Source organism: Trichomycterus rosablanca, chromosome 15 (assembly GCF_030014385.1).
Source record: "Trichomycterus rosablanca isolate fTriRos1 chromosome 15, fTriRos1.hap1, whole genome shotgun sequence".
NCBI lineage: Eukaryota > Metazoa > Chordata > Actinopteri > Siluriformes > Trichomycteridae > Trichomycterus > Trichomycterus rosablanca.
The window spans coordinates 5,173,504-5,245,592 of NC_086002.1; the positions used below are offsets into that span (position 1 = coordinate 5,173,504).

Here is a 72,089-nt window from a genome sequence, read left to right on the forward strand (position 1 = left end):
AAAATGTGAAAATTCGTTTGGCAAAACTGTCCGTCCCGATTGTACTCACTCTGACTCCGCGGGCTAGATAGCGACATGGCGATACATCAGAAGTGTCAATCCACAGCTCACCAGTCGATATTCGTCTACATCAAATTTCTTTTTGAACACTTTTGGCCCACGGTCTGTGTTCTTTTCTTTTTGTTAGGAGAGTAAAGAAAGTTTTCTTTTAAAAAAGGCAGAATGTTTCTGGGGCGGCACGGTGGCTCGATGGGTAGCACTGCAAGAAGGTCCTGGGTTCCATCCCCAGACGGGTTGGTCCGGGTCCTTTCTGTGCAGAGTTTGCATGTTCTCCCTGAGTCTGCGTGGGTTTCCTTCGGGAGCTTCGGTTTCCTCTCACAGTCCAACACATGCAGTAAGGTTAATTGGAGACACTGAATTGCCCTATAGGAGAATGGGTGTGTGTGTGTATGTGTGTGTGTGTCTGCCCTGCAATGGACTGGCGCCCCATCCAGGTTGTTACTGTGTGCCTTGCACCCATTGAAAAGCTGGGATAGGCTCCAGCACCTAACTGGATAAGCGGTTAAGACAGCGAGTGAGTGAGAGAGTGAGAGAGAATTAATCTGTTGGCTTGATTATTTGAGGCTCAGGTTTGTGTTTTCTGTGTTCTAAATTATTCCAATAAAAATTAACACCATTTATCAGACGCTTTTATCCGGAGAGATTTAAAATTGTGCCGGAATACAATACAAGCAATGGGGGGTTAAAGGCCTTACTCAGGGGCTCAACAGTGGCAACCCGGTGGTGGAGAGGCTTGAACCAGCGACCTTCTAATCACTGGTCCATTACCTTAACCACTGTCAAAACACTCATGTCAATTCACGTAACTAGACACCCCTATTGTCAAAATAGTGGACAGCCTGCACAGACGTGACAGATGTTGGGGTCACTGGAGGAGGCCAGCTAATCTCACAGGCCTTTTTTCTATTGAGACTTAATCCCTCGTCTCTAACGTCTTCTGAGTCGTTTAGAAATCACTCTTTATTTTAGCATAGCCAAAACTATTATAGTATTCAGCATCCCTGAGCCTCATGCTCAGTGTTTCATAGTGGAACTGGACCTGCTGGGAACCTGACCAGGATAAAGCAGTTAATGTAAATGAAATGAACATCTTCTATTATTTTTCTTTCTATTCTTTGTTTCTTTTCCTTCTATCTTCTTCTCCTTCATCCCATCTCATATAAAATTGTTATAATCCTAAACTCTAAACTTCAAAAACGGTTAAGCAATTGTTACAGTATCCTGTATGTTATACTAGCACGTGTTATTGATTTAGAGCTACTGTGTGAAAAACTCTTTCTGTTTTTGATGCCTGATGTATTAATGGTGTGTGCTCTCTCTTTACCCCGATAGCAACGAGCCGAGGGTGAAGAGGGCACCATGTCTTTTGATCCCATGCTGGACCACACCGGCGTGTGCTGCTCTGAATGCCGCCGGAGCTACACACACTGCATGCGTGTCTGTGAGCCTCTGGGTGGTTATGAACCATACCCGTACCACTACAGAGGTTGTAGGCAGGTGTGCCGCCTCATCATGCCGTGCAGCTGGTGGGTGGCGCGCATCATGGGCCTCGTCTGAGAGCTGGAGAGTCTTTACAGAAAATAAAAATTGCCTCCATCACAATCACGATGTGTGTGAGAGACTTAGGACTTTAAATCACAGAAGCTTTTCTATTTTAAGGTTTTAATCATTGTTGGTGTTAATAATAATGAACGTAACTGTTAATATTACACAAAAATAATAATCTGATCAGCCTTAAAATGTAACAGCGTATATTAAAGATCTTTAATGTTTCCATAAACTGAACAGGAAGCAGGTTTTATAAAGAACAGCATGATTTTTTCTTTTTTTGATGTAAATACATGTAATAATTTGCTCGTCTTCAGCGTGCAAGCCTTTGAACGGCACAAATTATGAACGCCTGGATGATATATTAAAGACAGACATGCCGGCTTTAAACCATTTCCCTCGGCTATTGCTTTTGATGCAATATAAAAGCTATCTGCCCACGTTTGAAGTTGATTTTAAAAGCACCTTTTAAACATAAAACCAAAGTTTAATAAAGATCTTTTTCTACAGTCGAGGCTTCATCATTTTGTTACTTCTCCTGTGTTTTTATCAGTCGTTGCTTTTAATGCTGCAGACCAGAAATGTTCAAATGACACGAGGTTAAGAAACAAGGCAGAAGCTTTTTACAGCTTACTGCTTTCATGGTGTAAAATCTTACCCATAATGCAAATGGCTGCGTTCCCTTTGATGTCTGGTAGAGAAGCTTTAAGCAAAGAAATGAAGACATTTAGGAGGTTGGTTGGCTCCAGAAAGGAAATCTGCAGAAACTCTTATCATTTAACCTGGTAGCTGTTTAAAAGACATACAGTCAGACGTTAAAAAGCTTGGACACGACTTTCACCACTGAAATTCTGTGTTTTGTTGATTTTCAGAGGGAACCAGGGAAGAAACTTTGGCACATTTTAATGCAGTTATTGTATACTGGCTGAATCGAACACATTGGAGTAAAAATTCCCAGTTTTTAGAGCATGTACAACCTGTATAGAAAAAAACAAAGAACTGATTTCAAGACCAATAATATTTTTATTTATTTACAATACATTTGAGATCATATTCTGAAAAGCAGAGTCTCATCACTACTTGGTAAAAACGCCGAAATTGTATCTTGAGGCACAAATACTCGATGATTGATATTCTGGATCTAAATTAATGAACCAAAGGTGGAATAATGCAAGAGAGAGGTCATAATGAACACACCAATCCTCAAAATGTTCATTACTAAAATGGCAAGAAAAGAAATAGAAGCACCATCCCTGCACGAACACATTAAAGAATGAGATCTCAAATAGATAAGCTTAATTCTCAACTTTCAGAGCTAAAGGTGATCCTCAGTTAAAGGTTTTGTGGGTAAAAAGATTTCAGATAGCGGCAGAAAGGGTTCTTTAGTCCGTGTTCCTCTGTGAAGAGTGAATTTGGTGCTTATTCAGAAAAACTGTTCTACTGGTTAAAGAGCTGATCCAGTACTTAAATATGGGCGTTTTTTTAATAGCTTTAAAATTGTGAGCGTACAAGTTCAAACCCCGGGGTGGGGCGCCAGTTCATCGCAGGGCAGACACACATACACACACCCATTCACCTATAGGGCAATTCAGTGTCTCCCAATAACCTGACTGCATGTTTTTGGACTGTGGGAGGAAACCGGAGCTCCCGGAGGAAACCAACGCAGACACAAGGAGAACATGCAAACTCTGCACAGAAAGGACCCAGACCGCCCCGGCTGGGGATCGAACCCAGGACCTTCTTGCTGTGAGGCAACAGTGCTACCCACCGAGCCGCCCAGTTCAGCATTTATTCAGGGCAAAAAGAGGTAGTCATAAAAGACACTGCAGAACAAGAAAAAACTATTTGTATTGCTTTTAGAATTTGGTCTTAGAGTGTAATTCCAGTCGTCTAGCTCCTATTATGACACAGTAGACACATTTTTCTCCTCAGAAGCTAAATTTGCAATATCAATATGAATATATTGTGATATCACCCCCACCTCCCAACAAAGTTTATTTGTTTAATAATTAGGATTTTAACATGTTTTACACCCCCTAATAAAGGATAAACAAGGCTGTGTGGGACTTTATTTAAGCAAAAGTTAACGTGGTACCTTAACTGTGGGCTGCTTAAGCTAAATGAATGTTACCTGTGCTTGTTCTGGAAATACATACATTATTAATGATCCACACTGAAATGAAAGGTGTTTATTTTGTTGAGGTGTGTGTGCGCACACACAGGGCTGTCATATGGAAATTCGCCAGATGTAAAGCTCTGCCAATTACAGTCTGAACAAAACTCTCTAATAGGTTTGATGTACTACCAGTTTAGAAAGGAGGTTTTAAGGTCTAAAGAACCCTTTGCAAAAACCTGTGAATCTATATATGTACTACACACTATATGGCCAAAAGTATGTGGACACCAAACCATGAGCTTGTTGGACATCCAATTTCAAAAACAAATGGTATTAAAACAGAGTGACCTTTATGTGATCTTCAGATAGAACATCATCTACTCTTCTGAGAAGGCTTCTCTCAAGACTTTGAGGTATGTCTGTGAGAATTTGTGCCCATTCAGTTGAAAGGTGACAGCATTTGTATAGTTGGGCACTGATGTTGGTCAAGAAAGCCTTAATAAATGCTCCAGTACATCGCAAGCTGTTCAGAAGGGCTAAGGTCAGAGATCTGTGCAGGACACTGGAGTTTCTTTCAACAGTGATTTCCTTCATGTCTTTATAGAGCTTGCTTTGTGCACAGGGGCACAGTCATGCAGGTACAGGACAGGGCCTTCCCTAAGCTATTGCTGCAAAGTTAATATCATCAAATTTCCATAATATATAATTGTTATGGCTGAAATACACACATTCGAGGGGTTCCACAATACTTTTGTCCATGAAGTGTGTATAGAAATCTCATTTATATATTATAACTGATCATTTAAAGAACCACTAAGAAACACCTTTAACACAAAGTGTAATTACAGATAAAGAACTGGCCATATTTTAAAAACGGTTTTAATTTAGTTCCAGTTTACTCTCTCATACAGAGGACATGATGAAAGTACAGAGAAGAGCTTTCTGGTAATGACGTTACTGTGTCTGTCGATGTCATTGTCCAAATGCTGTTTAATATGGCTTCCATTCCATATCATCAGGGGGATTCACGTCGACTTTCCGTTTTTCCACGTCTGTCCAGTTAGTGCTGAGAACTGTACCGCCTGACTCCATCTGTGTAGAGATCGATGGGTGATGTGATTAAAAATCCATTAAACCACACGACAAAACAAGCCACTGGTTTGAACTTAGCTGAAGAATCAGGCGCTGTAGTCAGATTCCAGAGTGTGTGTTCTTTAGAACGAAAGCAAACGTGTGAATTAAAGCGAAGCAAAGTGCGACTGATAGAATCTGACCAGCGCATTAAAAGTGGTTCAAGCAAGGCGCCTACAGAGGTTACAGATAGGTTCATCAAATTAATCTTCATTAATGATTTGGTCTAGAGGATGATGCTCCAGCTAGTCGGTCGCTTATGCCAAGTTCACACTACACGACGTTCCAAGTGGTCAGGTCGCTGAACAGTTCACACTACACGACTGGATATCTTGTAATCGGGAGTCTTTCAAGTCGGTGTGGCTTTCACACTACACGACTGATCGGTGATCGGGGGTTTCACACTACACCATCTATCACCAACTGGAATCGCAGACGAGCTTCTCTGGTCTCCCAAACTACGTTTTGTCACGAAAACAAACGAGAAGTGACGAGAGGTTTAATGATACCACATCCAAAAATGCACGTCAACAAGTGTGTGTGCTGATGTGCAGTGTAAAATCAAGGGGAAAAATAAATAAATTAAGCTACGTGGCCAGCAGGGATTGTTTTGTTCTGTAGTGAGTTGGAGGTTAATAAATATTTTTCGCAATGCAACGTTGGTGTTATGTTTTGTAGAGAACAATAAGGTCAGAAATACTGTAAAACTTAAGTGTGTGTACCTGTCCCACCTGTTTACAACTCCCAGCGTTTCCCCTCACCCCGTATCTTGTGTTCTCATTGGCTGTTTGACACCGCACTCACTGCCAGTCAGCCGACTCATACCCAGATATCTAGCAAGCTAGATATTTATCTTCAGTCGCCGAGCACTCAGCGAGCCGCTCGGATCGAGTTGTTGAGCAGTTCACAAATAGCGATTGAGAGCCAAGTCTGCCGAGTTGCTCTCGAGCAAGCAAATCTTGCGCCGACCAGTCGGCGAGCAAAAATCATGGCAAAAATCGTGTAGTGTGAACTAGGCATAAGTAATCTAACAATCTTGTAACAGGCCAACATTTTACCAGATCACAAAAACGTACACACGAGCAAATTCACAGAAACTTGTCAGGGTGTCTACACCAAATTTTAGATTTCAGTACAAAACCAGAAAAAATACTAAAACAGCACAGCCGGAGGAAAACGGTTCATGGTTCATCATACTGGAAAAGTTCTTAATGCAGGGACGATGGTAGCCCAGTGCAGGCTTCTTCAAACTTTTTTTCAAGCAACCCACATTTTGTCCATGATTTTTTATAACGATCCAGGCAACACAAACATCACATCTTACTCTCTTTCTCTGCTCTGTGCAATCTGGCCCCACTGTGGTTTACAAGGAATCACATAAAGCCTCCACAAAGTGGTGTTCACATACAAGTTCATTTCACATTTATGTGCCTGAAAAAATTTGTTTTTTTAATTATTATTATTTTTCTCTGAAACCCAGAGTGGTGCTTTGCGTTATCAATAGGAAGCTTGTAGATCTGAATCCTGGCTCTGCCTTGCAGCCACTGTTGGGCCCTTGAGCAAGGCCCGAAATACTATGGCTGACCCTGGGCTCTAACCTCAGCTTCCAAACAAGCTAAGATACGCAAAGAAATAATTTTATTGTGGGTTTGAATCACCAGTGGCGATATCGGCTGATCGATTTACATCACACTGTAATATGATTGGATTTTGTCTCCCACATATACATGATATGGCCAAAAGTATGTGGACACCTTAAAAAGTAAGAATGACTACCATATGATTTCAAAGCCATAGGCATGGATTTGCCCTTCACCTCTATGGAAATCTTTCCACAAGGTTTTGGAGTGTGTCTGTAGGAATTAGTGGACATTAGTGGATATTGGATCGGAAAGCATGGCTCAAATTGGACATTTCAAAGAAGCCAAACTGGGCTGTTGAGGTGAGGGCTTTGTGGAGACCACTGAAGAACCTCCAGATCAAACTGGTCAAACCAGTTGTTTTACACCTATTAACAATGGATGTGGCTTAAACCCCGGACAAAAACAATTATAAGCGGTGTCCACTCATTTTTGTATTCAAGCCAATTATATATAAGTGCTTTAATGTTATTACAGAAAATGAAAGGTGATTAAGAAATGCTGATATACTAAACCATTACTTACGAAGGACTTGTTCATGGCTCGCTTGACCTCATCAGAGCCGTCACCGTAGATTTGCTGGAACAGCTTATTAAGCGCAGCATCTCCTTCCAGATTCTCGTTCTTCTCTTCCTCCTTGATGTCTCCCACTAACTTGTCCCAGTTGCGGGTGTAGTGGGAAGACGATGGGTATTGGTCTGTAAAGAAAGAGGACACAAAGAAGAAAACAAACATGTAAGAATGGTGAAGCCAGGCAGATTGTAAAGAGTGCATGTGCGCTTTTTGCTACTCACTCTGAGAGGAAGCGAAGTGCTTCAGGTTGGGAAGGTTGCCTTCACCTTCCAGCTTCTCCCACCGAATGGCTTCAGTCTTCTTCATCTTAATCTCCACCTAAGGGAAAAGAAGCAGCAATGAGCTTACTGTCTGACAGGTTAGAATGACCGGACATTTATTACAACCTAACAGACGTTTCAATACTCATGCGAGTTGAAACTGAAGCCCCGTACAGGGGGACACGACTTTAAGATCAAATACAGGTCCAGTCAACGTGACTTGGGTCTAGACGGGTAAAATGAACTGAACGAACGCCAGACGCAATGAGTAAGCCTGACAGGAGCACACTACTCAAAAACAGCAGGACAGATAGATACGAGCCGTGGATCACAATCGAAAATGAGCCTTCAAGGGCGGGAAGCGTACGGAGTAGAAAACCACAGGGAAAGGCTTCAGATGTCAGTCTGATTTAAAGCTATTTCTGCTCAGCCTCCTGATAGGGAACGCGTCTGTTATGAAGGTTAGCGGGAGCGGTGGCGCCGACATTTGAGATTCTGCATGGGGAGTGAGGTGGTACGCAGGTCAGGGCAGTCCCTTGGTCTTGCAGTCAAAAGGGCTTGGTCAAGAAATGGCATCATCACCACATGCAAAGTAAAACTGACCAGGTCACTGTATCCTTGGTCAAACTGGATTAATTAAAGATGAAATTATTCATCTGCACTTAACCTTTAAAGTTTAAAATTCAAACATCAGTTGCAAAACCTTGGGACGATATCTGTGAATTCTCTTTGACCTGCATTAATTAAAAACATCCCAAAACACAAAGCCGAAAAGTTACCTTTACTTTCTTTCTGAATCGTCCGTCTTACAACAACTGATAGATAGATCATTTAGATAGATAGAATTGTTCCGTTAAAGCAGCAGAAACACAAAACTCTACACATATTGCACAGCCATACAGAAAAGGATCTAGTTTTCAAAGCTAATTTTCATTCTTCTATAATGTAAATCGTTGTTGTATTCTACGCTTCACAATACATCACACTACTACAGTCCAGCTCACTGATTAAAATGTGAATCGCTGTGCACAATGCGGATTAGTGCTGGCATGTTAAAATGATCACAGATGTCCCATATGTTGCTTTCCGTGCTCATTATGGCATTGCAGCTCTGTAAGGACTCAAACACTGATATGCTGATATGGTCTATGTGGGCAGCTACCACTGCCCGAAAACCCAGAAGCAAGGATTGAACCCAGGAACTTAGAAACCATGTTGATATGTGGCACCCATTCCACAAGCTGTGTCTTTTGCCATTCAAAACATTAACACATTATTAATATGCAGATCGTGCCACCCTTACGACAGTGTATTGACAAACTATGTATGTGAATAAAGATCAAGCTAAATAGAATACAAGCATTATGTAGGTTTTTGGTCAACAGCATTTTATTGTTACATTAATATACACCGACCCCGCATAACATTATGACCACTGACAGGTGAAGTGAATAACACTGGTTATCTCTTCATCACGGCACCTGTTAGTAGGTGGGATATATTAGTCAGCACGTGAACATTTTATCCTCAAAGTTGAAAAGTTGAAAGTTGGGCGAGTGTGAGGATTTGAGCGAGTTTGACGAGGGCCAAATTGTGATGTCTAGACAACTGGGTCAGATCATCTCCAAAACTGCAGCTCTTGTGGGGTGTTCCCAGTCTGCAGTGGTCAGAATCTATCAAAAGTGGTCCAAGGAAGGAACGGTAGTAAACCGGCGACAGGGTCATGGGCGGCCAAGGCTCACTGATGCACATGGTGAGTAAAGGCTGGCCTGTGTGGTCCAATCCAACAGACGAGCTACTGTAGCTCAAAATGCTGAAGAAGTTAATGCTGGTTCTGATAGGAAGGTGTCAGAATACACAGAGCATCACAGGTTGTTGCATATGGGGCAGCAAAAGGGGGACCGACAATATTAGGCAGGTGGTCATAATGTTATGCCTCATCAGCTGTCAGTTACTGGAAACATTCCCTTTCCTAACAAATGTAATCCTTAATTTAATACTCCAACAATCTGTTTCAGTCCATTCATGACAAGCTGAGACAACAAAGCGAGCAAGTGATTCAGTGTTAGCTAGCTAAGAGAGAAATGTTTTACAATGTCTACAGTAGCCCTAACTGTGCTTTGTGGCTGATTCTAGGTATTCTAGTTAATTATAATTACCTAGCAAACTAAAACAGAGGTTGACTTCTCACAAGCAGTCCTTTCAACATGAACAACCAAAAAACATGCCTAATGGAAAGGGGAATTCTTATCATTTGTAATATTCTGTTGCACTAAGAAATGTGTTCTATTTCAAGCAAAAATGCATTTGTATTCATATTTTCTTCTAGAGCAAAAAAATCTAAATATAAATGCTAAATAAAGTCACTGCTGCTGACTGAGTTAAGATGTTAAAGTGCTTTAAATAATGATTTGGGGAAGGGAGTCTTGCTGTGAATTAAAAATTCCTGGGCTTTGTGAAACGTGAAAGTCTGTGAAAGGATGAAGTGTAAAAAAAAACAAAAAAAACAAAAACAAAAAAAAACCTTATTGCAACAGGGACAAAACAGAAAACAGAGGAGAAAAAAAAATGCCCTAGGAACAGCAGGCGAACATTTTTACACCTCTCCTGCTTTTCACAGTTTTGAGTGGTGAGCATCCTTTCAGCAGATGATAACTTGTGGGGTCTGGCTTGTGTTTTTTTTCATCAGTCACTCTCCGGGCTATGCAGCATTAATCTTCCTCCCCACATCTGTTGAAACTGAGTGTTAGGGGAGGTGACAGGCACTGCACAACTGCTGAGAATCCTGACGGGCATCAGCGAGGCTGCCCGACAGTGCCATTAGGACCCCGAGGGGTGTCAGGAAGAAAAAAAAAAACCAAAAAAAAAAAAAAACCCAGCGCTCCACCTAAAAACTCCCTGCCTGTCACAGTCACAGCTATTAGAGCAGCCGGTGGCCATCTCTGGCATGTCACACATCCTGAGCTTCTAAAATTTTAAATGCTTAAAATACCAGAGAGAGAGAGAGAGAGAGAGAGAGAGAGAGAGAGAGAGAGAGAGAGAGAGAGAGAGAGAGAGATAAGGAAGGAGAGAGACATAGAGACAGAAGGAGAGACAGAAAGAAGCAAAAAAAATTAAAAAGTGCAGCCACCATCTGATTATGAAACATCTCATTAAACCAAAATAAATAAACCAGCAGACAGAGCCAAGCGTGGAAATGAACAAGAGGTGCTTTTGTTTGCTGGGGAAATGACTCGCAACCATGGAACTGTTTCAGATGCTCCCTCCACCCCTTTCCATTCCATCCTCATCCATCCATCCTGGCTACTAAGGCAGCTGGTAATTGGTTTTCTGTCATCCTGGCATGGCAAGCAAGGTCAGACACCTTCCTCCCTCTAGACATTTGGAAGCACTGTTATTTTAGGGTTTTTTTGTGCAGAGAAACAGTTTTTTCTTGGAAAGACAGACAAAAGCTGGATGATTAGTTTATCCAGATGTCCCTGAAAAAGACTAACAACACACTCGCCTATAAATACACTCGTGGCAGAAATTGCACCTACAAAAATACCGCCATTAGGATTAAGTGCAAAAACATAATGCATGACATTGTAGCTCAGCTCCTACCTAGAGGGCCTCAGGCTTTCTTTAGAATGAAAAAAATCTAATTACTTGCCAACTCCAAATTGTGTGTTGACATTTTATTTGAGGCCATGTTAAAGTAACAGTCAAAACCCAACCAAGGTACTTTGTTTGCCTGTGAGAGAGCAAGCCAATGACTTTGATCAAGGACTGATTATAGACTCAATACACACAATCCACATAATTCACTCTTCACTGCTCTTTAAAATCTGGACCGGGACCAAGGTCTGGCACTCCGAAGCCCTCGGAGGACGCTAGCCTGTACACTTACATTACATCTTTGAGGAAATTAAAGTACCTGTGGGGCCTCAGTTAGAATCAATATAATCTCAGAAATGATGCATTTTTAAATACTTTGATTTAGAAATATTAGCAAAGGGACTTTAAATATATGCAGTATATGAAGTGTTGCTATTGACTAATCGAAAGCTTTGCTGAGGCAAGCCAATTTGTGTGTGTGTGTGTGTGTGTGTGTACACTGCACCAGCAAGCCACTGGACCTTTAAGAATACTAATGTGTAGGTCAGTCACCTGACGGTCTAAAGTGATTGCTGGGTTCTGTACGGTCTGCTGGTGTTTTGAAAACCACACAAGCATAAACAACTAAGGTGAAAAAAGGTTCAAAGTCACAAAGCCGGTGCATGTGGACCAAAAAAGAGTGAACTTAACAGAAAGTTGAGGCGTATCAATCTCTATAATTGGCTTATTTAAAAAGTGGCTTTGTTAAGAAATATCCCAAGTTACTTATAGAAGAACATTTCTGTACACAAATTACGCTACAGCTGCCTCCGTGGGGCAAACATAATAAAATATGGCTACAAACAAAAGGACTGCACCACAATTCACATGCCACACTCGGAATTCCTCATTACCTGATTGTGTTTCACCTTTACTACTGAAAACATCCATTCCTGACTATAGAGGGCTGTAACTAACACAAGCCCCTCCGAGTGTGCAGTAGCCAACCACTTCTTTTCACCTGCACGAGGCCAGTTTATATGGGGATCTTCATCATCCTAACTGCAGCAGTCACGTGAAATCCATCCCATGGATGTGCCAATCATTGTCAAGCCGACCAGCTAGTGTGCTTTACCGCGGAGCCACCCAAGCACCCCCACTGGTCACTTCTTCATACAGTTTACCGTAATAAAACTAAAGTATGTTTCTCCGTACCCCTACTGACCATTCTAAGCACTGCAATGACACGAAGATAACAAAATGGTGGTGTGTGCTGTGCAGGTCTGAATGCATTAAGTTTTTACCATTATAAAACTAAAGTAGGTTTCTCTGTGCCCCTACTGACCAGAAACTTTGGATGGCGGAAAAAAGTGTCAGCCCTGCAATGACACTAAGATGAAAATGAAATTGTGGTGTGTGCTGTGCAGGTCTGAATGCATTAAGTTTTTACCATTATAAAACTAAAGTATGTTTCTCTGTGCCCCTACAGACCAGAAGATTTGGGTGGCGAACCATTCTCAGCACTGCAATGACACAGAAATGATAACGACATGGCTGTGTGCTGTGCAGGTCTGAGTGCATTAAGTTTTTAAAAATGTACTAGTCACTTTATTAGAAACATACCCTGTTAGCACTGCTTGTAGGTGTTTTTTTTTTTTTTTTATGCACAGTGTGTGTTGATTTTCCTTCCCATAGACTTATATCACTGGACATTTCTTGTCACAGGAAGCTGATGGCTTTATATTTTAGCCTGGACCACTATTCTCCTGGCGTTGAAACTGCAAGGGGGTCGGGATCCCACAACACAGTTGCACCTGAGCCTCGTAGCAGTGCATCTCACTACCATGTTATTATCCTATTAGTGTTATTGAAGATGAGAATGGGCCACCACCCAAATAGCATCTGGTCAGTTGGGATTCTGTAGTGGTTGCTTTGGACTGATAGAGTTGATTGAGAATACTGCAGTGATTCAGACGAAATTGTACCCACCACGACCCTGTCCAGGATGAAGTATTGGTGAAAATATGAGAATGAAATGAAAATAATAAAAAAACAAAACACAAAATATGGAATCCAACCAGGCAGGGTTTTTCCATGGTTCTGGCATAATACTGTACAGGACCGATAATTATACGAAAACATCATCAGCTCATTAGCAAAATAACGGCACATCTTCATACATGTGGACCAAGAGTGCGTGTTTGTGTGGGCAGTGTATGTTATGTAGGTAATCAAACAACAAAAGATGTGTACAGAATATACAAAAATACAGATACAACCTGAACATGCATTCAAATTAGCTGCAACAAAAATGCATCTAGGTGAAAAAAATAAAATACATTATGTTGCACATTGTGTCATGCTGGTTGGGAACAAGCTAGCGCTCAGCAATGCTCCGTGCCAGTGTGCCCGTTAAATCTAGGATCTCCAGAGGGGCCCAGTGGACCAAACAAGAGAGGCTTTGTAAAGGCTCCAGTCCAGTGCTTCAGAGTGTGTGTGTGTGTGTGTGTGTGTGTGTGTGTGTGTGTGTGTGTGTGTGTGTGTGTGTGTGTGTGTGTGAGAGAGAGAGAGAGAGAAATAGAGAGAGCGACTCCTGAAGAAACCCGGGTTCCCCTTCGCTTTCCTTTTCAGCATGGGTCCTTGGTACATTGGTCTATACAGGCACTCATTGAATGCTCTACTTTCCACCGTTGCCATGGCACAAGGTGCAGGGTGGAAGGGAGGTGAATTTGGCTGGACGGACACAAACTCTGGTAGACACACATTTAGCAGGAATGTGCTTGTGGTCTTACTGAATCGGCCATTTACAGAGCTTTGCAGCGTGTTTGCTGTACGGCAGCTAGAAATGTCACAGTTGGTCAACAACAATGGCTGCACATTTCAAACCTTTCAGTTCTAAGCAACCCCAAGAGAAAATTAGGTTTATTAGCAAAACGTACAAACAATCAGCTGTTTGCAATAAACCAAACAAGTGTGCACACCCTTTGGCACCCAAAAGTGAGCTGAGGTGCATTTTGTTTTCACTGACACTGCTTGAGATGTTTCTACAATTTAACTGGAGTACACCTGTGGTACATTCAATTCATTTATAAAGGCTGTACCATCTAGAAGCACTTTGTAGTTCTACAATTACTGACTGTAGTCCATCTGTTTCTCTACATACTTTTTAACCTGCTTTCACGCTGTTCTTCAGTGATCAGGACCACCACAGAGCAGGTATTATTTAGGTGGTGGATCATTCTCAGCACTGCAGTGACACTGACATTGTGGTAGTGTGTTAGTGTGTGTTGTGCTGGTATGAGTGGCTCAGACACAGCAGTGCTGATGGAGTTTTTAAACACCTCACTGTCACTGCTGGACTGAGAATAATCCACCAACCAAAAATATCCAGCCAACAGCGCCCTGTAGGCAGCATCCTGTGACCACTGATGAAGGTTTAGAAGATGACCAACTCAAACAGCAGCAATAGATGAGCAATCGTCTCTGACTTTACATCTACAAGGTGGACCAACTAGGTAGGAGTGTCTAATAGAGTGGACAGGGTATTTAAAAACTCCAGCAGCGCTGCTGTGTCTGATCCACTCATACCAGCACAACACACACTAACCCACCACCACCATGTCAGTGTCACTGCAGTGCTGAGAATGATCCACCACCTAAATAATACCTGCTCTGTGGTGGTCCTGTGGGGGTCCTGACCATTAATGAACAGGGTGAAAGCAGGTTAAAAAGGTATGTAGAGAAACAGATGGACTACAGTCAGTAATTGTAGAACTACAAAGTGCTTCTATATGGTAAGTGGAGCTGATAACATGGACAGTGAGTGTAGAAACAAGGAGGTGGTTTTAATGTTATGGCTGATCGATGTAGAATGAGTCTGTAATGTAATAAAACGTGGAGAAGGTGAAAGGGGTGTGCTGACTTTCCGGACTGTAATTTCCTTTATATAATTGATAGCAACTGTCTGAAACAAATTAATTTAATAATTAGAAGGCTGTCCCAATAATTTATATCTCCATAAAGCCTAGGAGCAAAAGAACTTTGTTTCATATTAATGTCAATGCTCAACAAGCATGGCTGTTAATATATGCATTCTGGTCATGTCATGTACAAAGCTGAGGTGCACAAGGTTGAACAATAAACATTTGTTTTTATTAACATGCTCGTAACTGAAATATCTGCTGTTCCACGAGCCAGCGTGTTGCTCTGTTTAGGTTTGTGCAATAAGCTCAGTGAATGCATTGCAATAATTTGCAGGCTGCTTTGAGACTAATGACAAAAAATCTCCACTGTGAAAAAACAAAAAGCAATCCTTTAATTCAATCTCCCATTATACTACACATCTTTCCAACAACAAATCATGCTATTAAATCGTGTTACGCCTGCATAGAAATCCACAGCACGACCTTGCTGCTGACCCTGCGCGCAATGTACACCAAATTGTTTATTTGTTTCGATTTTTATTTCCATGGGAGGGTGTTTGTGTGAACTAGTGTTGTTCTCTGTTCTCTGATTATTAGCATTTCAACTCCGCTCATGATCACACACCCAACTGTAAAGCAAATAGCTCATTAACAAAATGGTATAACAGTCTATAAAAACCCATTAGTAAGTGCTTATCGTCACTATTTGCTGCTATGCAACATTAAACATCCGTCATAGGCTGGTAATAGGAGCTTTTATGCAGGAGGGAATAAAATATTTTTGGACAAAACCTGACAGAACTGTATCGTCACACACAAGATGTTTTCACATCAGCATTAACACCTATAACACTGTCAAGAAAAACAACTGGAAACTGTCTAGCACAACACTAATAGCAAAATAACAGAAATAGAACATCCTCAGCCTCCTCCCCCAGTGCCCATGTGACAGGTGTTATATTGAATCTTGTACTCCTGATTACAGATGTATCCTCTATTTAAAGACCACACTGCAGTCGCAATTCAGGTAGGGAAGCTGTTATGGATTTATACTGGTTTGTTATAAATGACAAAGCTAACAGGCATTAAATAATAAACTGGGAATTTAGTATCCACTTATGACCATGTCCATGCTTTATGTGTCATTGAAATGTACTTAAACCATAAAAGAGAAGCAGTTTAGGGGCTCGAGTGACACAGCACAAAAAACTCTAGCACACAGTAGGGAGTTTAAACAGACATGTCGTCTGAAGCTGCACTTCTTGACTAAGGGGCTTTAACAAAGTTTTAATTCAGTAAATGAGATTTTTTTTCCCCTCTTTTTCTCCGAATTCCCCCCCAATTTTCTCTCCTAATCTAGTCGTATTCGAACGCCCCCTCCGACACATGCTGCCTCTTTTTACCTGCACGAGGCGAGTTCATATGAGGATCAGCCTTGAGCAGCATTATTCCCCAACTCTGTGCAGGCGCCATCAATCAGCCAGCAGAGGTCGTAATTGCACTAGTTATGCTGAACCTTGGTCCGGCTCATGACAACAGCCAATCGTTGTTCATGTGGCTGGCCAGCTGAGATTCGATACGATGTATTCGAAATCCCAGCTCTGGTGTGGTGAGCGTCCGAGATTTTGTTTTTAATAATTAAAAATCAAACATTAAAAATATTTACACTTAAGGCACTAAGAAAACAACTGAGGGTTAGAAAGCTACCTCAGGGGTCCAACAGTGGCAACCTGAAACCTTTATATTACTAATCCAGTACATTAACCATTAAGTATTTACACAAGGTAAACATTTTCAACAAAACATATTCTTAATTAATCACTGAGCGGGTAAAAACAACACAGTGCACAAAAACACAAGGGGGTCTAAATACTTTCTGAATCCACTGCATTATGCTCTTTTAGAAAGGCAGTCTAGGAGTCCTGCACCAGTGAGAGTCTGTGCAACCCATAATCAATACAGACTTGTACAAAAATTCTACCTCCTACAAAGCATCAGAAAAAAACCTCTCATCATGTACTGTAATAAGTCGGTTTATACTAAACGTACAGTACATACTCCTACATTTGATGATATATACTATTGAAACAAAGCAGTTGCATCATTCGCCAAAAAATAACTACTGTACAGCAGAGCTTAATAAACAATTGCTATAAACAGGGTTTGTGTTTACCCTTAAGATCTGCTTGGATAACACGTGCTTTCTCTAAGTCACATGAAGCTAATGCCATTATTCAACATAGTGATCTTCTGGAAACATGCTCATCTGCCCTACTAACAGCCTTATTCTCTTCTCATCAGTGAGCAGAAGCCCACTGGTGTCATACTGATTGGCTGGAGAGAAAGGGAGGCCATTCTTTTCATTTCATTTTCATGTTTTATTAATGCTTTATCGTGGGGTCAGGTTTCCTCTGAATCACTGAGCGCAATGGAGTAACACCAATTCATCGTAGGCCATCTCCCCACAGACACAGCCAATCATGTTTGTATGTATACGCTCGACCGACGGATCATTTTCTGGTGGGAAGAATGGCTTTTCTGCACTTAAATAAATTACACTAGCCCACTACCACTGGGGAGTTGATCACTGTACCATATCAGTAGTGGTTTAGCAGAATTTACCAGTGCACCGCCGTTTATTTCAGAAAATGAGCATCAGTTATGTCCTCTGACTCCCGTCCACGATCAGCTATGATATATTTAGATCTTAAAGATGATCTCCCGACACCAGACCGAATGCTTTACTAATGAGTAGTATGTAATAATTCACCACAAGACAGTTAATAACCGATTCAAAAAATTCACGATTCAAATCGATTCGACATGTAAAATGAATCGATATTCACTTTAAACAGCAGAGGGCGCTGACGCTATACACCTCGCCTGGTTGACGTCACTGGCGCTATATGCCTGGTTGCCAAATTCGGGGTTTTTCAGCCAAATTGGGCTTAATCCAAAATTGTTTTGCATAGTTTGTACCTACCTCAGAAATGAAAGGGCATTCATTATTTAGATACATAAAAGCACAAATACAGGATTTTCTAAAAAATTTTTTAATGTCTTCAATTTCAGTTTAAATAAATCATGAACCCAGTATCGTGAATCACATTGCATCGTGGGTAGAGTGTATCGTTACATAAAACTGACCTTGGTGGACAGGATCTTGTAAGTGCTCTGCTCAGGAACCACAGGGTGTAGAAGGTGTATATCTAGGCAGTAATCCTCTCCAGATGGCAGCTTCAACAACATTTTCAGCTGGGGGAGGCAAAAGAATACAACTGACACACTGTGCTTCCGTTTCATTAGATTACACTTCTGAGAAATAAAAATGTGTCATTACAACAAAACTAATTTGTCAAGGATTGAACACCTTAGACAACTGACATGATCTGAGCATCATTTAAAATTGCAAATTGCAAGGCAAGTAAATCTGAAGGCTTTTCTATAAAACATGATAACAGCTATTTAACCAAATAATAGAACAAATCATAAACATGATTACATTTTGGATGCTACTCAATGCCGTTACCTGCTAAAGCATCTCGTTTCCCTGTTTTAAATTAAGAATTTTATTTGTTAGATTTTTCCCCTATTAATTTTTTCCAATTTTCCTCCCAATCTAGTCATATCCAATTACCCGATGGCATTTTGCTTCCTCTACTGCTGCAGACCTCCACTCCTGACCGAGAAGAGCTGTGACTTACACACACCCCCTTTGACACAGGTAGTAGCTGAACGCCTCTTTTCACCTGCACGAGGTGGGTTCATGTGGAGATCTGTATCATGCACAGAGAGTCATGCACCGATCTCAATTACCCCCCGTCCCTGTGCAGAAGTCGTAACTGCAGCAGTTATGAGGAATCCCCTCCAGCACTCCCACCCTTCGGACTAGCCAACCATTGTCTGTACAGGCAAACAGCCTGACTGAAGCAGAGCCGAGATTCAAACTAGCACACAGACATGCAAAACTTTATTTTATTGACTTTCCACTGCAGTCTGATGATGGAGATGCCACGGGGCATGTTTGAAGCCCCGGAGAATGCAGCACTTTGGAAAAAGTTGAGTCAAAAGAGTAGAGAAGAAAGAGACAGCAGGCCCTCTGCCACCACTCCTACTCCTGAAGTTTAGCTCTGAGGCTCTTCTGATTAAACCTTTTCTTCTTTCTTCCTAACCTAATTTTAACATCCCTTATCCACAGTATCCACAGTACACGTCTTAAAGATGCTCAGAGCTGGCAAGTCTGCTCTCGTTAGTGCTGTGCGGGCTGTCGGGACGTCCCGACGGGAGCCGTGAAAACAGCCCACAGGCAGATTCCCCTGATGACGCAGCATCCATATTTTATCTAGTGTCTGACTCATTTGCAACCAAATTATTACACAAAACTCACACTACCAGTAATTAGTTTCAAGTATTCGTATCAAACGACTGGATGAAACTTTGATTCTCCCATTAAATAGAGAGAATGTGAGATTACAAATAGAGGGAGAAGATTTTAAGGCAAATTTTTATTAACTCTCCTGCCTCCTTTAATCAGAAGGCTTTGTTAATGGACCCTGATAATATTTATTTATTTGGATTTCAACATCATGTTTTACACACTTGTTACACACTTACATTCATGACAGGAACGGTAGTTACTCATTACACAAGATTCATCAGTTCAAGTGTAGTGTCACAGTCATGGACAATTTTGTATCTCCAATTCACCTCACTTGCACGTCTTTGGACTGTGGGAGGAAACTCCCAGAGAAAACCCACACGGACACGGGCAGAACATGCAAACTCCACACAGGGAAAGGAACCGGACCGCCCCACCTGGGGATTGAACCCAGGACCTTCTTGCTGTGAGGCGACAGTGCTACCCACTTAGCCATCGTGCCACCTGCCACATCTTAATACCTGTCCATACCCTTGAGAAACTAAATGTTGAATTTACATCCAGAACCACAGAGGGTAGATATAGAGGGTTGCTAATCAGTTCTATTCCGAAAGCATCTATTATAAACTGAATAGTTCATCCTTTCCTGCAAAGTAAAAATAGAATTAAACATATCTAAAGTAAAACGGCTGTTAGATTTTACCTCTCTTTCATGAAAAGTAATACTGACGTCCTCTTTCTTGACATTCTTCACCATTAGGGTAACAGTGACTTGAGATTCTGTCTGGTACCAGTCACGTCTGAATGGGCAGGAGAAAAGATAATGAGCTCTTTTATGCTAACTACGAATAGAAACAGGAACAGCATGCTAATATTACCTATTATTTATTTTATCAGATTTCTAAAATATTTAAAGTAATCATAAACGTTGAGTGATATGATAATGCATTAGTCAGTAATGCTGCACTTACTTGACATGGGGGGTTGTTGCTTGCTGCTGTCAATGTCACGCATTTCAATGTTTGTATGTTCCATAAGCACCAAGGAGAAAGAAAAACACCACAGATCAAGAAAATAAACCTTTCAGCTTGTATCTGATTTCCTTTGGTCAGTGAGCAACAGCGCCCCCAAATGGGGGAAAGCGACTGTACTAAAGCGGCAGCAACATAATTCCACCTTAACACAAATGGCTCAGAGCACCCTTTGAATGCTGCTGCACCCCAAGGGCTCGCACTACACTCATTTCTATTCATTCCAGAAAAGCAAGCTTGGGAAACAGATGAGGGTACACAGGGGGAAAACAAGACAGATTGGTTCAATCAATTTAATGAAACAAAGACTGTAGGCAAGCACATGTTGATATGCTGACTCCATCATGTTGATAAACCCTGCTTGAGAGGCATGGTAATCACATTTTTGCAGATGTTTTGATGTTTACGTTATTTATTTGATTTTAATGCAATATAAATGACAGTAGTGATTTCAGGGGGCAGAAAAAAGAAAACATACATACCGAATCTGAGCTTTCGTTTTCGTTTTGTGCTAATACATTGAGGGGGGAAAAGAACAGAATAGCAATTAGGCTAAATACTGCATATATACAGTGTATACACACACACACACACAACATTATGACCACCTTCCTAATATTGTGTTGGTCCCCCTTTTGCTGCCAAAACAGCCCTGACCGGGTGCGACGCACACGCACCCGGCCATCCACATGATGTAAAAGAAAATGTGATTCATCAGACCAGGCCACCTTCTTCCATTGCTCCGTGGTCCAGTTCCGATGCTCACGTGCCCATTGTTGGCACTTTATTATTTATAAATCCGATCGGTGTATATATACTGCAAAACTAAACACTTAATTCAGATTTTCTTTCCAATTTCAGTTTAGTCAGGCGCATATCCTATCCAACACTAGTCTGAACAGGTCCTAAACTGATCTGCATTTAAAAAAAAAAAGGTCTCTTGAAATGAAAACTAAAAAAAAGTATTTTATCAATATACTTCATTCTATTTTTATTAACTGCTTAGAGACTGTGGTGCCATCTGAGCACTTTGTTCAAATACTATTAAAAATTTCATAATACATTCATGTTTGAAGCCAAAGGTTAGGTGACTAAAAGCAGAATATGGGAACTATATAAAAGCATCTTTAACAATTTTCATCTAAATGGGCCCTAATATAGTAGATCTGAATAAATATATTTACGTAATTACACCATTTACAGCATACTTTATTTTAGCAAATTGTTTTGAATATTCATTTATTTATTAGGATTTTAATGTCATGTTTTACACACGTTGGTTACATTTATGACAGGACAGATACACAAGATTCATCAGTTCAATTTTGTATCTCCAATTCATCTCACTTGCATATTTTTGGACTGTGGGAGGAAACCCACGCAGACACGGGGAGAACATGCAAACTCCACACAGAAAGGACCCAGACCGCCCCACCTAGGAATCAAACCCAGGACCTTCTAGCTGTGGGACGACTGTGCTACCCACCAACGCACTGTGCCACCCTGTTTTGAATCAAAGATCAATTTAAACAACTAAATCCATGTTAAAGGTATAAGTCTGGGTATTTCCTGATGTTGGTTGATATAGTGGGTTTAATGCAATGTCTGCAGAGCTGGTGTAAGTGATGGAATGAGCCTCCACATCTGCCTCAGTGGGATCTGAATAAACAACTAAATCAAAACCATTTGTAGTGCCCATCTGCTGACCCTTGTCCCTTGGAAGAACCAGTTCTTAAAAACCCAGAACAAACTACAGGTAGTTTAAAATAGATTTATAGTACACCACAAGAGATCAGAGATCTGCCATATAATAATAATAGCTAAGTGATTTTCCCATCCCATCACGAGTGATTATTTTTACTGTGGGCTCACTGCGAGTTTTAAAGCTCTGGATAAATTCCTACAGTTATATTTCTACATAAAAAGCTGTTTACCATTCCAAGTGCATTTGCAGGCAGCATAAATAAGCCTAAGAGATCTTTTTCCCCAGTATTAGGCAGTTATGTCTCATAAATTATTGAGTATTTTTATAAACAGTTTGAGACGGAGCTCGCGAGCATCCCATGGCGCATTAATGGCGCTTAAAATGAGGTCGCATATCAAAACAGGGAAAATAGTGAGAGTGAGATGAGAAGGGGAAAAAAGAACAAATATATGTGCATCTTTAGCTTGCACATTTTTATCTATATGGAAGTGCCAGAGGATGGAAAGGAGGAGGTTGGAATAAAAGACAGCGTAAAACAACAAGGACAGAGGTTAAATGTCTCTTTACTACATGACAGCTGTAACCTATGATCTCAATACAGAAGGGACGAGGTAAGAATCGATCATTTTTAGATCCTGCACACTGTCAGTATTGTGTACGGCGAAGAATAAAACTGTGGGTGGCAGTTTCTAATGAGCAATAGATGCTACTCAAACCTTTTTAAAAAATCCCAAAGTGGCACTGCTGGTAATCGTTAGAGAACAGGTATGCTGCATAAAAAAGCTGAATGCTCTTTTTAAAAAACAAACATGCGACTCCCAGCTTGAGCTGCCAAGTATTATGCTAAACACTGAAAGAATAATCTAAAGAAAAAGGAAGAAAAGCTTCTGTGGGTGGCAAGTTCAGTTTTTTTTTACTGCCCTCAGGCATTCATTTGGGCTGCGTCAAAAAACTGGCCCAGTTTGAAAGATAGTACGAGCAAGCTAGTGATGGAGATGTTGGGTCAATAGGCTCACATTTGGCTAAGGATCATTAGGCAGCAGGCGCAGAGGAGGAATAAAACAGGAATATTTTGTAGTCAGCATATTAGTCAGGTGTGTCACAAACATTCAGCCAATCAAATGCTTCAAAACAACCAGATATCAGGATGATGTGCAATACATCCCTATTGTTTTGGTTACTGGTTTTATTTCCATTGGCCTCAGTTCTCACAGAAAAGTGAAATATTCCTTTCAGATGTTAAAACTTACTTGCCATTTTCTCTTCACATTTCTTTATCCATGTTTGAAAGGCTTCATTGGAACCTAAGAAAAACAGTAAACACTTGCTGTAAATCAAGGTCAAGTGGTCCACATCCAGACATAGATACGAGTGAAGTCACACATTTACATACACTCATACGGGACATGTACACAATCTGGGAAATATTTTGGGGCCGCCAATCCTAATTATAGAGCTCAGGTGTTTCTGCCACACCCTGTTCTAACAGGTGTACAAAGATTTTTTGGAAATAAAAGAATGCGCCCCCTGTGCACCAATGAAGGTCCATAAAGTCACGGTTTCATGAGTTTGGTTTGGAGGAACTCCAGTGGCCAGCACAGACCTCAACAAAAAACCTTCCAAATAAATGATTAAGCTTATTATGAATTAATAAGCAATATTAATACCTGACTTCAAAGTGCATTTTTACCCCAATATCACCCAATCTGGTAGTAGCCAATGTCTCACCTGGCTGCTGCTAGACCAACCTTCATATGTACTCTCCGACCAGGGTGCAGTAGCCAGAGACTATTATCCACCTGCAAGTGGCAGAATCCAACAGAGAGACTTGCCATGCACCATGCTAACACCCTACCCATAGCACAGATACCTTGACCCACCAACAAAGGTTGTTACTGAACAGCGACAGGAAAAGCCTTATCGACAGGACGTCAATACATCACGGGGACTCTTGCTACACCGCAGACATAGCCAGTCTGTGTGTAGACACCTAATTGATCGATAGCACGCTGGGGATTCAAACTCCACCTTTTATCACTATATTTTTTTTTTATTGTTTAAAAGACCAGTCAAGTTTAAATCATAATAGAGGACATGAGCATGTGCCCAATCATGCTGCAGTATGTAAGCACAACAAGTGATTTAGAACATTTTGTGATTTGCTCTTGGTGAGATGAGTCCTCCTGATTAGCTAACGTTTTACATATTGAAGAGCTGCTTTTAGCACTAAAATGCTTAGTAAGTTACCGTTAGTCTTAAAATTTGTATCTTCATGCACATTTGTAAAAAAATTTTTTAAATCATTAAATAATTTTTTGTGACAATGTTCACCGATCTTGTTTTAAACACAAGGTGTTTTCAATCCTCCTTACTTACAAAATCTACAAAAAAAATTTTTTATACACAAATGAAATAACAGATTTAAACATAAACTGACAACTTACCATCCAGACCCTGTCCAGCTGTAAAAGCCTGGTGTGCAGCACTGATGTGGTTGAGATGATACTCTGCTATTCTACAGAGAGAACATGAGTATTGGAATGACAAAGTTAAATAAAGAAGTGAATAAAGCCACAATAGCTTTAATAGAGGATTTTTAATGATTATGTTTTACACTTTGGTTTCATTCATTACAGGACAGGTAGTTACAGGTTACACATGATTCATTAGTTAAATACAGTCACAAACATTATTTAGTGTCTCCAATTCACCTCACTTGCATGTCTTTTTACTGTGGAAGGAAACTGAAGCCCCCAGAGAAAACCCATGCAGACATAGGGAGAACATGCAAACTCCACACAGAAAGGACCTGGACTGCTCCACCTGAGAATCGAACCCAGGACCTTTTTGGTGTGAGGCGACAGTGCTACGCACCAAGTCACCAGTTTGTGAGAGTATTACACATACTGCACAGTTTCTTTGCAAACCTTCATATCCTCTTGACTTAAAAACAAACTACAAAACCCATAATCATTTTGAAGCACTCACCCTGTTCTCAGGAAGGCAGTGGCCATACCAGGTTGAAACTGCTGTGCTTTCTTAGCATCATCGACTGCTCCTGAGGGTTACAAAAACTAAGTTAAGTGTAAAAAGTACCACAAATAGGAACGTTTTGCTAGTGTATTAGATACAGTCACCTAATGACCTAAAGTTACACTTAGCCATGTTTTTAAGTGTACAATTACTAACTGTAGCCTGTAGTGCAGCTTGGTACTGTGAATCAGCCACTTTCTATTGTCTATCAAACTCAAGTGTACAAACACAAACGATAACATCTGCATTGCAGGAGCATGGATCCTCTTGTGGTGGTAATTAAACAGAGTTCACTTTTCAGGTGTAGCTGCTAAATAGCTTTTGTGGAGGTGTGAAATTACGTACCCACATTTTCTCATTTTTAAGGGTATTTTGGGGGTTGAAATGTTTTTACGCAAGAAATCTCTTATTTGTTAGACTTAAAAGCAGGAAACTAAAAGTGATGAAACTATAACCCTAATTTTAAATCTATGAATTTAACTGATTATAACCATGGCAACAAATCAACATAATGGTTTGGCCATTTAATGCTAAAAAAAAACTACAATGACAGGAGACTAAACAGTCCATTTGTGGTTTTAACATAATTTCATTGTGATTAAATTACACCCACAGCTGTTTTTAAATGCAGCTAAATGTTCATGATGTTACAGCAGCAACTGTCAAGGTATAAGAAAATTATGGACTTGGCAGTAAAGGTCTTTGCCTATTTACTATATGTTATTTATTTACTTACTTACTATAAATCACTGAAACTTTCTTCTTTTGGCCGCTCCCGGATTTACGGGTCGCCACAGCAGACCATTCGTGTCCACACACCAGATCTGGCACAGTTTTTATGCCAGATGCCTTTCCTGATGCAACCCAACTTATCTTACCCCCCCCCAAACAAGTGTTATAATCATCAAGATTAATCCTAACTACTGGTTATATTTCAAAAGAGGACATGCATGAGCACTTACTGTTGTAGTCCTTCAGCAGAATGTGTGCATATGCTCGCTGACAAAGCCATTCTGCATTATCAGCTGTCTCTCCTAAAGCTGCGTTCAGCTCCTTATAAAGAAAAGCATAACAACATGTTGAAAAATGCTCATATCATCATAACAACTTTCAGTCTTTTTCAAACCTAATGTTGCAGGTCCAAGGGAATGGTCAAAAACTTTCTATCTGTTCTTTTCTTAGTATAGGACAATGTGCAATTATTGTCCATGGCAATGGATCCTACAAAAGCTTTGGTTGAACAACACTTCAAATTTCCTTTATTAGTTTTATACAGGGCCTAATTTTATTCACGCCTCACAGCAAGAAGGTCCTGGGTTCGATCCCCAGGTGGGGCAGTCTGGGGCCTTTCTGTGTGGAGTTTGCATGTTCTCCCCGTGTCTGCGTGGGTTTCCTCCCACAGTCCAAAGACATGCAAGTGAGGTGAACTGGAGATACAAAATTGTCCATGACTGTGTTTGACATGAAACTTGTGAACTGATGAATCTTGTGTAACCAGTAACTACCGTTCCTGTCATGAATGTAACATGTCGTTAAAACCCTAATAAATAAATATTAATTTAATTAACAATTTTTGTAAGTTATTAATGGTGGTAGTGCTATAATGACTAAACAGCCTGAACAGCTAACTCACACAGCAAGAAAGATTAAATTAAATATACAGCATTCTTTGTGGCAACATTTTCATGGGTTTTTTTTTGGTCAACATGATAAAAACCCTCATGCACACTGCGGGATTTTATGAGCTTGGCTTTATTGTACAAAAATTGTAATGGTTGTACGGCCAAATGATAACAGCTGCCTGCAGTCATGTTCCAAATTCTAATGCATAGCCCAATTTGAAAAGTGGAGGCTGTTATGTCGGCAAAGGTGGACCAGGTTCGTAATAATGTTCAGCGGTGTGGAATAAGACGAACTCAAACGCGTGTCTCTTGTATTTTGGTGTAAGCATACTTTTGCTAAAGCATCACACTTTTATAAATCAGGTGCTTAAACAAAGTTACAACCACAGTAAAAGCTACGTCACGGTATTCCGTGCAGTTTAAAAATGTGATATTTTATACTAACTGAGTTTAGCTTTAAGCTTTTAATATGAATACACATATCTTTATTTCTTTGTGAAAACAAACAAGATGACACAGTATGCAAGTGCAATTCATATACAATTCAAAAGTAAAATGTATCTGTACGGAGCACTGTGACCTTATATTAGCCGTCACATAATTGTTGATAAACTGCTGGCTAGCTTTGTATGCTAACATTACTATATTCAGCCTTAACTAAACAACTATCTGCGTAGAAAAAAGGTTACATATATGCTGAGTAATTTATTAACTTTAAAATCACTTAAATGACTATTATTTGTTGTTAACTGTAAAAATGGTAGGGATTTTCCGGGTGACAAGCGAGTTAGCGATATAGTTACCAAGGCAACATCCCAAACCACACAATGTTCAATAAATAGGCTGTCTAATTAGTGCACTATTATCCTATAGTGTATATAGTAATATGACACACTACATAGTAATCGCTATGCGTTTTGGGATTGAACCAACAATAAATGCTATTAGCAATCAGGCTAACATGTATCAACCTAGCCAGTAAAATACCTCAAGAGCTCGTTTCGGGTCCTCGTCTATAAAGCTGTCAGTAAATCTCCTGCAGAGGAAAAACATATTACACTAACCGTTTGCTAAAAAGAATGTAAGACCTAAATTATGTAGAAAAGACTTACTTATCCTCTGCCATGAGCGCGCTGTCAGTATTCTCACGGTTTACCTCTGGAAAGTTCTGGATAGGTTTGAAAGCGGTCGCTTTCGCTTCAAATATTTTCCTCACCCATATTCCGGCAGTCCCGCCTCCAGCGCAGCTTTTATCACTCATTGGCTAATTGCTTATGAGTGTACAAATTCAGCCAATCAAAGTATTAAAGCCGTGAACTACCAGCCAATCAGCCACAGTCTTTCGGAAACAGGTAGAAAGAAAACATTTTAACCGTATAGAGTGGGCTGCTTTTCAAACCAATTACTAACGCACTACGTAGTATGCCTAAATAGTGAGCCAATTGTAGTGTGATTGTATACTGTTTAGAAAGTAGTACGCTGTTTGGAACGCAGCCGGTAACTAGGCTCACAAGACAAAATATCTACACAATGTTAAGAGACTTATTTCTTAACAGCTTATATTTGGCAAAATAGATCAGACACCGGGTGATATTATTCTTTTTTAATAACATTTAATAACAGTACAGTAATCTAAAACAGACTTTTACAACAGGTAGTTCCATACTTAGTCACAATCTGATACAAACTTACATATTAACACCATTTCACTGCCCATGGTTTTGAAATGGGATGTCCAACAAGCTAGTGGCCAGAACATTCTTCTTTCACTATACCTGTATTACCCGCTTTAGCCCTGGGTGCTAAGTAGTTAGAAATGCCTAAAATATTATCCTTGGAGGGTCGCACAAACCACCATGTGATAACCTACAGAAGTGTTAAATACCAGGATGAAATCCTTAGAGCCATTGTCAGACTTCACACTGGTGCAGGACAAAGTCAGAGTGTGTGGGCAGTTCCTGGATGATAAAGGCATTAATGCCATTGACTGGCCCTCACGTTCCCCAGGTCTGAATCGAACTGAGAATCTCTGCGACGTTAGGGATCAGTGCATCCAATGCATTAAAAGCAGTATCACAGACTGTTTAGAAGCTCACTGATGCCCTGGTCCAGGTCTGGGAGGAGATCCCCCATGGCACCATCAGCCCAGATGTTATATAGGTGCATATAGGTATGTGGAGGCCACACATACTACCGAGTTCCATTAGTTGCAGTAATGAAATTCACTCAGATTGGATCAGCCTAAGATTTCTATTTTTTAACTTTGATTTTTAGTGTGATTTTAAATCCAGGTCTCAATGGGTTGATGATTGTGGTTTCTTTTGACCGTTGTTCTGTCATTTTGTTGTCAACAAACTACACAATTTCTATAATTTCTGAATCTTTTGTTCAACAAGAGCAGACGGGTGTTCTTTTTGTTTATTAAGCAGTATTTGTTTTATTAGTACAAATCCTATAAATCAAACTGTTTCAGGATGTAGAGCAGTTGTTATGTTAGCTGCACCACCAACACCCACAAAGGTGGATGAACTCTGGTCAGCCCAGTCATTAATGTATAGTGGTAATGTATAAAAGTATTAAACAGGCTGCCCCCTCCAGCATCAAAAAACGCATATGGCTCACAGGCCACAAGATTGTTATCCCTGGTGTAGAGAATAATCAAATATAAGTGACGAAAGACACAACTGCCAGTAATTGATGTTTAATGTCAGCAAGAAGTTCTGAATATAAAAATCCACCCAAACGCTCCAACTGAATGCATGATTATTTCATAAAATATTAAGAAGCACAAAAACTATCATTAATAATATGTATCTCCAGACATTATCATTATGGCTCTGATATCCATTAGTATCACACAGGCTTTTTTATAGATAAAAAATAACAAAAATTCACATGAGTCACATTTAACAGTTATCATACTACAGCAGGTGACACAGACTGAACACATTCAATAAAATACAGAGGAAGATTATAAATTTAACATCTGGCATATAAATGATGACCAGTAATAATATGTAAAAACGGTCAGATGTTTATTTACCAGCTCTCTAAAAGTAAAATGTATTAAATTACAGAACCAGAAATATTAGGTAATCTGCTTTTAAAAATACACCATACATTGACATTCGCGGCATTTAAATGCTTTTATTCAAAATGACTTACAATCGAGAGTGAATACAGTTCAGCAATTGACAGTTAAGGCTTTGCTCAGGGGCCCAACAGTGGCAACTTAGCAGTGGTGGGGCTTGAACTGGCAAAGTCCAGGGCATTAACCGCTGAGCTACCAGTGCTCAGTACATTTCATTACATTTCCACTTACAGTTTTTGTGAGGCAATGATAACTTACAGACACTACATGGCCAAAAGTATGAAGACACCTGAACTGAACCTTCAGACAGTCTTATGCAAAACACCCCTAGGGACACCAAGTCCAAATGTAGGTTTTGTTTAAACTTTGCGACAATAAATTAACACATCTCATACAAAAACAAACGTCTACACATTGTGATGCACAAATACTGCTGATTTGCTGAGTCTGACATGCTTAAAATTTATTTAGCAATTAAATATAATTTGTACACTAGAATATATTCCATATTAAGTTTTTTCCCTGGAAAGGAGGTCACTTAATCAAGTCAACAATTCATGCAATAAGACTAGGGGTGTTCATACTTTGGCACAAGACAAGCTTTGCATATGCATTTTGAATCTCTCATTATGAAACAGTGAGCAATAAAATAGATTTGGTCCATTATCAGCAGCTACACCAGCCACTCATCTGGTAAGGCGTTGCACAAAATTTTCTGTTGTGCCCTGTAAGGACTCCCTTTAATCTTATCTGGCAACTTTGGATGAATTTAATGCCAGAACTTTGTGTACGGGCACTGTTAAATCAGAAATGGCGAAGAAAGTCTTAGATTTGTTCACTAGACAACAGGTTTTCACTGCTTCAAAGTCCAATGGCAGTGTGCTTTACACTTTTCCATTAGACACTTGTGCATCTAATGTGATCTTAGGCCTGCATCAGGCCTCTCCACTATAAAAATCCAACCCATATGAAGTTCTTGATAAACAGTTTTGCTGGCCTAGCTTTCAGGAAAAGTTTGTAAGTATGTAGGTGTTACAAGAAAGTACTGTGTGGCCTACTAATTTTTTTCACAGCCCTGCTAGACCACTCAGTTGACCGAAATAGGTCTAGTGGGGCAGAAATTTTAGGAAACTTTTATAACAGTTTTTTCTACTGCCGATGTTTCTCTATGTAAATTGCATAGCTGCTTAATTTTACTGATTGTGTTTGCTGAAACAGTCAGAACATCTACATCCATTTGGGTTAAGTAGTATAAACATTAACAAACACATTTATATAAAACAGAGCACTAAGATTTATCATATATTCAAAAAGTTCCAGATCTTGCTGAATATTCATTTTCACCACTTGGACCACAGTTAATCATTAACATGAAACAAATATCACATACGGTAAATTGTAAAGCAATACAGATGCTAAAATCCATATTTATAATATAATAACAGCATCAGGTTATTTAGCGATCGGTACATCTGGGTAAAATATTGCATCCAGATCATTTGAAGTAATCGTGGAAATTTTTTAAATTTGTTGTTGCAAATGTTGCTTGTACACAATATACATACATTTATCCAAAGTACTATTAAAATGATTGTCACATCTACACATTATGGACATTTTCTGTGCATCTTTGTTAAATATAGTTCTGAAATAGAGTAAGAAAAAGCAATCAGCAATAAAACGTATTTGGTCCACAGTGTTACAGCTTTATAGCTAACCAAGTCTTTTAATTTGAGTCACATTATTCTATTTATACAATCAGCTTAATTCCATATATTTTTTAAATGACAACCATCCTCCTCTACAGGGAACAAACGTCTGCACATTTTAAAAGCACAATCACTGTTTATCTGCTGAATCTAACATTTTAGAAACAACCTGCACATTTTATGCTTAATTTTTCTTTTCACCAGTAAACTTTGTAAACAAATTCCAGTTTGTTCCCTGTAAAGTTCCAGTTTCTTGTTTATAGAAAATCTATGTAATATGATCACAATGGGCCGGTTGCACAGAGCTCTGCATGGTTGATAACGTAACTGGGTGTAAATTTAAGACTGGATCAGATGGCTGAAAGTAATGCAAACAGCAAACTTACAATCAAGTCCCGGGCTTACAGCAAGCAAATGGAGATAATAAAAGTACCTGGCGCTGGTCACTTCCATTATTTTCAATAGTACTGCGCATATATAATGCCATGGCTGCTTAAGGCCTTACTCACAAGAGCAAGAGACCCCACGTCCCAAATAAAAGCAGTGAGGTCACATGGATGAGATGCAAAGTTAAAAAAGAAATTAAAAAAGAAATTCTACAAGTCTGTGCTTGTTTGTGGTTACATCTGAAATCCTTTATTTAAATGCATCATCTTCTATTAGATGCACATTCAGCCAGTGCTGTTCTTCTTTGGTCCCTACAACCCATAACTAAAATGTGTCTAAATTTGGGGAAAAAAAACAAAAAACAGAGTTGCTTAGCCACTGGTATTCTTAGTCATGTTTGTTTTTTCTTATTTTCTCCAACCCCCCCCCCTCATTTTCTCCCCTAATCTAGTTGTATCCAATTACCCTGATTGTGTTACACTTCACCTCTATCGATACAACCCTCCACTGCTGACTGAAGAGCTTAGCAAATGACACAGATGCCCCTCCGACACGTGTCGTTTAGCATTACCGACTGCCTCCTTTTTCACCTGCACAAGGCAAGTTCATATGCGGATCAGCCTTATTAGCCCTGATTAGCATTATTCCCCAACTCAGCAGAAGTCGTAATTGCACCAGTCATGAGGAACCCTGGTCCGGCTTGTACCACCCCCATGAACAACAGCCAATCGTTGTTCACGTAGCTGCCCAGCCCAGCCGAAAGGCAGAGCTGAGATTCGATGGTCTTTGGATCTCTAAGCTGAGCTGATTTAGATAAGACCTGTTAGTGCAACCGGCACCATCTTCACTAATTAAAAAGTGAATAAAAGCTTTATCTCAATAACAAGTTTGCTAGGTTTTATGTGAGGTTTTATGAAGTGCTTCTTGTCTATCATTTGGATTGAGAATTTCTATTTTGGTTAGCTGAATCATCATCTATTATCTGGCTTTCCATTTCATGGTGACACATTTCTAGTTGTGTCTTGAGTACAACCCTGAGGTACATCACTGCAGTACATGATTTAGGGCACTTAAGTGAGCAAAGTATTTAAGGCTAGAAGAAGCTGCATAAGCATCATTGGTCTACCTGAATAATATAATGGCATAGCAAGGCAAACCTGGTGCAAACCAATGCCAAGAAACAAGAGAAACAAAAGGAGTGCCTGCGAATTCCAGTGCAAGTCTTTGAGGAATGTCATGAGTAAGACTTTAAAGACATGAATAAAATCACAGCCCGAGTTCAGTCCAACTACTCCATAGTTTCACTGTTGGAAGTGTAACCCACCCAGGAGTCATTAATGATGACCACACTAAGAGGCTCCAGTTTTATTTCCGAGGGGGTCTCCTTATCCATATCTAAAGGATCAGTAGCTCTTCCAACCATTTCAAGGAGTTCCTCTTTGGGTTCTGAGTACCCTATTTGACCTGAGATTTTTGGTTCCGTAGCAGTGACCACTGAATGGATAACAGTTCCTGAAGGTTGAGAAATCAGCTGTTGTCCTCCAGCAAACGTCACTACCGAAGCGCCAGTGATACCTGAACTAAAGAAGGTGACGTCTCCGTTTTCTCTCTTGACTTCTTCAGAGCTAGGATTAAAAGGAGCTGCATCATGGACCATGTTCTGCATGACGAGGGTCATCTCCTCTGGGACAGAATCTGAAATGGCTTGCATGAGGAACTGTGATGAAGTTACCACTGAGCCATCCATTCCTTGTTCGCTAGAGGATACAGGGACCAACTGAAGCGTAACCATCTGAGGAGCATGGCCTTCTGAGGGGAGCTCCAGATGCTCCTGCTTGACCTCAATGGTCTCTTGCTTCTCACGCAGGCTGTCTAACAGCTGAGCCGTTCGAAAGACAGAGCCATGCTGTCCTGGCTGGATGGACTGGACGTTCTGGAGAGTTCGAATCATCTCAGCAGAAACGATGGGAAGATGCTGTTGCTGGATTAGACCCAACGAGCGAGGCGTTTTGACGGTTCCTGCCACTTCGGCTTTGCGCTGGCTTCCGTTCACAGCCGTGCGTGGTTTGGTAGTCAGAGTGGTTATTTTGTTAGAACCGAGCAGTTGTGATGGAGAGGAAAGGCTGTGGTTGAAGGTCGTCAGCTCGTTGATGGATGTTTCACTGTAGCATTCTTCCTCGTTTTGAAAGCTACTGTCGCTGCCACCTCGGCCATCGTTATCATCACCTATGTAAACAATGTTTTTTGGCATCTCTGCAAACTGATACACCAGTCTTTGACCTTCAACCTTATTTAGAATACCACGCTGGTAGTAGTATCTATAAAAAAGAAAAGAAATAAATATATAATTATAACTAGTGACTGGATTTTTAAATATAATTAAGTAGGTTTATGCACAGTGCACTCTTCTCACACACAATAAATAAACTGTACCAATGAAGAGGTATTTTGGAACATCATATAAGTCTTTTCAAAAAACGGACGCAGGTGTATTATTTAAAACAATCAAACCAAATCTAGACGAGCAATACAGCCAAAACACACATGTGAAATTAAGTATCAATATTAAGGTAACATGATGGGCGGCACGGTGGCTAAATGGGTAGCACTGTCGTCTCACAGCAAGAAGGTCCTGGGTTCAATCCCAAGGTGGGGCGGTCTGGGTCCTTTCTGTGCAGAGTTTGCATGTTCTCCCCGTGTCTGCGTGGGTTTCCTCCGGGTGCTCCGGTTTCCTCCCACAGTCCAAAAACATGCAGCCAGGCTAACTGGAGACGCTGAATTGTCCTATAGGTACCTAGCTGATAGGCTGCATAATCCAGTGCATTGTAGTGCAGTCTAGTCCCAAGCCATTGTGTCAGGAAGGGCATCCGGTGTACAAACTGTGCCAAATCAATAATGCGGATCACAATCCACCGGCGACCCCTAACGGGAGCACCCGAGGAAATAGATAGATTAAAGTATCATGATATGGAAATTTAATTTGATTTAATCAACCCCTTTATCCTGGTCAGGGTCACCCTCCTACAAGACATAGCTAATTATGCCTGTGCAGACAACCGTACAGCTGATAGCACCCCTGAATGCCTGGCATTGTCTGCTGCATCTCACTGTTTTCTCATGTCTTCTCAGGTGCACTACAATAACAATAGATAACAATTTAACCACTACATAGCATATCTGAAGTTACTTTAGATTCCTCAATTTTAATAAGCTAGTACATGATCTTAAAGGAGTTAAGAAGTAATTACTTCTATTAAGGCCACTTTTATGACCACTATTAAACAGATGTCTTTAGAATAGTTTGCACCTTTTCACAACTAGAGCAGTGTAAAATCACCTACCGAAGCGCTCTTCCCATTGTTTCATAATTCATGTCGGGTTTGTTTTTGTGTTTGCCCCATAACCGTGACACAGCCTTGGAGTCCACAAGCTTAAAGATGCCCTTTTCCCAGTTGGTCCACTTGATGTATTTGGGACAAGCATTCTTGTCCTGCAGCAAAGCGATCAAAAACTCCCAGAGGTACAATGTATTACCTGCAGGCAAGTATAATAAAATTCCCACGTTAGTAAAGATGAATTTATTTATAGAGTTTGATAAAACTAAACCATTAAATAAGTCAATTTTCTACCTTTGCTGTCCTTGCTCTTTTTAATAGTTATGTCAGGCATTGGAGACTGTGGCCTCGGTCGCTTTGGTCTTCTAGCTGAGAAATGTAAGAAGTGTAATTTAGACATGTTAATGATTTACTAGTTCATCAATAACTAACTTCAATCAAGGCTGTCAGGTAAAGAGGGTCCATTTAAATTCCAACAACTAACAGTGGGCCTTTAAACTAAGAGCAGAATTGAGAATGTAAATATCACACATCAGCACCATGTAAAGAATGGTGGCATTTATAAATTCATATTAATCAACACAGGCACTTGGAAGGTAAGTGAACTTGATATTCTACAGGGTTAGCTCAAATTAAACATGGCTGCACTAAATTAGCCCAATTAAATTCAGAGCAAGTGACCAAGGGTGCAAGTACCTTTTATAGTAGGGGAAAAGAGGAAGTATAACACTTCTATAATACGTTATAGAGTAATTATCTTTGTTTAGAAATATTTGGTGATTGTTTAGGGCACCTTTTTTAGCTTTTGGCTTGTCCTCGGTCATAGATCCTCTCTGGATCCACTGCTGCTGTCCAACAACGCCATCATCAACCAGAGATGATGTCAAAAATACCATTTGAGCTATGTGATAGAAAGAAAAAAAAAAGACATTAATGATTGAGGATTAATACAAATAAGGTCAGTTTAAAGTTTTGACTAAGCATTAGGGTTGCACCAATACTGCTTTATTTAATCCACATTGTTTAGTACTGTCTAAAATGTATTTTTTAATTATTCATAAGCAAACATTAAATTTGGTAAAAGTTCCACATAAGCTACAATCCAGTGTTGTGAGGACTAATGAAGGTTGAGTAAGTGACTAGTCTAATAACAACCGTGTCAATGCAAAACTTACGAAGCTGCTTCTCATCCAGTGGATTACAGGGATCCATATTCAGCAGGGCTTCAGCTGCTTCCGCACTCTCTATCATGGAGTCTTCATTTCCACTCTGATACGCTTCCACTGGCACAAAAATAAAGCACAAAAAACACAAATCCATCAGCTGTAACCTATTCTGGTTTAAAAGACCGGTCCCAAATAGAGGTATGACTATTTTACAGAATAATAACAATAATACTGTGGTTAAAACAGCTACTTAAAATTCCCCAAGAAGAGAATGCCAATTAATAGAAATAATATGCACTTTTATAATTTTTGAAATTATGCTTAAAACTATTTATTTATATAATTCAAAAGCATTGTAAAGAGTATAAAGTCCACTTGAGAAGTTGCTTAGACATTTTTGTATGTGTTCAAGCCATGAGCTTTTATTTTGAGTCCACCCAGGTTCCTTTCAGTGGCTGTAACATACCCCACTGTTCTGGGCAAATTTTCCACTACATCAAGTAATAAATGTGTCTGTGGTGGAATTGCATTTGTCCATACCAAGCGTATAAAAACATGTGGACTGGCTACTTTAAATTTGTCCTTTGTCTGTGTATTTATTAGGATTTTACAGTCATGTTTTACACACTTTGGCTACATTCATGACAGAAACGGTACTGGTTACACAAGATTCATCAGTTCACAAGTTTAATGTGATGAGGAAATCGGAGCTCCCAGATGAAACCCACGCAGACACGAGGAGAACATGCAAACACCATACAGAAAGGACCCGGACCGCCCAACATGGGGATTGAACCCAGGTCCTTCTTGCTGTGAGACGACAGTGCTACCCACCGTGCCACCTTGTCCTTTGCGTAAGTAAAGAAATTTAACTTCAAACATAAGGCAGGCATTATCTCTGGTAAAATAAATAAACAAACTAGCAGTTTTCTACATACATAATAAGTAATACAACTGAAGACAATGATTCGTTTTTTTATGATTAGTAAAATAATTTGTTTTATTTTTAAATACATATTTATATGTAAATATATAAAAAGTAAGCATACAAATATGTAGAGGAATAACAATCAAAACTGCTTTCTTGCAGTTGTGTACTAGGCAGAATACTGACTCATTAAAAAGTATGCTACTACTCCTCATGTCTTTACTATTGCACTCATACTACTTAGTAAGATAAAAGTCATTTTAAGGTTTTATTTAGGAATAAACAAATAACAACACAACAGGGAAGCTAATATATTACGCATTATAATGTTTGCAAAGTGTGTTGCGAATCCATATCGTTATTTAACCCAAGTTCAAATAAATATGTATTTAAAAAGTAAAACAAATTATTTGACTTTAATTATTTTATATATATATATATATATATATATATATATATACATACATACACACATACATATATATATATATATATATATATATATATATATATATATATATATATATATACAGTGTATCACAAAAGTGAGTACACCCCTCACATTTCTGCAGATATTTAAGTATATCTTTTCATGGGACAACACTGACAAAATGACACTTTGACACAATGAAAAGTAGTCTGTGTGCAGCTTATATAACAGTGTAAATTTATTCTTCCCTCAAAATAACTCGATATACAGCCATTAATGTCTAAACCACCGGCAACAAAAGTGAGTACACCCCTAAGAGACTACACCCCTAAATGTCCAAATTGAGCACTGCTTGTCATTTTCCCTCCAAAATGTCATGTGATTTGTTAGTGTTACTAGGTCTCAGGTGTGCATAGGGAGCAGGTGTGTTCAATTTAGTAGTACAGCTCTCACACTCTCTCATACTGGTCACTGAAAGTTCCAACATGGCACCTCATGGCAAAGAACTCTCTGAGGATCTTAAAAGACGAATTGTTGCGCTACATGAAGATGGCCAAGGCTACAAGAAGATTGCCAACACCCTGAAACTGAGCTGCAGCACAGTTGCCAAGATCATCCAGCGTTTTAAAAGAGCAGGGTCCACTCAGAACAGACCTCGCGTTGGTCGTCCAAAGAAGCTGAGTGCACGTGCTCAGCGTCACATCCAACTGCTGTCTTTGAAAGATAGGCGCAGGAGTGCTGTCAGCATTGCTGCAGAGATTGAAAAGGTGGGGAGTCAGCCTGTCAGTGCTCAGACCATACGCCGCACACTACATCAAATTGGTCTGCATGGCTGTCACCCCAGAAGGAAGACTCTTCTGAAGTCTCTACACAAGAAAGCCTGCAAACAGTTTGCTGAAGACATGTCAACAAAGGACATGGATTACTGGAACCATGTCCTATGGTCTGATGAGACCAAGATTAATTTATTTGGTTCAGATGGTCTCAAGCATGTGTGGCGGCAATCAGGTGAGGAGTACAAAGATAAGTGTGTCATGCCTACAGTCAAGCATGGTGGTGGGAATGCCATGGTCTGGGGCTGCATGAGTGCAGCAGGTGTTGGGGAGTTACATTTCATTGAGGGACACATGAACTCCAATATGTACTGTGAAATACTGAAGCAGAGCATGATCCCCTCCCTCCGGAAACTGGGTCGCAGGGCAGTGTTCCAGCATGATAATGACCCCAAACACACCTCTAAGACGACCACTGCTTTATTGAAGAGGCTGAGGGTAAAGGTGATGGACTGGCCAAGCATGTCTCCAGACCTAAACCCAATAGAACATCTTTGGGGCATCCTCAAGCGGAAGGTGGAGGAGCGCAAAGTCTCGAATATCCGCCAGCTCCGTGATGTCGTCATGGAGGAGTGGAAAAGCATTCCAGTGGCAACCTGTGAAGCTCTGGTAAACTCCATGCCCAGGAGAGTTAAGGCAGTTCTGGGAAATAATGGTGGCCACACAAAATATTGACACTTCAGGAACTTTCACTAAGGGGTGTACTCACTTTTGTTGCCGGTGGTTTAGACATTAATGGCTGTATATTGAGTTATTTTGAGGGAAGAATAAATTTACACTGTTATATAAGCTGCACACAGACTACTTTTCATTGTGTCAAAGTGTCATTTTGTCAGTGTTGTCCCATGAAAAGATATACTTAAATATCTGCAGAAATGTGAGGGGTGTACTCACTTTTGTGATACACTGTATGTATGTGTGTGTGTGTGTGTATGTATGTATATATATATATACAGTGTATCACAAAAGTGAGTACACCCCTTACATTTCTGCAAATATTTCATTATATCTTTTCATGGGACAACACTATAGACATGAAACTTGGATATAACTTAGAGTAGTCAGTGTACAACTTGTATAGCAGTGTAGATTTACTGTCTTCTGAAAATAACTCAACACACAGCCATTAATGTCTAAATAGCTGGCAACATAAGTGAGTACACCCCACAGTGAACATGTCCAAATTGTGCCCAAATGTGTCGTTGTCCCTCCCTGGTGTCATGTGTCAAGGTCCCAGGTGTAAATGGGGAGCAGGGCTGTTAAATTTGGTGTTTTGGGTACAATTCTCTCATACTGGCCACTGGATATTCAACATGGCACCTCATGGCAAAGAACTCTCTGAGGATGTGAGAAATAGAATTGTTGCTCTCCACAAAGATGGCCTGGGCTATAAGAAGATTGCTAACACCCTGAAACTGAGCTACAGCATGGTGGCCAAGGTCATACAGCGGTTTTCCAGGACAGGTTCCACTCGGAACAGGCTTCGCCAGGGTCGACCAAAGAAGTTGAGTCCACGTGTTTGGCGTCATATCCAGAGGTTGGCTTTAAAAAATAGACACATGAGTGCTGCCAGCATTGCTGCAGAGGTTGAAGACGTGGGAGGTCAGCCTGTCAGTGCTCAGACCATACGCCGCACACTGCATCAACTCGGTCTGCATGGTCGTCATCCCAGAAGGAAGCTGACGCACAAGAAAGCCAGCAAACAGTTTGCTGAAGACATGCAGTCCAAGAACATGGATTACTGGAATGCCCTGTGGTCTGACGAGACCAAGATAAACTTGTTTGGCTCAGATGGTGTCCAGCATGTGTGGCGGCGCCCTGGTGAGAAGTACCAAGACAACTGTATCTTGCCTACAGTCAAGCATGGTGGTGGTAGCATCATGGTCTTGGGCCGCATGAGTGTTGCTGGCACTGGGGAGCTGCAGTTCATTGAGGGAAACATGAATTCCAACATGTACTGTGACATTCTGAAACAGAGCATGATCCCCTCCCTTCGAAAACTGGGTCTCATGGCAGTTTTCCAACAGGATAACGACCCCAAACACAACCTCCAAGATGACAACTGCCTTGCTGAGGAAGCTGAAGGTAAGGGTGATGGACTAAACCCAATTGAGCACCTGTGGCGCATCCTCAAGTGGAAGGTGGAGGAGTTCAAGGTGTCTAACATCCACCAGCTCCGTGATGTCATCATGGAGGAGTGGAAGAGGATTCCAGTAGCAACCTGTGCAGCTTTGGTGAATTCCATGCCCAGGAGGGTTAAGGCAGTGCTAATAATGGTGGTCACACAAAATATTGACACTTTGGGCACAATTTGGACATGTTCACTGTGGGGTGTACTCACTTATGTTGCCAGCCATTTAGACATTAATGGGTGTGTGTTGAGTTATTTTCAGAAGACAGTAAATCTACACTGCTATAAAAGTTGTACACTGACTACTCTAACTTATATCCAAGTTTCATGTCTATAGTGTTGTCCCATGAAAAGATATAATAAAATATTTGCAGAAATGTGAGGGGTGTACTCACTTTTGTGATACACTGTATATATATATATATAAAGTCAAATAATTTGTTTTATTTTTAAATACATATTTATATGTAAATATATAAAAAGTAAGCATACAAATATGTAGAGGAATAACAATCAAAACTGCTTTCTCACAGTTGTGTACTAGGCAGAATACTGACTCATTAAAAAGTATGCTACTACTCCTCATGTCTGTACTATTGCACTCATACTACTTAGTAAGATAGTATGCGGTTTGGAAGTCAGGCGTGAACTTGGGTTAAATAACGATATGGATTCGCAACACACTTTGCAAACATTATAATGCGTAATATGTTAGCTTCCCTGTTGTGTTGTTATTTGTTTATTCCTAAATAAAACCTTAAAATGGCTTTTATGTAAGTTAACGACATGTTACATTCGGTTCAGCGCCGTTATCAGTCAAGCACAACACAGTTAGCTTAGCATAGCTTACACTTAAAGTGTTCGCGCTAAAGTCTACTTACTTCTAAAGAGCCAGTTACAGTGGAAAAGTGAGGATGACGTGAGGACTAGTCAGAAACTGAAGGTTTAAATCTGATTAAAAGTCACATTTTGCTGCTTTTGCTCAAAGTGTATTGTAGTTTTAACTAAACGTAGTGGAACCCTGACTCAACGCCGACGTCAATATTGTGCTTAAGGCTTCATCACAGTAGGACGTCCACGTGAGAACTTGGTTTATGGGTGGAGTCTGAGGGTCTATACCAAATACACTCTCATCCACTATATAGGTTTACTATGTAGGCCACGATGTAATGACTTCAACATCACGTTTAGTGTACTTTATATTACTGTAAGCGCTATTTGGTATTTAGCCGGGCAGTAACGCGATGGCGTGGTTGACTTGCATGGGTGTTTGGGCTGTGACGCCTCAGTCAAACAACTTCACATTTTAATGAACCAAAAAGACGAATTTAGTATATAATATAGACATTAAATAGTATTTTTATTTAGTCAAAATACACGAATCTAACCCAATAACGTATTACTAATAATTTTGATCTACAGTATTGGTGGCACATGTGAGCTTACCACAGTAATGTTACCATGTTTATTTTCATTTTCGGCATTTAGCGGATGCTTTTATTCAAATCGACTTACAGTATGTTGTCTAAGCAACTGAGGATTAAGGACCCTGCTCAAGGGACCAACAGTGGCAACCTGGTGGTAGTGGGGCGTGAACCAGCGACCTTTCAATTACTAGCCCAGTACCTTAACCACTAGGCTACAACTACAACTACAACTGCAACTACAACTGCCCCTAGGCTACAATGAGGGCGGCACGGTGGCTAAGTGGTTAGCACCTATACCTGCATCGAGCACTGTCGCCTCACAACAAGAAGGTCCTGGGTTCGATCCCCAGGTGGGGTGGTCCGGGTCCTTTCTGTGTGGAGTTTGCATGTTCTCCCCGTGTCTGCGTGGGTTTCCTCTGGGTGCTCTGGTTTCCTCCCACAGTCCAAAAACATGCAAGTGAGGTGAATTGGAGATACAAAATTGTCCATGACTGTGTTCGATATAAACTTGTGAACTGATGAATCTTGTGTAATGAATAACTACCATTCCTATCATGAATGTAACCAAAGTTTAAGACATGACGTTAAAATCCTAATAAACAAACAAACAGGCTACAATGTTCCCTTTTTTGAGAAAAGTATATGAAATATGGTAAGGCTTGCAAATAAATGTTAGTATAAAATACATTTTTGCATCGAACCTGTGTCCATGTTCCACTGGTCAGTACCTAATTGTATCCATGATCCCACATTTAGTAGTTGTTTCCACTGCTAAGTGACCTGTACCATATCTAAGTATCCAAGCCAAATTTGGTTACCCTGACCAGGGGCCAAGTGTATCGGAGCGGGCTATGTGGGTGTGGCCATTGATTGGTCAAATAGAATCACCACTGGAGGCTCCATATTTAAAACCCAAATGCAAATGCAACAGATTATTAAAAAAATACTTAAATAGTGCTGCAAAACATAAAACACCACAACATTCACACAGTGCAACTCAAAAATCATTCTGTTGTTTCTCTTAGCATATGATGGAGAATGCTGTCACGACATCTCCTTCAGCGAACTCCTGCTTTCATTGGTTCCCTTGTACAATTGGAAATGGACAGCCTTTTGGGTACTGTGGGGATAGTTTAGGATTTAGATGGGAAACGTAAACTGTAAAAGAGGCTTAAGTTGTGTGGACCACCTTGAGTACTACTCCAAATGTAAAAACAAGAATAGAAATTTAATAAAATATAATGGCAGCTTTTAAAATATAATAAGCTTGTTGTGTTAAGTTTGTCCTCCATGATCTTGGTTCCATGAGTGGAGAATAGGTACACTGGCTAATACTAGTTATAAATCCACTTCCAGAAATTGTAACATGGATGTAGGTGAATAAGAGTAAAATAACTGGCTTGGAAATGAAAGTATTTAGACACATCATTTCGCCTAATTTATAGGAATAGCTTCTAGTTAGTCTTCACCTAATCATTTTTGATAACTAAAGTTTGGGGTTTATAAACTATAAAAGTGTTCTAGTTTTTTGTTGTTGTTTTCTTTCTATTCACAGAAAAGGTTTATTTGTGTTAATCATAGACTATCTATGTACATAGACTGTAGATAAAAATGGTCGGTATGACTCCTTTAAGTATAATTTGTTTTCCAACCTGTCAGCTGTGCCAAGTCATCCATAGAGTCTCGCTCCAGACCTGACCGTAACGTTTGGTCACATGTCAAGCCCGAATAATTGAGCAGGTAGCTCTGTGGCATCTGCTCCACGATTACCGCTGGAAAAGTCAATGGATCTGCCAGCTGCACATAAAAGCACAAGATAAATGTTAGAATATTGTTTCTGAAGTATCACAAAGATCTTAATATGGCAGTGAATGAAAACCCTGCGTGTCATCAGCATTAGCTTGTTCAATAATAGAGGTGGGTTGAGTGAATCAAGGTCATGCACGGCTTTCATTATGTGGCCCACGCAGTGAAGCAGCACATGAATAATTTAACAATAAAAATATGCTTCCAGCATTTTAGCCCACTTTTATAATGCAGTACAGCTGGATAAGTCAAAGTACTTGGAATAATCTACATTTCAGATACAATTGCAAGAGAAAGTGAATCACTTGAAACAACCTGGAGTTCTGAGTTAATTACTTAAGAAATCTGGTCTGATCTTCATTTAAGTAAATGATTTCTTGCCTTAGGCCTGAAGAGCCTGCAGTTGTTGAATCGTAACAATTAAGAGCCAGACCTCAACCAATTTGTGATGTTGTGGCATGACCTAAAGAGTGCTACATTTCAAAGTGGTCTACAAAGTTCCCCACACTGTGCATGTCTGTTCTGCAGCTACAGGAAATGTTATCAATGCTAAGAAAGGTTTCAACACAAGGGTTCACTTATCTTCTACAGCCAAGACACAGAGTTGTTTGTTATTAGTTCAGGTAAAATAAGTTTTCAGTTGTTATGACTGGATGAAGATGAGACCATGATATGCATAAATAATCTGTAAATCCAGGTAATTGTAATCCATTTTACAGTCATTTTTACTTATAAACATATGAATATACTGAAAATTCTAAGGTATTACTTGCAAACTGTCGTCTTCTTGTTTGATTGCACCCTCCCAAGCACCCTCAGTCTGCTGAACCGCAGCGGCCATGTTCATCACTTGCAAAAGGTCTACGTAGTCATCACAGTCGTCCTTTGCAAGTTACGAAGATTAGTTTAAGAAAGACCTAGTTTAACTTATAAAGTATTTCCAGGCCTAATAGAGCGTGTTAGATAATCCATGTTAAAACAGCAGCAAAGGCGTGTTTGAAAGTTTCACTTCAGTTCTGGTTCCAGCAGAGAAGAAGCCATAAAGCTGGGAGTCTGAAAAAGAGGAACCATGAATGTTAGTTCTGCTAGCATGTATAAAATCAGTCATTTAGGAGGAATAACACACTTAGTCCAAACATCATCTGTCATTGGTTTCTACACACTTAGTCAATCTACAGCTTAAGATTCAGATGTAGCATCTTAGCTCAGCTCAGGATAGTTCTTCGTTCCCCTTAACATTATACCGACTGCACTGCTATCACACTCTGTAAACATTTTCTCTCGTCCTCCATGCCTGCTCTAGCTGCACTCTCTTATCTCGCTTTGTAGACACACCACACATGAAACAGGAAGGAAGTGTCTTGCTGACGTCACGGCAAGCAAGAGTGGGTTAAAACAACTGCAGTCGAGATGGAAAAGTCTAACCAAATTTGAGGCCCTTATTATACAAAGTATACCACTCTCAGGGGAAAATGGTTCACGTTAGCGCTGTGGTATTCGTGTTAGATGCACAGACAGTTGCTGGTCAGTTGTGTAAAGGTGCACAAACATACAGTGGAGAAAAAAAGAGTGAAAGAACAAACACCTGCTTTTAAAACTAGAATTTTTGATGGGACTTTGCAAAATCTTTCAGGCCTCAATATTCTTTTCTTCAAACAAACAAACCAAAACCTGATTTTTGTGTAAATTTGTTTTCACCCTCACTTTGACTTAATTTTCTTCATTTAAATCCATTCATTGTTGCTTTGGCACTATATTTTGCATCAGTACTTTGCTGAAAAACATTCTTAGCTTAAAATGAACTGTTAAAATCAGCAGACTGTCCATGCCTCAACAGAGCAGACTGTCCATGCCTCAACATCATGATGCTACAACCAGCATATTTTGAAGTTTTGTTACCTGACTTGTTAGATTTATACCAGACCTACCGCTTAGTGTTCAAACTGAAAGGAAAAATCACAGTATTCAATCTAACGCGTGTGTCTAGTAAGTTCATTAGTTCCAGGAGTATCAGAGTATTTATACTTGTTATTCTTATTTTTTAGTTTAATTTACTTTCTAATTTTATTATTTCTTCTTTTTGTTCGCCAGGAAAATAAAGATTCATTTGACAAGATTTATTAAAAGCAAAAGTGACACAATTAAATACAAAAATAGCTAAAGGGACTGAATCCAGTTTGACAGCACTGTATATCAAGACCAACAGTGTCTGAATTATTAAATGATTAGCTATCCCTGTGGACAAGTAAATCTTTTAATGCAGTGCTTTTCAATATGGCTCACATAACCATTATGGGTGTGTGAAAAGATTCTGCAGCAATCAGATAGGTCATTAAAATGAATTTTCAATAAAACAGGAATACAAAATCAATACAAACAAGCAGGCGTATTTTATAAATGAACAGCAGCACAGTCTACTGGCTTTAAGCTAATAATAAATAAAATTCAAGGTCTGAGCTAATTTTGTGCTACTGAACTATCATGTTGAGTCATAGTTCAGTCCCATGATTTAGTTATCCCGTATATACAAGTGAGCCAAAATATTTTGACCATCTGCAAAATCTTGATTTTGTGGGCAATAAAATCGTTTTGTGTTGATTTTAAAATGTATTTTGGATTATGGTCCTGCTGGAATATCCAACCACGGTCCAATTTAAGCTCGCTTGCTAATGCAGTCAGGTTTTGATTTAATATCTGCCCATGATGGACTCCAGATACCATGTATTCAAACAATTTGTCCAGGGCCATTGGAAGACAAAAACACCCCACACGTCAATGGTTAACCACCACATTCACAGTGGGGATGCTGTTTTTTTCTGCATGGCCATCTTTGTGTCTGTGCCAAAGCCACTTCTGGTGCTTGTTGCCAAAAAGCTCTATGTTGCTCTTATGTGATCATAGAACATGGTCTCACTGAGTTCCAGTAAGGACTGGAAAACCTTTAAGTCCTTGAAATTAGAGGCTTCACTTCTGGCAACCCTCCCAAACAACTTTAGGTTATGTAGATGTCTGATTGTAGTTCTGACCCCAAGATTTAACTAATGAGGGCAGTTCACCAGCCTTAATCTTTAGAGATTCCTTGGCCAACCAAACCATCCTCTGCACTGTACAGACATACACAGACATAAATCCTGTTATAGGCAGATTCCCCAGGTGCTTTAAACTTGTTTATTTTTGCCAGGGTTGTAAAATGTTCATTTGTATCTCTTTAGCTGTTACCGAAGTGTTTCCTAATTTGTGCAGCTCAACAATCATGTTGCACATCATAACAGAATTATTCAGCCTTTATACTGTGATTGGTGGGTAAGAAAAATATGGGATATGTGTCATCTGATACCACAGTAAAATAGGAAGTCATGGCTGACCATTAAAGTGTTTCTAATTGCTCAGATTAACTAAAAATATACATGGGTATGTACTTCAAGACAAAAAAAATAATAAACAAAAATGTTTTATTCATGTTTTCAGCGGGTGCCAATTTGAAGGGACTGTAGATTCAAAAATACTAATAATAAATTGATGGAAAACCATGAATTAGAACCTACTAAAAAACTAAATTGTTTTTCACTTGTCTGTCACATATCTGTATACAGTGTTAGATCAAGTTTAGTCCAGTCAAATTTATTTGTACAGCGCTTGTTACAATGGTTATTATTGTTACAGCAACGTTACAGAGTCCAGATACAAAAACCTCTAATGAGCAAGCTGAGGGCAACAGTGGCAGGAAAACTCCCTAAATATTATAGTAGAGAAACCTTGAGAAAAACCAGACTCATCAGGGACCTCCATCCTCTTTCGGAGGCCATGGGGATATTATGAGGAATTTAAGTCCAGATCTGTCTTCGAATAAAAAAGTACGGCACATCATGAGAAGTAGAATCCAAAAATGGCCAAAAATCCCACTTCCAAAATGGCAAACTTTAAAAAGATTGAAAAAAAAAAAAAAAACAATGAATAGACTTATAGTAATTGGGATGTAACTAAGTGCTACACATGCCTCTGTCCTAACCAATCAAAAGATGTAAATTACATCAAAGATCCTTGTTTGTATGTACATTTTTTATAGAAAGAAAAGCAGATAAAACCCCCACATCTACATTTGGCAAGGTTAAAATAAGAAATATCTACCGAGCCTGCACTTATGATTAGCATTCATTTCAAAACCTATGGTTTGAAAACATGGCAGGACATGCAAAATATGGTAGAATCTGGTATTTATCTTGCCCACAATGGGCCTAAATGGTTTTAAAACTTTAAACCTAATACACCTTTTTAATCAGCTGTTCTCATTCTAATCACCGGTGATAAGTGAACCTGTTGACTGGTTGGTATGAGAACCTGCAGCCACACTCACACTTTGTAGATACGACTGAGAACCAGTGCAGCAGAATACAGTCCAGTGCAGAGCTGTCCTGTATCTCCATGCTCAAGACTCAAATAAAGGTAAAATCATAAGAAAATAAAAGAAAACCCCTAGGGAGTGTCATTCAACTGGCCCTGTAATCTTTTCTAGTATATACTTTGTTGAGGTTGCTGAAATGTGACCCTGTGGTGTCCAGTGCTTGAGGGCCTAGGAGTGTAAAGGTATTTGGGATTGTGCCCTCATTGCTTCCCCAAAATTCCAGTGCTTGATAATTTTCGGTCACACCTTAAAATGTTTATGAAGCAATTAAAGCTAAATATACCATGAAAATTCATGCTATACATTTTTAGGTAATTATTGAATTAATTAAAAATCAAAAGACACTTACACAGGCTTTAATTACTCTTGATAAGTGTCTAGAACTTATTAGAGTTCACCTGTTGAAATGTAAATTAATTGGACATAGTTTGGAAAGGCACACAGTGGCCTAATAATTTTGAAATGGAAAAAGCTTGGTGCAATCTGGAACCTTCCCAATGTTGGCCAAACCACATCTGGACAAGAAGGCTTTGGTCAGGGAGGTAAGAAAGAACCCAATGGTCACTCCAAAATAGTTGGGAGGACTTTAGTAGTAGCCTTTGTAACAAAACAAGTTTGGAGCCACTGTTAAATCCATATGACAGCCTGCTAAGAGTTTGCTAATTGGCAAGTAAAGAACTTAACAGCAAAATGGTTCTCTGGTCTGATAAAATGTATATTTAACTCTTTAGGCAGACAGCAAAATCTATATCTGGTAAAAACAAGCACTGCTCATCACCTGGCAAATGCCAATACTGGCTAATGAGGTTATTCTTAGTGACAGAGACAGGGGCAAAGCAAGAGTGAAAGCAAACTCAGACAGGGGCAAAGGTTCACCTTTTAACAACCAAAACAACACTGGAATGGCAAGTCTGTGAATGTCCATGAGTGGCCCAGACAAAGCCCAAACTTAAACCCCATCAAACAGGAGAGACCTGAAGATGACAGTTCTAATCTGACAAAGCTTGAAAGGATCTGCCATTAAGAATGGTATAAACTGCCCAAACCCAGATGTGCAAAGCCTGTTGAGATGTATCCAAGAAAACCTGCAGCTGTAATTGCAACCAAATGAATTTATTGAATAAAGGGTCTGAATAATTCTGTGAATAAGAGATTTTAGTTTAATATATTTCACTGCAGCATTATGGGTGAGTAAGTGTAGATTTAATAGATGTTAATGGCAATAGTCACTTAGTCACTTGTCTGCTGGGCAATTACTGAGCCCGGACACAACATTTGTTTGTCCTGGGCAACCAAACACATGGACAAGTGATTTGCCTCCCATCATCAGATCCTAAAAAGCAAACCTAACATCAAGTAACAAACACTATCTAACAGACCGTGGTAAAATTTACAAAAAGTACATCCAATTATTTACAAGCTTAGCGAGCCAACTTTAGCAGCAATCACTTCATAGTATCTAACATTATTGTAAAGAAAATTGTACCTATTCTCAGGTCAATGCTGTTTAAAAACCATTTTTAATTCATAGAATCTTGATTACTTTTGATGCAACTGTCCACTAAAATTGTTTTTACTTTTAATCAAATTGGTTTAGGAATCAAGCAATACAAAGTTCTTTTTCATAAAGTAGACATTTTCTCTTATGATGTTAATGATTTAACATTTTCAGTAACTTTTTTTTGGATTACGGTACTATTTCTGACCATTTATTGAGGCTTAATTTCAATAATAAATGTTTGGGTTGGTTTAATGTTCTGGGGGTCTATGGAAACCTTTGCTGGTGGTTGTGTGGGGCTCAAGCAGGAAAAGGTTGAAACCCCCAATTTAACTACCGGTAATATACAATCACCTTTGCAATCAGCAGTTTAAACACTTACAAAAGATTTATATGTAGTATAAAGTAAACCTAAGAATGAATATATGTGCAGAAGACCACATTGGCGTCCACTCCTGTAGGTGATGAATGAATCTCATTATCTGCTGTGCTATGCAGACAGTAAAGTCACAATTTGTCAAGGCCATTGACCCAAGCTGCCTTGTGTTAAAGGCTTTGGCTGCTCATGGTGGTGTGATTGTGTGGGACATGTTTTCTAGACAAACACTGAGTCCCCTAATAGCATTCTACCATCGTTGAAAGCCACTGCCTATTTGAGTTTGATGTCTAAATGTCTTATTGCTCATTATTATGCTGAAAGTATCCATTAATGGGAAACCTGTCTACAATTTTTCAGATGTTTCTGTCAGAGATCATGCCCTTTCATTTAAAAGAGCACTTGATAAGAAGGCCTGACTCATACTGGACGTTCCAATTCATCAGAAAGATCTTCAGCAGGGTTAAGGTCAGGGCTGTACATGACTCTGGAGTTCTTACACAAAAGTCATGCTTTGTGCTGCCACAAAGTTGAGAGTATTGTTAGCAGTGAGGGTTTCTGAAACACTTGAACCCAATAATGAGACTGGGTGTTCATGTACGTTTGGCTATATTACATATTTTTCAGGTGTATTTTAAATGAACATTTTATTATTAAACATGCTTCACACACTTTTGCATAATTTAAATATAGTTAAATAATAATAATTGATGTTTTGCTTTGTTCTGTTGTAATGGACATTTTTTTAACAAGATGTTTTTGTTAATGGTCCAATCCAATATATAATATCTAATATTATTAAATATATAATTAATTATTATATGTATTATTATATTATTAGTACATAAACGATGTACTAGACCTTCAGCGATGATCAAGACCTTCGACATCACATGACACTGTACACACTGAGCAATACATTACAATTCAGCCTCATGTTGTACACTATTACACCATAAAACCAGCTAAACTGCATACTCGGTGTGGTGTTTATTACCACAAAATCTACCATTTACCAATGTATTACCAATTATTATTAAAAAAGAGACAAAAATGTATCTCCTGATACATGACACTCTTCACAAAGCACAAAAAATTCCACCTACAGCACAAAGGAATTAGCAGAAAAAGCAATTTTCTTCTAACTATTGTCCTAATGGGTGTAAATAAGATCATTAAATGCCAACATTACCTGGCGCAGAATCAACGACTTTATAGATTTTTAGCTATACAATCACTACATAGTGGCTTCAGTCAGTCATGTTCCCACTGTATAATCCCAGGCGTCTGTATACGCCGGCGCATCAGTTAATGTTTTGGGTTCTACCAGAAAAGCCTGTTTGGAGCAACACCAGTAAGATTGTTGTCCTATGAAAATGAATCTGTCTCGGTCTGACTCTCTCTGTGTCTCTCCTGCTTTCCCCTCCCCCTCTCACCTTTACCACACCACTCCCTCATCCAGTCTCATGTTACAGGACGTAATCATGGCGACGGCACCCTGACAACCGCGGCACACCTGGACTAGTAAACACACCTCCAGCTTCGGGGCATTTACCTCCCCAGGGTTACGCTGCTGCTCTCCACCAGCACGAGCTACAGCAGCAGTACAGCCATGTTGTGTTGTGTTCAGCACGGCTCTTCTCAGTACACCAAGTGACAGAAAACGACTGCGTTCTGCTCGGCCCGTGGCAGGAAACGAAACTAGCATGTGTGCTTTCAGCAGCAGGCCTCAATAACATGTTTCACATGGTGAGAACCTTAGGCGTTTGAATATCTCTCCTACACTATATGGCCAAAAGTATTTGGACACCTGACCATGAGCCTGCTGGACCCCATTTCAAAAACAACTGCTAATAAAATATATGTGATCTTTTCAGCTTTAACAACAGCCACTCTTCTGAGAAGGCTTCTCACAAGACTGGGAATTTGTGCCCATTCAATCAAACAAGCATTTGTATGGCTGGGCACTGAGGCTGGTAAAGAACAGCAAGCACTATTGTGAAAGACAGGCGCTGCACATCTTCTGGCTAATAGACCCCATTTAGAAAGATTATAAAGCAGCTGAAATTGAATAATGCATTTTAAATCGGTAACACACACACACACACACACAACACATACCAATCATCCCTAAAACAGCTCTGACTCACCGAAGCATGGACTGGATTTGTTTGTCCAGCACATTCCACATGATGTGATGATCGATTTAATTGAGATCTAAGGAATTTGCAGGTCAAACCATCACCCTGAACTCTTTTTTTATGTTCCCCAAACCATTCCTGAACATTTTCCTGCTGAAACAGGCCACTGCCATTATTTAATTCAGTATTTATACTGTAAGTAATGTGCTTGTAGTAGCTAATGAAACAACGCTGGTGAATCTTGGGAGCCTTTGAAGCTGATCACCATCGTAATTGAAGACATAGCTAGACATGTACAATTTAAAACCCTTGTCTAACAATGATGTTGGCGCTTTACTGTACGATTTTGCTAGATGATAAACACAGCTAACTTTCATTTTTGGCAACACCTCCAAGCACTGTTTATGAAAGAGCCATGATTAAAGTTAATCTCTTAGCACAGGTGCTATACCAAGTGAGCTGTTACTCTCTGAATAGAACTAAACAATCGAACAACTAAAAAATAATATAAAATAACAAAGGCTATAATATACACTGAAATAACACTAAATACTATAAATAACACTATGTACAAAATTGATAGAAACTACTGAAATGCAGACATACATGACGTTACATTACGCAAGAGATCCATACCATTAGGGATCTTCTTCCCCCCCCAATTTTTCTCCCAATCTAGTCGTATCCAATCACCCGACTGTATTACGCATTACTACTGATGCTGACCTTCACTGCTGATTGAGAAGAGCGAGACAGACACATGTGTAGTAGCCGATTGCATATTTTTACCTGCACGAGGTGAGTTCATATGTGAATTAGCTTTGTGTACAGAGAGCCACACCCTGATCAACGCATTATTCCGCGACTCTGTGCAGACGCCATCAATCAGCCAGCAGAGGTCGTAATTGCACCAGTTATAAGGTCCCTATCTGGCTCCCCACCCTGTGTGAACAACAGTCAATCATTGTTCACGTAGCCGCCCAGCACAGCCGGAGCTGGCAGAGCTGAGTTTCGAACTGAGTTCAAGGTGCGAGTTTCGAACTGAGATCAAGTGTGAAATGTCAGCTCTGCTGTGCTAGCGTGTTCTACCAATGTGCCACCTATACGGCTCTTGATAGTTCTTTACGTACTTCACATTTGGCTCCTGAGGTCTTCGGCTTTTCTCAGACATAATTCATCCAATAAAAACTGGCTTAAATTGTATATATATTTTTACCAGGGGTTTTGTGCTCCTACAAACTTGTGTTTTCACACACTGGCATTTGATATACAGTAAATGGTGTCTGAATGGCAGCCCTGTCATAAATTTTAGATTTGTAATGCTGTACGCTCTTTGCTGAGACCGGCTCACAGAGGCCCCTATTCAGTTTAGTGGGTGTTTTGTGGTCATATATTCCAGTTAGTGAGTCTCCAGTTGTGACCACAGTTCCTCTTTGATAACGCTGTTTGCACCTGATGCACCTGTACTGTGGATTTGCCTCATGTTGTTTGAAACGTTATATTAAAGTGTTAATTGTAAAGTGTTAATTATCAATCAACATTCTTATCTGTGCAGCTATAATTGTGATTGGCACTTTAAAGTTTCTTGTTTATTTGCTGTGTGTTATTTTATTTACCATATTAAATCATAAAATCATATTCACATAATCCTGTCTGTCTAGTTCTAGTCTGTCCAGCAAATGTTCTATGATATACTTTCACATACAATAAACAATAATGGTTTGTAAGGGCCCACAATTTACACTGCATTGTCTGAACTAAAAACCAAATCATGAAGTTCTGTCTATAGATGTCTGATCAAACTGTGGGAAGGAATAGTTTAGGGCAAGTATATAAAACAGTACATGAGGCTTTAAGGGTGGTGATGCAGCGGTCTACTACGCTTGCTCACAGTAAACTGAATACTTCTTGTGAATGATGGATTTAAATGTTTTATTATTAATTAATATTTAAAAAACTCTAAAAACATGTATTCAGTTTGTCATTATAGGTGATTAAGTGTAAATTGATGAAGTCCATCCATTCTATCCATATAAAATCCAATCCACAACACTAAAGTCAAAGTCACTATATATGAGTCTACTTACTACTAATAGCAGCCTAAATTTAGTCCATCACACATCCTCTGACTCATACCAAGAGACCCCACCAAAAGTATTTTGAATTGGCCAGAACAAACAAGTGTCACAAAAATAAAACTGCAGCAGATGAAACTTTAGCACTCAGAGAAACCACCAGCTCGAGAGGAGCTTCCTTTTTTAAAGCTGCTGCAGTCACATTTTAATGGCCGGCTGGTCTACAGTTAACATTTAACTAATCCCATTGTTCTGCAATGAGTTCTGCAATGCAGGAGAGGCTACATGAGAACATTCTCATGCCCAGGGTCCAGAAGTCACACGTAATAGCAAGAGAACATTGGTATATGTGTTTGTCAATACATCAAAATAGTCAAAATGAAACAAAGTTTATATTGTATATTTGGAGTCTGATGATCTTTTTAAATTTTTGACCAAAATGAAAACATTAATTAAGAAAGCACTGTTGTGTCAAGCAAAATAAGCAAGAATAGGCAATGGTTCCACTTGCAAAACTGCAACAATTAGTATCTTCAGTTCTCTAACAATTAAAAAGTGTCATCAACAGGAATCTTGATGTAACACAGTAGTAAACACACTTTTGACCCAACTTTCTTTGATTGTGGAGGCATTAAATTCTACATTCTGGAATTAATAGAGTAGAACGCCTTTATTTGTCATATATACGTACATATACGGGTGTACAGTACAATGGGATTCATCCTTCGCATATCCCAGCTTGTTTGGAAGCTGGGGTCAGAGTGCAGGGTCAGACACTGTCAATGCTGGGATTCAAACTCTCAACCCTTCAATTGACAGCCCAAAGCTCTACCCACTAGGCTACCACTGCCCCTGTGGTTGGGGGCAGCATGCTGGCACAGTGGGTAGCACTGTTGCCTGGGTTTGATTCCTCTCTGTGTGAGTGCATGTTCTCCCTGTGTCTGTGTGGGTTTCCTCCGGGTGCTCCGGTTTCTGCCCTCAAATTTAAAGACATGCAGTCAGACCAACAGGAGCCACTAAAATTGTCCTAAGTGTGTGTGTGTGTGTGTGTGTGGACTGGCAACCTGTCCTGAACGTTTCTTGCTATTGACCCAATTACAGGATTTCAACCCTAATTTAAATAAAGCAGTGGCATTGAATAGTCTGTAGTGGATCATCTAGATCATAAATAGACATTTTATACTTCCTTGAAGCCTTCCTTGCATATATCTTACACAATCAGACTCTTAGAAAAATGCTGCACCCTTTCTTTTGACTATCACTGTGTTTGTATTCAGAGAAGCAGCCGACATTCTGTCCTTGCTGCGTCCTCATGGAGAAACTCAACAGACAATTCAATGACACTTCAAAGCTGCATATTAGCACTAGTTTCTGCCCTGTTATCAACCTTGGACTATTTGATCAGAACCTTGGTGAGGGTTTTGATTATTATGCTGAGTTTTTGCAATACGCCCATGTCCCCCACATGCCAGTTTGATGGAGCTACATATCAAGCACATTCACCGATGCATAGAAGTGTATCATGGTCGCAGAAAATTGAAGTACAGTCAGGTGTGGATGATGTATCCTGTTCCTCTGTAATGCTGCTAGGCTCACTTTCCACCACAGACAGCAATGTAGCCTGTAACTGTTTCAAGTTCTTCCTGTGTCTGTTTTACCTCCAAACAACATGCAGAAAGGATATTCGGCACACCTGAATTGTCCATAGTTAGAAGTGAGTGAGATGTGTGATGTGTGAGTGTGTGATGATTTGCAATTGACTGACATCCATTTTTGTGGTAGGATCAGACCTAAATTTTGAATGGATCTGATTGCTGTTTTTACCAATCAATCGAAAATCTGAACTTTTTATGTACAATAGTATTCAGACTCTTTATTCAAAGCCCATATGGTAGCATTTGGATGCATCTCTACAAGCATCGCACACCTACATTTGGGCAGTTTATCCCTTCATATCAGATCCTTTCTAGCTTGGTGAACTGCCCTCTTTAGGTCTCCAACCAAATTTTTAATGGGGTTTAAGTCTGGGCCGCACATAAACAATCAGAGACTTGCCCCAAAGCCACTGCAGTATTGTTTTGGCTGTATGCCTGAGCCTGTCACCCCAGTGGGAGTTTGTGTGGGGGAGATTTGCTTTAAGGATGCTCCTGTATTTGGCTGCTTTAATGCGCTTCCGGTCTTAATAATTTCAGAATCCACTGTATTTGTGTGGGAGTAAATTATAAGGGCCAATGTCTTGTGACTGGATTAATAGTCATGACTACATTTATTTAAAATATACATCAAATATTTATGGAGCAACATCAGCCATTGTTCTAAATGACCTTTCCATAGCTTAGTTTAAGATTCTTTGGTATCTAACTATATGCAGGCCAATTCATGGCATTTTATAAACTGTTAGCACAATGCAAAGTTTTTTATGGTAAGTTATCAAGATTTGACAAGCATGGTCATGTTTAATTTTGCCCAGTTTAAAAAAAAGTAACATGAAGGGAATCCACATCTGGTAGTTCCTTTTAATGAACTGAATGAACAATCCATGCTAAAAATAGTTTGCATTAAATCGATTTACTTAACTGAAAGTCATGGTTATCAGTGTTTGACTTTAAAAGAGCTGAATATATTAATGTGCCAATCACAAGAGCTACTGCAAACATCATAGTCCAGCAACATCAGCATCGGTTATCAGCTTCTTTTCAATTCTGTCACTTTTGTCTCTAAATTAACTTTAAAGAAAAAAATCAATTAAGAGCTAATCTCATCATCAGGGTGGCACTGCAAAAAGGGCCTGTGTTTGATTCCCTGGTGTATGTTTGTGTATGTTTGTGTGTGTGTGTGTGTGTGTGTGTGTGTGTGTGTTTGTGTGTGTGTGCCCTGTGATTGACTGGCAACCTGTCTAGTGTGTTTTCTGCCTCTGCCCAGTGAATCTGAACTGTCGTGACCCTGACCAGGATGAAGCAGTGGCAAAACAGACAATAAATGAATGAATTTTTACAGGTGTATAGTTGGGGTGTAAGATTAAAGATGATTGTGACAGTTCAATGTACAGGGGTTGGACAAAATAACTAAAACACCTGTCATTTTAGTGTGGGAGGGTTCATGGCTAAATTGGACCAGTCTGGTGGCCAATCTTCATTAATTGCACATTGCACCAGTAAGAGCAGAGTGTGAAGGTTCAATTAGCAGGGTAAGAGCACAGTTTTGCTCAAAATATTGCAATGCACACAACATTATGGGTGACATACCAGAGTTCAAAAGAGGACAAATTGTTGGTGCACGTCTTGCTGGCGCATCTGTGACCAAGACAGCAAGTCTTTGTGATGTATCAAGAGCCACGGTATCCAGGGTAATGTCAGCATACCACCAAGAAGGACAAACCACATCCAACAGGATTAACTGTGGATGCAAGAGGAAGCTGTCTGAAAGGGATGTTCGGGTGCTAACCCGGATTGTATCCAAAAAACATAAAACCATGGCTGCCCAAATCACGGCAGAATTAAATGTGCACCTCAACTCTCCTGTTTCCACCAGAACTGTCCGTCGGGAGCTCCACAGGGTCAATATACACGGCCGGGCTGCTATAGCCAAACCTTTGGTCACTCGTGCCAATGCCAAACGTCGGTTTCAATGGTGCAAGGAGCGCAAATCTTGGGCTGTGGACAATGTGAAACATGTATTGTTCTCTGATGAGTCCACCTTTACTGTTTTCCCCACATCCGGGAGAGTTACGGTGTGGAGAAGCCCCAAAGAAGCGTACCACCCAGACTGTTGCATGCCCAGAGTGAAGCATGGGGGTGGATCAGTGATGGTTTGGGCTGCCATATCATGGCATTCCCTTGGCCCAATACTTGTGCTAGATGGGCGCGTCACTGCCAAGGACTACCGAACCATTCTGGAGGACCATGTGCATCCAATGGCGGTGCCGTGTATCAGGATGACAATGCACCAATACACACAGCAAGACTGGTGAAAGATTGGTTTGATGAACATGAAAGTGAAGTTGAACATCTCCCATGGCCTGCACAGTCACCAGATCTAAATATTATTGAGCCACTTTAAGGTGTTTTGGAGAAGCGAGTCAGGAAACGTTTTCCTCCACCAGCATCACGTAGTGACCTGGCCACTATCCTGCAAGAAGAATGGCTTAAAATCCCTCTGACCACTGTGCAGGACTTGTATATGTCATTTCCAAGACCAATTGACACTGTATTGGCCGCAAAAGGAGGCCCTACACCATACTAATAAATTATTGTGGTCTAAAACCAGGTGTTTCAGTTATTTTGTCCAACCCCTGTATATTTTACTACTGTTTTAAGCTTTCTATTGCACATTAGATTAGATGTTCCCAGCCAATGGCAACATCTGTTATATTAAAGTGTTTACGTTGGAACCATTCATATCTACAGCTCACTATACTGACTACATGCATACATTTTAATTTAGTGATTGAACACTTGCTCCCAATCAACTGAGTTTTTCAACATACTGTATATTTGTTTACCATTACAAACACTTACTTTTTGCTCATATATATATATATATACAAGAGGCATTATGTCTACATTTAAAGTAGATAAATGGACAGGGAATATACTAAATAACAAAAGCAGGTGCCTGAACACTGGTTTTCTTCCCACACTTTTGCATATTGAATTGTTCTACAGTGCCTGCTTTGTAATTTTGGCTCCACATGTCTTGCCCTGGGCTGTTTTCTAACTGGAGAGAATAGAGACCACAGTCACTCATTAACCGCCAAGTTGAAGTTTTAGCAGTGGGATAAAGGAACCTCTGCCTAACTGACAGCTCGACATGTTCCCTGTCACCCACCACCTTTGCACTACTTTCACTTTCTACTTTGTTCTGTTCTTGTTAATAAATCATGTTATATATATACATATATATATTTTCAAAGCAGATCTTACCTTAGTATGTTTTTTGTTCACAGAATTTGCCTCCTGACACCCTGGTTTACGTGGAGACCTGTAAAGCTTGTTTGCATTGTAAGGTGAGTTCCTCTTTTTGTTAAACAGAACAGGAACGCCTATTTCTGATCACATGGCTTACGTTGAACAGTGGAGGGAAACCACATGAGCCATGGCAACTGTTTGCTCAGCTCCCATGCTGAAGAAACACTGTGGTGGTGTAAACCAGCAGAACAGAGCAAGTCGAGCAGAGATATGATAGATGGACTTCTGCTGACACCCAATGGCGTATTTAAGTACAGATTTAAGTATTTGCACTTTACTTGAGTGTTCCTTAGATTCATACTCACAAAATCTACACCTTAGAAGTTCAAGTTAAGAAAATGCAGTGTACTATAACATTTACCCAAGATATTGCATGTTTTGCCTGGTCTGCTTGATTTCATTTGTTAATATACATCCATTCATGCGTACTTTCTGAATCCACTGTATATACACTGATCAGCCATAACATTAAAACCACCTCCGTGTTTCTACAACTGTTCATTTTATCAGCTCCACTTACCATATAGAAGCACTTTGTAGTTCTACAATTACTGACTGTAGTCCATCTGTTTCTCCACATACCTTTTTAGCCTGCTTTCACCCTGTTCTTCAATGGTCAGGACCCCCACAGGACCACTACAGAGCAGGTATTATTTAGGTGGTGGATGATTCCGACTCAGCACTGCAGTGACACTGACATGGTGGTGGTGTGTTAGTGTGTGTTGTGCTGGTATGAGTCGATCAGACACAGCAGCGCTACTGGAGTTTTTAATTACCACGTCCACTCACTATCCACTCTAGTGGACACTCCTACCTAGTTGGTCTACCTTGTAGATGTAAAGTCAGAGACGGTCGCTCATCTATTGCTGCTTTTGGACTATAGTCTAGCAGTGACAGTGAGGTGTTTAAAAACTCCATCAGCGCTGCTGTGTCTGATCGACTCATACCAGCACAACACACACTAACACACCACCACCATGTCAGTGTCACTGCAGTGCTGAGAATGATCCACCACCCAAATTATACCTGGTCTGTGGTGGTCCTGACCATTGAGGAACAGCATGAAAGGGGGCTAACAAAGCATGCAGAGAAACAAGTGGACTACAGTCAGTAATTGTAGAACTACAAAGTGCTTCTATATGGTAAGTGGAGATGATAAATTGGACAGTGAGTGTAGAAACAAGGAGGTGGTTTGTGAGGTGTAATGTAAGTCGCTTTGGATAAAGACGTTTGCTAAATGCCGAGATGTAAATGTAAACTCCTGTAACGTGATCCTGCCTCATCTAACTAATTTATCTTAATATGAAGCAAGTAAACAAATACACGTTTTAAACCAAACCAGGGTGGATTACAAATGAAACTTCAGATTGGGTTTTGCTAAGAAGAAAACCTGTTGAATGTCCAGTAGAGGTCACTGCGAGATTTTTTTCCACCACATGACTTTAGACTCCAGAGGATTCCAGTAAACCAGCATTCATGAGGTCACAATTACACCCTGATAAAAGTATGTCTTGTTATTCCAGTCTGTTCTCGACACCTCTCTTACTTGTTACACCCACTTGTTGTTTTCTCTTGTTTTCTATAAAGAAAACCAGATTTCTGCACGATGGTGGAGGTGGAAGTTGCCTGAAGACACTTCTCTCAGCTTTTGTTTTTAAACAAAATCTCAGTTGAATCCCACTGCTTTCATTGTTTTTTTCTTTCTTTTGTAAATAAATTAAATGTGCAGGATTTAAAACTACATTTGTTTGTGTTATTAACTTATGGAATTTATTAGAATTTGTTTGTTGATCCTTAATTATCCTTATTTAAAGTTACCCTCACACCCTAGATCTCACACCTTAACCCTAACCCTAACCCTAATAATTCCTAATTGTTTGTGCAACTGTTTTAGTCCTATTTATCTAAATATAATCTATTTAGCAATCCAGTGTTCCATGGGATATTGTATTATATAATTAAATAATAATTAATTAAAGAAAATGCTATAAGAAAATAACTTCTATTCTGAAGGCATTTCCTGACCATCCGTCTAGTTTTCTTGCAAAAGTTTAGAGATTTACTTTATCCCCAGAGATTTACTGCTGTTACTTTAATGAAATCAAAATAAAATAATGAACAAATCCATTAAACTGGATCTGTATAATCACAGTGATGTTAAAATAAGCTTAAGTGTATAATGTTTTATTACGGAACTTAATGACACACTATATGGCAAAAACATTTGAATAAATTAAAACTATGGGTGTCCATGAATCTTAGTTTGCTCTTCAAGCTGGTTTGAGAACGACTGCATTACAATAAATGTAAATAATACAGCAACAAAACCTGAAAATGACCAACCAAAGTCAACAACCTGGTCTATTCAAATATTTACCAGGCAAAAAAGAGAATGACAATTGAGAAAGAATGACATTCCATTTCTTTCCACCCCTCTGTTTGGCAAACAGAGAAAGGGGTGTGGGTGCACACTGGATTCCTTAAAATCCCTTCCTTTTGGCCTTCGTTCTCTTCTCAGTGGTGAGCTTTTCATTATTTCAAAATTTATTTTTGTGTTCGAGTGGTTAACCCAAAAGTATGTGCAAACTTATTTTCACTCCCTTCTGCAAATATTAGTGTAAGTAAAGCCAGATGTTATTCTGTGAACTTTCTTTTACAAAGGTAAATGGTGGCCACATGTTGATACAGGATGGTAATGAAGATCTAGAGTACGGACTCAAAAAATAATATTTTATAGGGTTTATGTTAACAGGGACTGATATATATCAGGGGCAGATATAGCAATGGCATGTTACAGGTTTGGTTTAAAATTCAATTTCTTATTAGAATTGGTTTGCAAGATTAAAAGTCATACTAGCTTAAGGGGTGGAACAGTGGCACAGCTTGAGTGGGTACCACACAGCAACGTGGCTCCTGGTTTTTTTTTGCTCCAGTTAGTGTTTGTGAAAGGTCTGGCATGTTTTTATCAGTGTCAGTAACCATGAGCATGATGAACTGCTTATTAAAAACAAATGAAAGAATGAAAGGAATGTAATTAGAAGTATTAAAAACATGTTCACTAAGCCTTTGCAGAGAGTAAGAACTTATTTAAAAAAACCCTTTTTTATGTTAACTCATGAAGAACTAAGATGAGCTCTTTCAGGATAAACTTCATTGACGTTGTTTTTTTTTACTCACTCACTGTCTTAACCGCTGTCACACACACACACACACACACACACACACACACACACACACACACACACACACACACACACACACACACACACACACACACACACACACCCATTCTCCTATAGGGCAATTCAGTGTCTCCAATTAACCTGACTGCCTGTTTTTGGACTGTGGGAGGAAACCGGAGCATGTTGAATTTACGTTGAAGTCCCAAAAGTCTTACATTTACATTTTCAGCATTTAGCTTTTTTCCAAAGCGACTTACAATTATGACTGAACTTGATTTTGAGCATTTGAGGGTTAAGGGCCTTGCTCAGGGACCCAACAGTGGCAGCTTGGTAGTGGCGGGGCTTGAACCCTCTGATTACTAGTCCAGTACCTTAACAACTGAGCTACCACTGCCCTAGTCTTAGTAAAAGCCATTTTCATCATACAGGATGGATGGACATTTTTATGCTTTATCAATTTGAATCGTTAGTCCAAATCCTATAGTAAAACTTTAAACAATGCTTTTAAACCAATAATAATAATAATAATAATAATAATAATAATAAACCTCCTGACATTTCTTCCTGTTTCCAGACCATGTGCCTTTAATGTCGAGAAAGGTTTACTGCACTAAGATAGTCAGTGTTGTCGCTGTTGCCAATTTTACAGCCCATTTACTTCCTTGCAGGAGGAAATAAGTGCAAGGAAGCATTCATGGATTATTAAGTGTGCAGTTTGTGCGATTGTGGTCCCCAGGAATCTAAAAGACTCAACCCTGGACACAGCTGAGACACTGACTGTCACAGGCTTTCAGACAGAGGGATGTTTGTGAAGGTCAACCAACATTTTAACCTTCTTGGCAACATTTACATTGAGGACCAGAAGTCTGAGACCACCAGTGAAATGCTTTGCATTTTTATATAGTGATTTTTATTATAAATGAGAACATTTGCGTATGTATAATTAAAGTATGGGACTCAAGGAAATCTGACTTTTTGTACCAAGGAATTTGCATGTTCCACTTCACAAATGTGCTTAGTTGCCTTAAACCTTTTTACTTTAATTGTTATACTGATGATATGATTTGTAATGAAAAAAGGTGGAAAATGGAACGGTTTTCAGGAGTGGTCATATACTTTTGCTCCCCACTGTATTTTCAGGTTGTTATTTTGCTCACCTTGCTTTAACATGGTTTACCTGTTCAGTAGATGTAATTTCATTATAAAGCATCCATATACTGTATATCTCAGTCACAACCCAACTCCACAACAGACTATATAGTTCAGTCAGGCGTTGTTAGAACTAAGGGGGGTGAGTGAAGCACTTTCAAAGTTTAGATTTAAAGCCCAACAGAAAGACTCACTCTGATATTCTGTCTGAAGCAGCTTTGCTCTGTTAAAAGCTCACAAAAGTTTATTCCCTTAATTTCAAGTAAACAACTAAACTGAGCTCCTCAGCGTTAAGATGGTTTTCAGTTTTCAGAGATGACATGAGCGGTGCCAGCTTTAAACCACCGGTTGGTTTAATTATCTCTGACCCAGTTCTGTCAGGTCCTTACTCAAATGCAGGAGTGTGAAAGTCCTGTCATGATTGTCTACCACCTAGTTGTCTGTTTTTATATATTCTAACTGCTGATTTAAGCTAAGTGGCCCAGGTAGTTTGAGCAAGTTGAAGGCTTTGGCTGGTCAGATGTACCCGGCTGGCCACAGAGATCAAATTGTAGAATCTATTCATGTTAACCTATATACTGTACATACACTAAACATTTTCTAAAATTAGGTTTTTGTCCAAAGTGAGATCTCACAGAGTTGGTCCTTGTGTGTTTGTTATTTTTGTAGTGGTGTTTGTATTTGTTAAGCATGTAAAGCCTGAAAAAAGCTGTTTATTCCTGGATTTTGTAAAGTTGCTTTGAGACAATGTCTATTGTAAAAAGCGCTATATAAATAAAGTTGACTTGACTTGACTAAAGGGTACTGACATTGGAGCTTCACAACACATTCATAAGCATTACATTTACATTTTCAGCATTTAGCAGACGCTCTTATCCAGAGCAACTTACAGAAGTGCTTCCATAGTGAACTTACTCTAGTTTAAGTAGTAGTGTTAGAACCAATTTTTAAAATGAATAAGAGCATTAGTAAGTAAGTACAAGTCAGCTTAAGTGCTTAGTAAAGAGTTGAAGGCTTTTAATCATCTTTTGAAGACAGCAAGAGACTTAGATGGTCGGACAGACAAGGGAAGCTCGTTCCACCACTTGGGTGCCGGTACAGAGAAGAGCCTTGATGCTTGTTTTCCTTGAGTTCTGGGTGGAGGATCAAGTCGAGTGAGACTAGTGACTTGGAGGTTGCGCGGTACAGAGCAGGGTTTTATTAGACCTCGAAGGTAGCTTGGGGCTGGTCCATTTTTGGCTTTGTAGGTGAGCATCGGTGTATTAAACTAAATGCGTGCAGCTACAGGAAGCCAGCATTAAGTAATAGCTGTATCATATATTACATAAACTAAATAAATAAACTATGAATACATATAATGTTTTCTGTTTCTCTTGAGGTTTGTTACATTTAATAATATGATTAACTATTGCTACCTTTTAGGTTAGCATGTTAATTTTCACAGGATTTTGGAGATATTATGTGGATAAAGAGTTTTAATGTGTCAAGGATTTCTTTTTTAAAGAGAGATTTCAACAATGTTGAAAAAAGTCTCAGTATTCATGTGGACCAAGTCATAATGTAACATGTTTCCATTTCCATTTACTGCAGAAGAGCTTCCCCAGTAAATAGTTTCTGGTACAAACAGACAACAATCTGGAAACATGAATCTGAATCCACACATTCATGAAGGTAGATAATTATTATTTTTTTATTAAATGGACTAAACTGTACACATCTGCCAAATGCAGCATAAGCAATCCGTGTATATAATAATAGCAGAACAAAGGTACATATTTAAATATGATAAACATACATACTAGTAATATTTTCTTTTACTTTTTAAAACGGCAATCAAATGCATCTAGTGTATCTATATTAATTAATTAATATATAGATAAGAACTAATAGACGTCTGACTTTTTGTTGCTTGCTCATTAGCATGCTACCTCATTAGCAAAGCTATCTAGTCAAAATAATCATATTACATACAATACAAACAGAGAATCTTGTGCTTTCTGTGTGTGTGTGTTCTTTTATAAATCCTCTTTACATTACATCCTCCTCCTCTTGTGAAGCATGGGACCACTTGAGTTGGCCAGGTGATCCGCACTTGCAGTTGTAGGGGGATCCGAGTCGTGGGTGCGTTCAAACCATACTGGAATGAAGTGCTATTTCTAAATGCAGCTACTGACCTAGACCAGTTTAAACGGATGTGTACTTGTTTGAGGCTCGACAGCTGCTCTTCTCTGATCCTCGGTCCATTTTCAGTTTCATGCACATCTCTTTGTCCTCTATAGCTAACATCTCTGGAGGCAGGCACCAACAACACAGGCAAGACTGAACACAAAAACATGACATGAAAAGTTATATGTTTTATTTACTTGTTAGAATCAACCAAACCTACAAATTGGAGCACAACAGTAGAAAAGCGGTATAACATACCCTGAAACAGCTCTTGAAGCGCTTGCTGACCATGTATAAAGCTATTGGATTGATACATGAATTCACTGATGCCATGTTGATCCCGATGTAATCAAGGACCAGAAAAAAACTGGAAGAAAGGATAAGAACACAACTTACACATATATTCATAAAAGATACACATAGGGTGTTTGGTTAATAGTTCAGTGAGGTGGTAAAGGTGGTAAGTAATATTTTTGCATTTAGCATTTTTGCATTACAGCCAAAATATCAAACCCACATTCTTTTTTGAAACCCTATAAATCAGCGTAATTGTAAACACATCACCAGATGGTTCCTGACAGGAAACCATGCCAAGCGTTCCACCAAAGCTCTAATGGTTCCAGATGTTCACACGTCATGTTTTACCTCAAAAGCTCACAGCGGTTCGGATCTGCTTCATTATAAATGGTCAGCTTGAGGATGCGACTCAGGTGCAGAGGTAGCCAACACAGAGCAAAAACCAGCACCAAGCAGAACACAGTCTTAGCCACTTCCCGTCTCTGAGGATAAAACAGCACATATTGATCCCTGACGTTCTGACCTGTCTATGTAGTGAGTAAAACTTTGACACAACAAGTTAATTATAAGTTATATGCTTAGTATTTCATCATTATTATAAGTATAAGCCTGATGCTAAAAATGAAATTACCCTGCTATTGTATGAATTTTATGCTATTTATTGTAATTCATGGTTTATTGCAATAAAATAAGACACTGTGAGGTCATGGAGTTCACCTACGTGTTTTAAGTGGTCATTCAGAGCATGCTGCGTGCTGTCCTTCTTCCGCAGCATTTCACAGGTCATCAGGGAGTAGAAGACGGCAGTGCAGGCCAGTGGCATACAGAAGTAAAAGCTGAAGAGCCACCAATCTTTTGCTGATTTATAAAACTGTCAAGAGACAATTACATCACATTAACATCTATAGCATTAAATTAATGAGGTACTGAAAAGGCAAGTGGTTTATTTTGTGTTACACACACACACACCTTCATGAACTGGCTCTTTTGCATAGGATGCAGCAGGCAGATCCTCAGGTGATCTCCTTTATAGTCCATAGTGATCATGTCAAAGGCAATGATCTCAGGCACCGCCAACACAATGGAGAGCAGCCATATTAAAATGATCTCAATGGTTGTCCACTTGGGTACTCCAAACCCTTTGATGCGGTTCCAGGATGCCACTGCGCGATACCTTGAACAAATTAGACAGTAGGTCAAGCAGCCATTAGGTAGCCATTATTATCACTATCCACAGCACTGAACTCCTCTTTCTAAATGTTATGTTTACTTACAGTCAGCTCAATAATTTCCCTTGTTAGAAAAACTTAAGCATGGATTATTCATAGAAACAAATTTGACTAAAATCATTACTATAACAGTAGACACAAATTAAAATAACAGTTATAGATATTTTATGAATTGCACTGTAATTCATAAAAGTGTAGTAGCGCTGTCACCTCACAGCAAGAAAGACCAGGGTCCTTTGTGTGTGGAGTTTGCATGTTCTCTCTGTGTCTGCATGGGTCTCCTCTGGGTGCTCCGATTTCCTCCCATGTACATGTAGTCAGGCCAGCTGGAGCTACTAAAAATTGCCCTAAGTGCGAGTGCGTGTGTGAATGTGTTTGTGTGTGTGCCTGCCCTGTCATAAACTGGTGACCTGTTTGGGGTGTTTCCTGCCTTTTGCCCAATGAATTGGACCCACTGTGACCCTGACCAGAATAACGCGGTGGCAAAACAGACAAAAAATGCATGAATAAATAAATAAAAAATAAATAAGAAACTATTCTGACCTTCATAAATCAGACAATATTTTGCTACTTATGACAAAATGACCACTGTCAGGGTAAAAAATAATAAAACGACAAACATTCAGGGTAAAATATTTTGGTCTAACAAAGTCTCTAAATATTCAATTAAATGCCACCTCCTAGCCAAAAAAACATCCATAAAATCAGAACCATTTCTCTTTGATTTGACCACAAACTTAAAGTGGACAGTACTGTTGCACGACTGAATTAAACAAATTAAAGAAATTAAAGAGTAAGTTACCTGTCTATGCTCAATGCACACAAACTCAGGACTGTGATTCCAACCGATGCTTTCTGAACAAAAGGAACCAGTTTACATAGTCCCACTCCAAAAGGCCAGTCTTCAGCCAGGAGCTAAGAGAAAGAACAAGGACTTGGTTAATGAGGGAAAACAGCTAAACAAGATTACAAGGCATCTCAAAATGATTGTTTATTTATTTTGAATAATAACCACTTTATCCTAATCAAGGTTGCACTGAGTCTGAATCCTACCCAGAAACACAGGGTACAAAGAGGACATTTATTTTGGATGCGATGCATCACACCCGTTCGCTCACTCTGTCAACCACTTCACCTAACAGTGTATTTTTGGAAGGTGATAAACCCGCAGAAGACAGATGAGAGCTTGTTTACAGTTTGGTGATGATGAGAGTTGTGGGAAACCTGGTTATATTAAATAGGGATATTTTTCTACAGATATTTGGAATATAATTAATGAGACCAATTTATAAAAAAGACGTTTACACAGTGAAGAAGAATAATTGTGTGATGCGCCCAGCATTTGACTCATTCTTTAGATTTATTGCAACCATGACTAGGACGTAACTGTTAGTAAAATAATACTCAAATTAATCTTTGCACAGCTCCATGATCCTGGGGCCCAGGGTTTAAACCTTGGGTCAATGTCTGTATGGAGTTTGGTATGTTCTCTTAGTATCAATGAGTTCCTTCAAGGCACCTCAGTGACTTCCCACCTCCCACAGGATGAATCAGTATTTAAAAATAAATGAACAAATGTGGTTCTAAGGTCTGGTGTTCGCCTCTGTGTTGGTTTGATTGGGTTTTTGGCCACGTGTGTCACTGAATGGGTGTGTGAAGGACCAGAGTGTAGTCCCACTTTATGCTTTGTCTTTCAACTAGTTAAGTTGGTTTGTTTATTAGGATTTTAACGTCATGTTTTACACCTTGGATACATTCAGGACAGGAACGGTAGTTACTCATTACACAAGATTCATCAGTTCACAAGATTACATCAAACACAGTCATGGACAATTTAGTATCTCCAATTCACTTCACTTGCATGTCTTTGGACTGTGGGAGGAACCCGGAGCACCCGGAGGAAACCCACACAGACACGGGGAGAACATGCAAACTCCACACAGAAAGGACCCGGACCACCCCACCTGGGGATCAAACCCAGGACCATTTTGCAGGACCACCATGCCGCCCATCTAGTTAATTCTGGTGTCTATCACAATCACTATCTCTGTATGATGTGGTCAGCATATGTTTTGTTGTTTTGAAGCCCTGAGCAAAGTCATGCCTAGTTTCTATGCTGCCCCTGTAAGAACAAGTGATTACCTCTTAAACATGTAGCCATAACTTTCTTAAATTACACAAATACACAACAAATATAGCTTCTAAACAACTCGGATTGTTATTATATTTATTATTATTATATTTCATTTTTAGGGCCTTAAAAATCTGTTTGTTATTCTGTGAAATCTGGTGATATTGATTAGGGATATTTTTCTACAGATATTTTAGAATTAATAAGACTCCACTGTACATGTAAATATTTTTTTTTACCCAACAACCGATTTATTACACAGTTACACATTTACACAGTGAATAAGAATAATTGTGTGATGCACCCAGCACTGGACTGGTGCTCTAGATTCATTGCAACCATGACTAGAACGGATCTGTTAGAAGAAAAAAAAAAAAACCTAAAATTAATCTTTGCACAGCTCCAGGGTTTTAAACAACTCGGATTGTTATTATATTAATCACAAATGACTTAATTAATAATTACATTAAACATTCATATTTGCAGTTTTGAGAAAGCATTTGTTTACCAGCATTTAAGCATCATTTTTATGGCTGTTTAGTTTTATACTGAGCTTAAAAGTGGTTAATCTGATGGCACTTGTTGACATAACTGTTTTTATAGAACAGTTGTAGATTTATCAGCTGCAAATCTCCTGTTCCATCACATCCCAGAGGTGCTCTGTTGGATTCAGATCACATAGTATAGTATAGTATAGTATACTTTATTTGTCATATATACATATACAGGTGTACAGTACAATGAAATTCTTGCTTCGCATATCCCAGCTTGTTTGGAAGCTGGGGTCAGAGCGCAGGGTCAGCCATCGTACGGCGCCCCTGGAGCAGACAGGGTTAAGGGCCTTGCTCAAGGACCCAACAGTGACTGCATATGAGTGCCTGGATTTGAACCGCCAATCTTCTGGTTGATAGCCCAAAGCTCTACCCACTAGCTCTACCCACATGCAAGCATTACACTTACTGTCATGTTTATGGAACTAGTTTAAGATTCCCTGTGATTAAATCTGATGCCTCTATCAGACAGCATAAGTCTTGTATGATGTGAGTGCACATGGCTTACCTTGTACACATTGATGGGGATGCCAATGACCACATGTACCAGGTCTCCCAGTGCCAGGCTGGCGATGAGCAGGTTGGGCCCGTTGCGCATGCGCTCGTGTGCATAAATGATGCGCAGCAGCGCCGAGTTCCCCACCAGTCCCGCGACGAACACCAGGCACGAGACGGCCGCGTTGATGTACTTAAAAGCGTCGCGCACCTCCGTGGGTCCCGTGCACATCGGGGGCGCGCGCGGGTAACGCGCAGCCGTGCTGTTCAAGCCGTTAGCTTTTCCCTTCTCCTCAGAGTCTTTAGCGCAGGTTAACACCAAGTTTCCAATTAATACCGCGAGTGAACAAAATATTAATTTGTTCGGCGTCATTATTGTCTATTTTCGCTTTAATAAACGTGATGTTTTAATATTTTATCCAACTAATTATATAAGCAACGCCGTCACCACAGAGTCTCCATGGCGACCTAAATGTTATACAAAAAATTAGCTAGAAACGACTAACTCTTGTTCCTTTCTCCTCAAGCACTGTCAAATCTGAAATATGAAACTCAAACATAGTCCAAAATCCCAGAACAAACGAGTCCAGTTCATTAAAAAATCAGGCTGTAAGTTTCCATGTCATGTCCAGTCACCTTTCTGATCTTCAGACTGAAGCTGGCTGTATTAGTATCAGTCCTTCAGAAACTCACTCAGAACTTGTCTTCCCCTCTTCCCTTTAAGAATGGCTGGATGTTTTAGGTGAGCCCTATCCCACATGACTGACCACAAACAGGGTGCTGAGGGGAGGAGGATGAGGAGGAGATAAAACCCTAATGGCAAACATGTCTTCACTACTCAGATGGTAGATCTGTCACCTTCTGTTCTCTCATATCTTCTAATATAATACGTCTTTACTCACAGTTGAGCGTAAAGTGACTTGAAATCATAATTGTATAGCTGCAATCAGACTCTTCAATAATTCATAATAATTTATAATAAATACCTACTATTATTGTTTGCTATGAATACACCAACCTCTAATGTTTACATTTATATAGATATTCCTGTGAATCTTTTTAGCTTGTTTTTTTTTTTTACTGTCAGTGGATGTTGTATATAACAAGTTGTTTGTCTGATGTGAGCTGCTGTAACAAAGGAAAAATTTCCTGCAAAGGATCAATAAAGTGTCTGTCTGTCTATCTATCTATCTATCTATCTATCTATCTATCTGTCTGTCTGTATGTCTGTCTGTCTGTCTGTCTGTCTGTCTGTCTGTCTGTCTGTCTTAATTATATAAATTCAAAATTATATAAATTAATGTTTAGGAGTCAATAGTTAACAACCAACAATTGTTTTATTTAAATCGCCATGTATCATCCAAGTTATGAACCCTTTAATGGTCTCACCAAAAAAATCATGTTTAAAACATAATTTCTTTGCATTCCTTAGTTTCTTGGGACTGTACCAACAACAAACATTTCATATTTTTTTAAATTAGTGCACACAGTGTTTTTATTGAGCCTCTACCAAACAGTTGAGATGATGCAAAATCAAAAATGATGCAACTTTTCATGGATGATTTTTCAGCTGCTAGCTTCGGTGTGTTGA

At 39.6% G+C, this 72,089-nt stretch overlaps 4 protein-coding genes across 6 annotated transcripts in view; 1 reads left to right on the top strand and 3 right to left on the bottom strand.

The window, feature by feature from the left end:
- Positions 1–2,098, top strand: part of cnmd (chondromodulin) — a 10,721-nt gene extending 8,623 nt beyond the window's left edge. The window contains exon 7 of one of the 2 annotated variants that reach the window (XM_063010550.1): positions 1,400–2,098. In XM_063010550.1, coding sequence (XP_062866620.1) covers positions 1,400–1,617 — 218 coding nt within the window. In that variant the 3' untranslated portion in view covers positions 1,618–2,098. Of the gene's footprint in view, positions 1–1,392 lie in introns of both variants that reach the window. The other variant, XM_063010549.1, reaches the window with a different exon arrangement.
- A 2,487-nt stretch (positions 2,099–4,585) lies between these two features.
- Positions 4,586–27,803, bottom strand: sugt1 (SGT1 homolog, MIS12 kinetochore complex assembly cochaperone). 2 transcript variants are annotated; one of them, XM_063010480.1, is made up of 13 exons: positions 27,709–27,803; positions 27,584–27,632; positions 25,937–26,027; positions 24,930–24,999; positions 24,386–24,456; positions 23,192–23,245; positions 20,719–20,747; positions 20,177–20,199; positions 19,909–20,005; positions 17,975–18,082; positions 7,290–7,386; positions 7,021–7,193; positions 4,586–4,816 (listed from the first exon to the last, which is right to left on the bottom strand). In XM_063010480.1, the coding sequence occupies exons 1-13, from the start codon at positions 27,720–27,722 to the stop codon at positions 4,715–4,717; spliced, it is 978 nt and encodes a 325-aa protein (XP_062866550.1). In that variant the 5' UTR covers positions 27,723–27,803; the 3' UTR covers positions 4,586–4,714. The 2 variants fall into 2 exon arrangements, with proteins under 2 accessions (XP_062866550.1, XP_062866549.1); XM_063010479.1 differs by having other exon boundaries at positions 20,177–20,202.
- A 1,925-nt stretch (positions 27,804–29,728) lies between these two features.
- LOC134329341 (ETS-related transcription factor Elf-1-like) lies at positions 29,729–44,814 on the bottom strand. The gene is made up of 7 exons (XM_063010574.1): positions 44,609–44,814; positions 43,686–43,830; positions 36,294–36,401; positions 35,912–36,019; positions 35,413–35,487; positions 35,125–35,317; positions 29,729–34,101 (listed from the first exon to the last, which is right to left on the bottom strand). The coding sequence occupies exons 1-7, from the start codon at positions 44,684–44,686 to the stop codon at positions 33,072–33,074; spliced, it is 1,737 nt and encodes a 578-aa protein (XP_062866644.1). The 5' UTR covers positions 44,687–44,814; the 3' UTR covers positions 29,729–33,071.
- Positions 44,815–65,372: 20,558 nt separating this feature from the next.
- On the bottom strand, positions 65,373–71,050 carry ednrba (endothelin receptor Ba). Its single transcript, XM_063009631.1, has 7 exons — positions 70,512–71,050; positions 68,124–68,236; positions 67,062–67,266; positions 66,814–66,963; positions 66,441–66,574; positions 66,054–66,162; positions 65,373–65,948 (listed from the first exon to the last, which is right to left on the bottom strand). The coding sequence occupies exons 1-7, from the start codon at positions 70,869–70,871 to the stop codon at positions 65,814–65,816; spliced, it is 1,206 nt and encodes a 401-aa protein (XP_062865701.1). The 5' UTR covers positions 70,872–71,050; the 3' UTR covers positions 65,373–65,813.
- Between the last annotated feature and the right edge of the window lie 1,039 nt (positions 71,051–72,089).

Coding starts and splice junctions, on each gene's coding strand:
- sugt1 (XM_063010479.1), bottom strand. Junction 26,028..27,583: donor ACCCGAAACGAGCTCTTGAG/GTATTTTACTGG, acceptor TTTCTTTATAAG/GAGCTGAACGCAGCTTTAGG. Junction 18,083..19,908: donor TTACTTTTCATGAAAGAGAG/GTAAAATCTAAC, acceptor TGCCTCCCCCAG/CTGAAAATGTTGTTGAAGCT.
- LOC134329341 (XM_063010574.1), bottom strand. CDS start 44,686: ATGAACATGGCCGCTGCGGTTCAGCAGACTGAGGGTGCTTGGGAGGGT. Junction 36,402..43,685: donor TGACTTGGCACAGCTGACAG/GTTGGAAAACAA, acceptor TTTTTGTGCCAG/TGGAAGCGTATCAGAGTGGA. Junction 35,318..35,412: donor AAAGAGCAAGGACAGCAAAG/GTAGAAAATTGA, acceptor ACTTGCCTGCAG/GTAATACATTGTACCTCTGG.
- ednrba (XM_063009631.1), bottom strand. CDS start 70,871: ATGACGCCGAACAAATTAATATTTTGTTCACTCGCGGTATTAATTGGA. Junction 68,237..70,511: donor TCCCCATCAATGTGTACAAG/GTAAGCCATGTG, acceptor TCTTTCTCTTAG/CTCCTGGCTGAAGACTGGCC. Junction 65,949..66,053: donor GCTTCAAGAGCTGTTTCAGG/GTATGTTATACC, acceptor TTTTGTGTTCAG/TCTTGCCTGTGTTGTTGGTG.